This window comes from Electrona antarctica (assembly GCF_951216825.1).
Source record: "Electrona antarctica genome assembly, chromosome: 19".
Taxonomy (NCBI): Eukaryota; Metazoa; Chordata; class Actinopteri; order Myctophiformes; family Myctophidae; genus Electrona; species Electrona antarctica.
The window spans coordinates 5,067,865-5,137,801 of record NC_136800.1 but is presented as its reverse complement, the minus strand read 5'-3'; the positions used below and the strand labels follow the sequence as shown (position 1 = coordinate 5,137,801).

General features: G+C 41.6%; 6 protein-coding genes across 11 annotated transcripts in view; 3 read left to right on the top strand and 3 right to left on the bottom strand.

Annotated features, from left to right (window-relative positions):
* The window catches only part of glmna (glomulin, FKBP associated protein a), a 10,581-nt gene extending 8,158 nt beyond the window's left edge, over positions 1-2,423 (bottom strand). The window contains exons 1-5 of the mRNA XM_079488873.1: positions 2,293-2,423; positions 1,718-1,822; positions 1,443-1,568; positions 654-767; positions 284-392 (exon numbers count right to left, since the gene is read on the bottom strand). Coding sequence (XP_079344999.1) covers positions 284-392; positions 654-767; positions 1,443-1,568; positions 1,718-1,756 — 388 coding nt within the window. The 5' untranslated portion in view covers positions 1,757-1,822; positions 2,293-2,423. The remainder of the gene's footprint in view (positions 1-283; positions 393-653; positions 768-1,442; positions 1,569-1,717; positions 1,823-2,292) is intronic.
* Positions 2,360-18,331, top strand: rpap2 (RNA polymerase II associated protein 2). 2 transcript variants are annotated; one of them, XM_079488872.1, is made up of 12 exons: positions 2,360-2,502; positions 5,662-5,710; positions 6,786-6,903; positions 7,511-7,609; positions 7,700-7,765; positions 7,900-7,988; positions 8,342-8,377; positions 8,940-10,080; positions 10,736-10,824; positions 11,782-11,862; positions 13,766-13,834; positions 17,452-18,331. In XM_079488872.1, the coding sequence occupies exons 1-12, from the start codon at positions 2,445-2,447 to the stop codon at positions 17,594-17,596; spliced, it is 2,040 nt and encodes a 679-aa protein (XP_079344998.1). In that variant the 5' UTR covers positions 2,360-2,444; the 3' UTR covers positions 17,597-18,331. The 2 variants fall into 2 exon arrangements, with proteins under 2 accessions (XP_079344998.1, XP_079344997.1); XM_079488871.1 differs by having other exon boundaries at positions 10,733-10,824.
* A 1,034-nt stretch (positions 18,332-19,365) lies between these two features.
* On the bottom strand, positions 19,366-22,490 carry gfi1aa (growth factor independent 1A transcription repressor a). The gene is made up of 6 exons (XM_079530034.1): positions 22,143-22,490; positions 21,667-21,810; positions 20,881-21,317; positions 20,577-20,714; positions 20,220-20,385; positions 19,366-19,956 (listed from the first exon to the last, which is right to left on the bottom strand). Exons 1-6 carry the CDS (start codon positions 22,252-22,254, stop codon positions 19,769-19,771), a joined length of 1,185 nt encoding a protein of 394 aa, XP_079386160.1. The 5' UTR covers positions 22,255-22,490; the 3' UTR covers positions 19,366-19,768.
* An 11,784-nt stretch (positions 22,491-34,274) lies between these two features.
* Positions 34,275-38,545, top strand: rpl5a (ribosomal protein L5a). Of its 2 annotated transcripts, XM_079529854.1 has the most exons (8): positions 34,275-34,420; positions 35,205-35,274; positions 35,387-35,502; positions 35,767-35,901; positions 36,224-36,426; positions 37,137-37,314; positions 37,597-37,685; positions 38,388-38,545. In XM_079529854.1, exons 1-8 carry the CDS (start codon positions 34,418-34,420, stop codon positions 38,485-38,487), a joined length of 894 nt encoding a protein of 297 aa, XP_079385980.1. In that variant the 5' UTR covers positions 34,275-34,417; the 3' UTR covers positions 38,488-38,545. The 2 variants fall into 2 exon arrangements, with proteins under 2 accessions (XP_079385980.1, XP_079385979.1); XM_079529853.1 differs by lacking the exon at positions 34,275-34,420 and having other exon boundaries at positions 35,172-35,274.
* Positions 38,546-38,895: 350 nt separating this feature from the next.
* Positions 38,896-49,884, bottom strand: dipk1aa (divergent protein kinase domain 1Aa). Of its 3 annotated transcripts, none has more exons than XM_079530543.1 (7): positions 49,868-49,884; positions 49,269-49,429; positions 43,500-43,634; positions 42,858-42,965; positions 42,367-42,543; positions 41,597-41,728; positions 38,896-41,355 (listed from the first exon to the last, which is right to left on the bottom strand). In XM_079530543.1, the coding sequence occupies exons 2-7, from the start codon at positions 49,320-49,322 to the stop codon at positions 40,675-40,677; spliced, it is 1,287 nt and encodes a 428-aa protein (XP_079386669.1). In that variant the 5' UTR covers positions 49,323-49,429; positions 49,868-49,884; the 3' UTR covers positions 38,896-40,674. The 3 variants fall into 3 exon arrangements, with proteins under 3 accessions (XP_079386669.1, XP_079386667.1, XP_079386668.1); XM_079530541.1 differs by lacking the exon at positions 49,868-49,884 and adding an exon at positions 49,514-49,826 and having other exon boundaries at positions 49,269-49,424; XM_079530542.1 differs by lacking the exon at positions 49,868-49,884 and adding an exon at positions 49,514-49,532.
* Positions 49,885-50,203: 319 nt separating this feature from the next.
* mtf2 (metal response element binding transcription factor 2) lies at positions 50,204-63,606 on the top strand. 2 transcript variants are annotated; one of them, XM_079488894.1, is made up of 15 exons: positions 50,204-50,382; positions 51,380-51,578; positions 52,010-52,091; positions 54,005-54,115; positions 54,258-54,358; positions 55,686-55,831; positions 55,986-56,081; positions 56,316-56,384; positions 56,476-56,599; positions 56,828-56,895; positions 58,331-58,501; positions 59,516-59,627; positions 59,897-59,949; positions 60,107-60,211; positions 60,884-63,606. In XM_079488894.1, exons 1-15 carry the CDS (start codon positions 50,378-50,380, stop codon positions 61,278-61,280), a joined length of 1,839 nt encoding a protein of 612 aa, XP_079345020.1. In that variant the 5' UTR covers positions 50,204-50,377; the 3' UTR covers positions 61,281-63,606. The 2 variants fall into 2 exon arrangements, with proteins under 2 accessions (XP_079345020.1, XP_079345019.1); XM_079488893.1 differs by having other exon boundaries at positions 60,104-60,211.
* The last annotated feature ends 6,331 nt before the right edge of the window (positions 63,607-69,937 follow it).

Genomic DNA, 69,937 nt, shown 5'->3' with positions numbered 1-69,937 from the left:
CTCAGCATCAAGGGTTGGATTGGGGGTAAGTCCCTGCGACATACTAGCGTCATGTCCAGGGGGTGTACTTGTACATCAAGCTGCCTCACGCTACAGAAACAGGAGATAGGCTCCTGCCCTATGGGCCTCATGGCTCGGCAAGGCTACTTACTTATGTGTGTAAACGTAAGAGTAAGTAGCCTTGGGAACAAAAGGTTCCGAGAACTGTAGCCCATATAGTGATGTATGTGTGTGTGTAGAATAGTTGGGTATAAGTATGTGTAAAGTGAACTATCTTCCTTGCCGTCTTGTAGTGGTTTCCATAGGAGGACAATGGTGTCTGTTATGGTTTCCGGGTGGGCCTCATCCAGCTGCTCCAATAAGCCAACCAGCAGCTCCTTGGGAATACAGACCTGACCAAATACACAACAACTTTTTACTTCGGGACCATTTGCCACCATAAAACTATCTATACTGTAGGTTTCTTTGACTGGTGCCATTTTAAACACAAGAAATTGTATACGAGATGTGAAATAAGGGGAGAGAATTGGCAAGGTATAGCTGCCCTATGCAATATGCAAAAATAATAAAGCCTAATTTGTTCTATTTTCAAGTGGAAAAAATGCAAGATATGGCATCAATGTGTGGAATCAATGTGGGACTGAGAAGCAGACCTTGATCAAGTGTTTGAAAATGGCCAGGCACTGAGGAAGATTCTTGTCCTCCTTCTTTAGAAGAACTTGGATCAGAGGAGGCAGCAGGTTCCAACCCATACATCTCACTATGGCCTGAGAAGGATGAAGGGACTACATATTACACTGTTTCATGGGGTGAACAAAGATATATTGGAAAATAACACACAGAAAACCAACTAAATAAGCAGTCATAACAAATGTAGTACATTTCCATATACAGTACATGCCATGGCATGGAAACAAGAATTACATGTGGGTTTTTTCCACCAACAATTTGGATTCATATTATTGGGAACCCATTCACATAAAGAAAAATCACACCTGTGTGAACTGAGTGGTGCACTCTGACGTGATATCTGTGATGTCAGTGACGTCACATACTAACCATAGCAACCATGCTCGTTTTTTTGGTTGCTAACCATAGCAACCATGCTCGTTTTTTTGGTTGCTAACCATAGCAACCATGCTCGTGTTTTTGGTACGAACAAACCCGGGTACACGGGTACAAAGCCAGTTGTTGGAGTGGTTTGCACCACTCAAAAATCACACCCGTGTGAACTGAGTGGTGCAAGGTCTTATATAGCCTGATCAGCTGTGGTCTGACGTAATGTCAGTGACCATGGTAACCATGCTCACCTATGCACGGACACGTACAGGTACAGGTACACAAACATACAGACAAAGCTGGTTGTTGGAGTGGTTTGCACCACTCAAAAATGAAATATGTGTGTGCACATTCATGGAGTACACACAAACCCTCTTCCTTACCTGATTTTTGTCATCCACAACAATACTAAGGACTTGAGCACAGTCTCCCTCCTCTATGCAAGTCCGTCCGGCAATCATAAAGACATCATAATCCTCGGTGGTGTAGTCATCACTTTGGACTGTTTGCTGTATGAAAGAGAGGGCAAAAACTGGATGTTTGATTCTCTGTCTTAAAAACACTTGGCAGGACTATGTTTACGGTGATTTGGATGGATGGGTGATAATAGATGGCTGAATGGACAGACAGACAGAGTCTAGTTGCTATTGTGACTTACACATCTTTGGACGACATCACTGAGCTGCTCGAATGACATCACTGCTTTACAGAAATGGTCTTTACGGGATTGGTGGTCTCCTTTCAAACTGAAACCCTGAGGATTCTATGGAAGAAAATGTATTATTAATATAATAAGACAATACACAGACAGCCTATTGATGTTCACACTGTGTAAAATATTTCTTAACACAAAAGTGATGTTCTTTGTTGATTGATTGATCAGATTGTTGTTATTAAAATGATAACACAAACACTTGTTTCCATTGTGGTCCTGTACATGAAGCCAAAGCTTTGTGCTGTTTGTTGTGCTGGTGGAAATCCAGTTATAAGATCATTACTGGTTACGGTTCAAGTTAAACACTTTGTTAAAAATCATACTGATGACAACTGTCAAATGTAATGAGACTGGACTGATTTCAAGAGAATGGTGTATTACTATGTATTGATGTGTTAGCTTAGCAGCATACCCACCATACCACGATATTTATTTTATAGAAGTCCAACGCTAATAAATGTGTTAATGTATTGCTTGCTGAGGAAGAACGTTTTGAATAGATCATTATGTTTACTTACATGTCAGAGAGGCTGTGGCGTGAACATGCATGGCTGTGGTGTGAAGCGAGGAAGTGCTTTGCGTTTGACTGAACTAATCTGGTCCCAAAGACTTGCCGTAGACTCAAACGCGTCATAGTTCAGAGGTGAACTTGGCAAAACAGAGAAGCAACATGGAGGACAGTGAAGAGAGAAGACGGAGCAACCGCTCCTCAAAAACCTCTAAAAAAGGTCCGCTTTCATTTAAATTGGAAATATCTCGAAAAGTCAAACGAGTAATTATAGTTAATGCTCGTTCACTGTTCGTGTTGATAGAACACATGTTGTTGTAGGCCGGCGGACACGGTATCAGTCATTATGTATACTATTGTATAGTGTGTAGTGTACATGAGTGGTTCCCAACCTTTTTAATGTTTTTATACTGAAGACGAAGTACCACCTCGGAAAATATGTGTCTCTCCAATAAGTACCATCATAACTGATGTTAAAATACAGGAGCGTATACCTGCCCTTTTTGTTCCATTCCTAAGGCAACAATAATGCTGCTGCTCTGACAAAACTCTGTCTAATCACTAATCAGCACTAATGTTTGATTGATTGATTGAAGAATTTATTAACAGTTTGCAGAATTACAGTACATTTCAAGCACAAACTCAATACAAAGGCTGTTAACTGTGAGTGGACGACCCAATTAAGCATTACACTTGTTTCCAACAGGGTCCACCATGTTCAAATCATCAAAACATTTAGAGACGTACAAATAGACACTTCTATAGACAGAACAGGAATTCATCAAAAAAGAATTCATCAAAAGGGAGGTAAAAAGGGAAAAGAAATATATACAGTGAGGGGAAAAAAGGGGGGGGCGGGGGGGGGGATTCAGATTTTACGGGGGCCAGTTTCGAATTGCAGCCATCCGTAGGTGCCCTTTGAGAGCGGTTTTGAAGGAGTCAAGGGATTCGCATGTCTTAATGACAGTTGGTAGGGCGTTCCACATTTTGGTGGCATAGGAGCGAAAAGAATTTAGTCCCTTGTTTGTGCCGAATCTGGGTTGTACATGGTTCGTTGCACTCCCTCTGGTGTTGTGGGTGTGGACTTCGTTAACATTAAGGAAGTATCTAGACAGGTACATGGGTATCTTGGTGGTGTATCGAATCTTGTGGACCAGACCCATTGCAAGATGCTGTACTCTGTCGTCGACCCTAAGCCATTCCAGCCTGTCGAAGTGGGCAGGGGTGAGGTGGGTTCGGGGGGCTAGATCAAGTAGGAGCCTGACCAGTTTGTTTTGGGAAGTCTGGAGCCTGGTTTTAAGGGCCTTTGAGGTGCTGTGGTACCAGGAGGTGCATGCATAGTCAAAGAAACCCTGTACAAGGGCTCCTGTTAAGGTCTTCAAGGTGTTTTTGTTGACCAGTGAGGAGATCCTGTAGAGGAATCTTGTTCTATGGTTGACTTTTTTGATTACGTTGGTGGCCATTTTATCACCGGAAAGATTAGCCTCCAGGATGGAACCTAGGTAGGTAATTTCATCTTTACGTGTGATAACATTGTCACCCACTCTAACCAAGAAGCCATTTGCCTTGCTGAGGTTACTAATAGAGCCAAAGAGAATGGATTCAGTTTTTCCCAGGTGTAAAGATAGTTTGTTATCAGCGAGCCAGGTGCAGATTCTACCGAGTTCAGAGCTGAGGGCATTTTCAACCTGCAGTTTGTCCCTGTCCGAGACCAGCAGTGCTGAGTCATCTGCGAACAGGAACAAGTTGCAGTCACAGGCTGAAGTCATGTCGTTTACATATATTAGGAACAGTAGAGGCCCTAGTATGCTTCCTTGTGGAACGCCACAGCTCACTGGGAGGGGGGGGGACAGTGTTCCGTTCACTTCCACCATCTGCTCTCTCCCCTCCAGGTAGGATTGCATCCAGCTCACTGATGTGCTATCGAAACCAATTGCTTTTAGCTTGTTAACCAGTATGGAGTGGTTCACGGTGTCAAAAGCCTTTTGGAGGTCCAGCATGACCATGCCGCAGTATTTGCCAGCGTCCACCTCTTGTTTGATGTGGTCGCTCAAATAGAGGAGGCATGTGTCAGTGGAGTGGGATGTTCTGAAGCCAGATTGGAACTCGTACAATAATTTATTAGTGGCAAGATACTTTTCAACCTGTTCATAGACTATTTTTTCCATCACTTTCGAGATGGAACTAAGAATAGAAATAGGGCGGTAGTTGCCGGGGTCTAATTTACTCCCTTTCTTGTGCAAGGGGGTTACTTTGGCCAGTTTGAAATCTTGGGGGACCTGTCCCTGTTTGATGGAGAGGTTTACTATGTGGGTGATGATTGGAGCTATAGAGATGGCTGAGTCTCTGAGAAATTTGGAGGGAATGTTGTCATGGCCTGTGGCCTTGTGGGGTTGGAGGGCACTCAGTTTCTTAATTACCTCATCAGTTGTTACCATAACTAGTTTAAAATCGTCTTTACAAACACCTAGGTTTTTGTAGAAGGTTGTAATGTGCTCTACACCAAAGAGCCCAGAGTGGGAGGGCAGTTTGTTAACCAGAGTTGTTGATATGTTTGTAAAGAAGATATTCAAGTAGTTGGCCACATCAAGGTTGTCAGTGATGAGAGTGTTGTCAGATTTGATGTTTAAGTTCGAAAATCTGGTTTTTAGTTTCTGACCATAGCTTAGTTGATTGTTTAGTATCTTCCAGAGCTCATGAGGATTGTTTTTGTTTTCCTCAGCTTTATCATTAATGAAGTTACTTTTAGCTGATTTGGTCATGGCAGTTACACTGTTTCGTAGTTTGATTCGTTGTGTATTTAGGTTGTTCAAACGAGCTTGGCGAACACTGTCGAAGCGTGATTAATCCGTTCTCAAATCTTCTATTAACGGCTAGGTGTGCTGTGCTGTCATGCTCATTTCAGCACGGCGCTGGATAGCCTATTTCAACCAATTGCTTGGTCAGAAGAACTACCTGACCTGTAGTAATATAAATATTTCATTCCACTTTTGTCATTTTTCTCCTTTTTTGGGCGACTCCTCTGTGTACCACCAGAGGGGGGCTCAAGGACCACCAGTGGTTGCTGGTTGGGAACCTCTTGTGTACATAATATGTCCATATAGGCCATAGTGTTTTTTGGCTGGCCCTATATGCCCCAAGTTCCCCTAACCCTAGAATGGATGAATTGAATACATACATTATTACATGTATTCTATTCTTTAACCCAGCCATAGAACACTTATTTATTTTCTTTATTATTTGCTTGTAGTGCTCAGTGTGTAGTGTGTACTCTCTCACTCAACAATTAATTGCTGTGACTTGGGGTCTGTCAGCTCTTGTCGTCTGTAGTGATCAGTGTGTATTTAATCTATTCTATCTATTCCTATAATTTTGCCAGGTGACAAAGCAAAGAAACAAGCAATGAACGCTGAAGAAGAAGCAAGAAGGTTTGTGTGTGTGTGTGTGTGTGTGTGGGGGGGGGGGGGGGTAGTATATGTATATTATCAAAGATGGTCTATTTATGAAGATGGGCGAACTTCATTGGAGCCACGAAATGGTACACAAAGCCTACAAATGGTCTCCTAAATATAGTAGGCGTGGTTTGCTTCTCCCCGACCTCCCCACCCCCTCTCCCAGGCTGACAACACTGACGTCATGTGGAGCATTGAGAGCATTATATGGCAAATACCATTTCCTAAATCAGCCCCCATCAACCAAGAGTCTAAGACAGTTATGGAAAATTATATTATTAAGCATTGGAACACACATTTAATTTCACTTTTATTTGTCCATTGTTATAATATTCACATATTGTCATCTTAAATATGGGGTCAGAGCCCCCTATGTGTTGTCCGTCAAATTGCAGATGGGCAGAGAGAGGCTTCCGGACTCATCTCAAATCTCGCGAGAGTTTGTTGCTGGGATAAAGAAATGTCATTAACAAAGTAGATTTTCTCCTGATTTGTCTCGCTAAAAGAAGCCATTTTACTATGAATATTATTGTGTGCCTTGTGGTGATTGGGTCCAGTATTTAGTTCAGTGACCATGGAGTTAAGGAATGGTTCAGAAGCTGTGTTCACGTTCACTCTCCCATTGGAAATGAATAGACTCCAACATTCTTCCCGTCTCCTAATAATGTTACCGCCCACCTCACGCAGATACACTGTTTCCACACCTAAGCGCAAAACGGTCGACAGCCGCGCATGTCTTAAGCTGTGCGCAGCTTATTTTCCGAGTTTTTAGACAGCTGGTGGATGGAAAAGAAGCTCCACCTCCGCGGAATCTGGCCGTCGCGCAAGTCTTCCGCGGAGGTGGAGCTTAATTTCCATCCACCAGCTGTCTAAAAACTCGGAAAATAAGCTGCGCACAGTTTAAGACGTGCGCGGCTCTTTCGATAGTGTGGCAGCACCTATACGGAAAGTAAAGCAAAGTTGGCCTCTCTTGCTAATGTTCCTCTTGGATATTATTCTCCACCAATTGCCCCACCCCCTCATACGACTCCATTTGTTTGTCCAATGACAGAAGAGAGGCTGTAAAGGAAGCACTGATGGACAAGCTGGATTTGGAGAAGAGAGCTGTTCAGATTGTGGAACGTCTCCTAGACGAGGACAGAGTGACTGAAGACTTTCTTCTCGACTGTGTAAGTACTACAGTCAAATAGGACTGCAAATGTAGATTATTTTCTTAGTTATTAACGTACAGTCAAATAAGACTGCAAATATAGATTATTTTCTTAGTTATTATTCTATCCATTACTTTTTCGATTCATCAAATAATCAATATTAGGCCTGTCGTCAAAATAAAAAAAACGTTCGCTCTGAAAGAATATATATTCAAAGCTCGTAGTGCGCCACTCGGTGGCGTGCTATGAGCTTGTAGATCTGCTATTTTTCAATAGCTAAAGTATAACATAACACTTAGTTAAAACACCAAAAGGGGTTCCCGCCCAGAATGGGTTAAAATAAATATATTTTATTTGTTATGTATTTTGACAAATTGATTAACCACTTAAGCCCTTATACTGTACTTTGTACTGTACAAGTTAACAACACATCTCATCGCAGTACGTTGTGAGCATTTATATCGGCTATTTTTATTTTATCTACTTATTTACTCACATATAATATTTTAAAACATAGTAAGGGAGATGTGGTCACTCAAACCATTAGATCATCCACCCGTATTACCCAGTACAGTATAGTTTACTGTTGTGTTTTTCACCCATTTCCTTTCTCCTCCTTTTGTAGGCGAAGTTCATAACGGCAGACAATTACAAAGACGCCATAGAGGAGAGATCCATCGTTAAACTGTGTGGCTATCCTATATGTCAGAATAAACTAGAGAAGGTGAGAGCCCTACATCGTTCTCCATCATCACTACACTTTGTATTGGACAGTATGTTTTACCGTAATTCATTTCTGCTCTTTAATTCATAGATCCCTACTCAGCAGTTCAAAATTAGCACCAAGACCAATAAAGTATATGACATCAGTGAACGCAAGGTACGTTCTGTGTACACTGCAAAACCCTTGGTTCATTTATTTTAATTTTTGTATGTGTGGATCACAGATATTTAGCGTGTTTTTCTTTGTAGAAGCAATTCAAGTAATAGTTAATATTGCCTCCTGCTGTTCAGTCCTTCTGCAGTAACTTCTGCTACAAAGCGTCCAAAGCGTTTGAGCTGCAAATACCCAAGACACCCCTGTGGCTCAGGCAGCATGACGGGTAAACGTACACCATACAACATGAAACACTGATGTGACAGTAGAATACAATAGAATGTGCTACAATATAATAGAAATGTAAAAGTGCAACATGTAGATTGGCTTCATCATGTCATATAAGGACCAACAGACGAGATCAAAACATGGTAAGACACAAGGACGTGACATAATGCTTATATATAGTGTTTGAGTTTAATTTCAAGAATTATGACGACAAACCTCTGTGAATGTCTGCCAAAGGGCAGTTGATCAAATTAATTAAAAAGGGAATGTTGACCCTACTATTTTTATACCATCATCTTGTGTTGTAACTTGTAATCATCCTCTTGTCTTTATTTTAAATCCCACCAACAGCCCTCCTGAAATCACTTTGATGGAGAAAGGAGATTGGTATGTATTATTCTTTTATTTAATCCACGATTAGATTCAACCAAAGGATCAAATATAAAAGAGGCAGTGTGTGTCTTATAAAGGTGTCCCAAGTCCAACATTGAACATGATCCTGTATCTTGCTGTTTGATATAACATATGACTTACTGTAATCCTAATTTATACTTCTATAATACCGAATAGACTTCCAGTTGAGCTATGGAGTCGCTCTGAGAAGATAACTGATTTCAAATGAAATTTGTATTGTGACGACATGAAATATCTTAATTGAGTGATACTGTTGTGCGCAAAGTATAAGGGCCGATTCATACTCCTATTTTAGAGCCGAATAAAAGTCGGTTCGGCTCTGTAGAGCCTACAATGTCACGTCATTTGAGGTTCGGGGGGGGGGGGGGGGGGTACCGTCCTAAAGTCGGCTCTTCGGTGCTACTGAAAATTTCTGACGAGCCGGAATCATTTCGGCACTACAGCGCCGAAACAGCGGTAAAATAGGAGTATGAATCGGCCCTTAATAATAGGCACTAAAAACCAACCTTCTTTTTACCTTCTTTCCTGTGTTCAGTGGTAGCTCAGGTGAGGAGGTGAGGCTTTCAGCGATGTGCCTCCGCGAGGAGGACATCGAGACCCCTTCACCTCTAGAGCGTCAGGCCCCTGCAGCCGGCTCTGTCCACAGCGACAGCAGCGACGAAGAACAGGAACAGGACTTTGTCTCCAGCGTGGTGTCCCAGCGAAATGGACCCAGAGTGCACTGGGGCGAACTGCCCAAACGCACGGATGAGGGAGAGCAAAGAGAGCTTGGGAAACGGGCGAGGCAGGAGAATGTGGAGGGAGAGAAGGATAAAGAGGAGACCCCGCATCGAGGAAGAGAGACGCTAAATAGAAATGTAACTAAACAGAACAGTAAAGAGTGTATTGCCTCTAAAACAGAACCAGGCGCAGACATGGCAAGACACAAACAACTTAATACTATAGGGGTGCAGAAGCTGGTCTGCGAGGAGCGAGGTCCGCTTGTGGGGAATTCTGTCGAAGAGGGAGTAGCTAAGCTTAATTTATGCTCTGAAACAGAGGCAACCACCGACAGCGCGCCTCCAGACAGAGATCCAGCTCTGAAGCAGGGTAAACTGCAAGAAGAACACACGACTGCAGTTGTCCCGTCTGCGTTTACAGAAAACAGAATTCACATGGAATCCTCCGCTTCACCTCAACCACTCCCCGCTACTCAGGGCGACACCAGCGCAGCCCAACCAGGCCTCGACATCACCCAAGTGGGTATGAGCCAGAGAGGGGCCGCAGGGCTACGCGACCTCCTCAAACACCACTCAGCCCGGGCTGCTGGGCCCGACAACTTCCGGCAGAACCTACTAGAAGGCCTGAAAACAACTCTGCTGGAATGGAGGACCGCGGAGACACTGACATTCCTTTACGGTGCCGGCCCGGACCCGCCCCCCGTGGACAGCAGGGAAGGAAAGGAAGAGAAGAAGGAGGAGGAGGAGTTGGATGAAGATGACTTGGAGGCGGTGGTAGAGGGAGACGGAGGGGTCGAGGCCAGGCTTCCAGGGCAGCAGGAGAGGCCGTGGGCTCCAGTTCCAGACTATGACGGGCTGCGGAAGCAGACCCAGGAGATGCAGCTGAGGGTCACAGAGTTTTACCAGGGCACCTGGACGCAGCCTGAGGAGAACAAACAGCCTGCAGAAAACACTCAGGTGAGAGAGGTGCTGGAGAATTACCGAAAGCGTAAACATGCTTTATTGAAAATGGAAATGATTTCAACGTCAGTCCCAGTTATCACTTGGTAGAGCGTGCGGCCGACCCGGTTAGAGTCTGACCCGAGGCCCCGTGCTGCTTGTACTTCCTTACCCATCTATCCTGCTATTTCATCTGTCTCCACTATCACTATCCAATAAAGGCGTAGAAATGCCCCCATCTTTCTCATAGCATGGGGAGATTACGAGGAAGGAGGGTGGAGGATGTCAAAAGGCGAATGAAAGAGGGAGGGAAGATGTGAACATTGGTTTGTAGCATGTACCACTGGCCACTCGGGGGCGCTGCAAACAGCTTGTAGAGCAGGGGTGGGCAACTTTGACAATGGAGAGGGCCACAATATTTCCACACTCACTCCAGAGGGCCACATTGCATATCACTGTCAGGAAAAAATAGCCAATCTCAAAACGAGCTTGTAGATCAGCTATTTTGCTATATTTTATTTTGTATTGAAATCCTGAATAATGTTTTGCTATTTTTGAATTGGAATCCTGATGCATTTAGTTATACTATGAACTAGTTGCCCATGTATGTTGTAGAGTAGCCTTCATCTACCTAATGGCCTTTACTTTTTCTGTTTTGTCTTCTCTGCAGCAGAGCTGGAATGAAATATCTTTGCCTCTCATTGACTCCACTGCCCAGCACCATATTCAGAAACGCATCGCTATGGAGAAGCTCACCACAAGGTGTGTGTGTGTGCGCACATTCATGCATGTTCTTTTCTTCATGTGTCAGAAATGTTTACATGATTACAATAATGTACAAAAGCAGCTGATACTTCCATTCACCTGCACAGTTTCTTGATGTAACATTGACATTAATAAACCTGATAGCTATAGCAAATAGCTCTAAAACTGCTACAGTTTTATAGCACAACAGTTTAAGTCCAAATTTTATTCTGACCCCTCCAAGAAAAGGCCTAGTTGTCCTGACCCCGTATCCATCATTTATACATTATGGATAATTAGTGTGGACTTAGACTGTTATTCGTCTATAGTAGTTGAACCATTTATCACTCATCTGCTGTCCTTGTGGCTAAAGGTATCGTATGAATGGGATGGGTGGGACATCATTCATTTGGTTTCAATTTATCGATTCTAGTTGGACCTCTATTATTAACACAATCAGCCCCGGGATTCCTTCAAAATAGGAGCTCTGGGGTGCCGGGAAGACATTGCCGCTTTTACTCTGTAAAAAACGGAGATGTTTTTTTGCTTGCTTACCTTTCTCTCGTTTTAATATTATCGCTAAATAATCCATCACGTTCTTATTTTGAACGAGAGGCAGTTGAGAAGTCAGAAATGAAGAGCTTAGTATATCCATCAGATCAAAACCACGGAGAGCGCTCTAGTTTAGGAGAGACGAGGCATTCTTTCTGCCGCGGTACACTAGGAAGTAACCGTTGAACGAAGAGTGAAGCGTACGGTGCCCTTAGGGTCTAACTCCATCGCGTGATATCATTGAAGTTGAAGATGCGCTAGGACGTGTACACACATCCTTTGAATCCGTCGGTTGGATTCCCTAGGACGTGTGGACACGTCGGATGGACGGAACCTGTTGATGAAAACTAAATTGACTTTTCTTTTTTACTTGGACTGGATCTACTGTACGTATAACTGACCTTTCTGTCTGACACGTCTCAGTCTCATAAACGTCGTGGGCCCGATGCGTCTCACCATACATGACATCGGAAGGGATCTCAACCACCTGGTCAGGACCTTCAGGTGAGTACACCACACTTCAGACTTACTGTACCTGATTCCCACTAACAGACATTCCTTTAGTCCCTCTCAGGGTCTTTTCAACCGTAAAGGTTTTGTTTTGAGGCGACGTACACGGTAGCTAGTAGATAACTAGTACTTGGTCATGTGTATTTATTTGCCGACATAAAATGACACAAATCGAAAGCTTGTACCAAACTCGAACATACTTCCTGCCATAGTCATTTGCAGATTGTGATTGGCTGGCACAGTTGCCATCAGCAGGAAGTGGTAACTGGCAGAATGCAGTTGACTTCCCATGGCAGTGATTTAATACTAGCACAGTAACACGTCCAGTAAGAAGCCTACTTCCAGGAATTCTCTTTTCGCTGCTCGCTGGTCCCACTGCAATGGGCCCTAAGAGTTGTATAATGTACACAGTCCCGTTGGAGAGCCATTCATCACCACTCTATTGACAGAGAGCTTTCCGGCGGTTGGTAGGACCTCGTCAGATTTAATGATTGTTCTCTTTTCCTAGTTTATACACTGTCGGTGTCAAACGCTTGTGTGAATTTAGTGCTTACCAGATTCATATTGATATGCTGTAGTAGTAGCACAAACATGTAGTGCTTTGCCACTTTGTTTGTTGCACCCTTGTGCTAGGAAAATGAAATGAAGAAAGAATAATCATAATAAAAAAATCACACCCGTGTGAACTGAGTGGTGCAAATCCCCCCCCCCCCCACCCCCCCCCCCCCCTCTCTCTCTCCCTCTCTCTCTCTCATTAGCAGACAACAGTGCAATACTATCTCTCTGTCTCTGTTTCTGGCACAACAGCGCCCCTACTGGTACTCATGGCTTTACTCTTTTTGTAACAACAGTAACGCATGTATTTACAATTGTCTTTGATTGCCTGTTTTTCGCGAAGGGTGATAGAATCTCGCCACTAGAGACTAGACCACGTGACTGGACTAGTTTTTATCAGCTTTGCAAGCTGATAAAAGCATATCTCCATTGAAATATGGAGATACAAGGTTTCTGCCCGACATATATTTCATTGCCATAATCACTGGAGGAAGTGGGGAGAATAAGGTCTGTGTTAATCTCGTGGCAAAGTGGAGATATTTGACTAAATGTCCATTTTCTGCCACGGTTTTCGGACTCTCGAAGACTTCGTTCAGCCTTCTTTCCCCTTCCTCAGTTGTACAATGGCGTCTTGTAAACACCACTCCATGTAGGAACACCACACAACGGACTGTTGGACTTTTATTAATCATAATGCCTGTCACTTCTCGGCCAGGGCCAACATTCTTTAGACATATTTGTCAATGTATGTCAATTAGGGATGTCCCGATAGCCGATACACTTTTTGAGTGGTGTAAACCACTCCTACGACTGGCTTTGTTAGTTTACGTGTCTGTCTGTCTGTCTGTCTGTCTGTTTGTCTGTTCGTACCAAAAAATGAGCATGGTTGCTACGGTCACCCAGTTCACACGGGTGTGATTTCATTACGTCAGACATTACGTCAGACCACAGCTGATCAGGCTATATAAGACTTTTTAGTTTCCGATCAGATCCCGATACCACAATTTCTGTGTTAGCCGAATACCGATACCAGTGTTGTGAATAGCTATCTAGCTATATATCTCATGTTGTGCACGTGTTTATAGCAGACTCCTCACACAAATGTGGTTAGACTGGCATATTCACCGATATGACCCGATATGACAAATATGGACCAATCTCAATTATTTATGTTATATCTGTCTTTGCTCTTTATATAAGGTAAAAACAATAACAAATGTGTGCGTAAACTCAAACCTTCTGTCAACATTAATTCCTCTACATATGTGTTCACATACTGTATAGAAAAGGCAGAAAAGCCTGTGGCATAAGATTTACTCAAATCATTTCTTGTTTTCTGTAGGTTTACCAACACCAACATAATCCACCAAACCCCAGAATGGACACTGATAGCGCTGGTCCTTCTCCATTTGTAAGTGTTTTGTGTGTATTGTGCTGGTGCTTTTCCATTTTGTGTTTATTTATTTGTATTTTGCTAGTGCTGCACGATTCTTGCTTTTTGGTGTTAGCATTATGTTATGCTTTAGCTATTGAAAAATAGCAGATCTACAAGCTCATAGCGCGCCACCGAGTGGCGCGCTACGAGCGGCGCGCTACGAGCTTGTAGGTCTGCTATTTTTGAAAAATCGAAGAACCACTGACATAGAAACATAGCTTTTTCAGAAAACTGTCAGGATGTAGAAGACATTTATAGAATCTGATCTCAGAATGGGTTAAACATTTGCTCAAATCTCAATTTTCCTCCACGAGAAATGAGATCACAATTCTCACACGATTCTCATATTTTTTCCATGAAAATATTGCTGTTGCTGAACATTACTACATTCAAAATGTGGCAAACTACTGTGACTTTGAACATCAAAGTGATTGATTTAGACCTCTCTTAAAGTCTCTCTAGGAGCAAAAATATATGGGTAACTAAAATTAATTGGACCGCCGCCAACTAGTGCTGCACGATTCTTGCTCAAATTCAGGTGTCTGAATCTGGATCTCGACCTTTTTCCGATTTAATCGTGCAGCGCTAATTTGTGCTTGGACTGGAACAGCATGGAACTTTCTGTTAAATGTCTGCCACAGTAACACGCATACTAGAGAATGGAACATCTCACTAGCATGTGTGTTTTTTTTTTATTTTTTAGGCGTGTATGTGTGTGTTATGGTTCCATAAGATAACAGCTGCACAGCCTGTTCCCTAGCAAGGCAAGAGAACAGGAGGGAGGGAGGGGGGGGGCATGGAAGAACATCCAATCTTTAAACTTAACACCACAACTGGAGCAAAGTGATTTTCCTGAGTGGATCTTCACTTTGCAGTTGTACACATTGTTGGTCGATAAATGCAATCAGTAGAGTAGATCATGAATGGATGGTCCTGACATGTGTATCTCAATGCTCTGTTTTCGATCTTCTGTTGCAATATTTGGAAAAGCAATCATTTCCCGTGCCTTCATACAAGCGTGGTTAAGAAAACGCACAAATCAAAGCAACCACACACATTGTTCTCTCTGACCAATCAATGACTCGCATACGCATAGCCTAGACCTGTTCTATGTGGGCAACTTTGTATCTGTGTAATTTCGGATGCCGGGACGTTGTTTTCCTCTAACAAACCCTTTACTTCTAGTTTAGAGTTCTGTGCCAGGCAAAGCTTGTGTGTGTGTGTGTGTGTGTGTGTGTGTGTGTGTGTGTGTGTGTGTGTGTGTGTGTGTGTGTGTGTGTGTGTGTGTGTGTGTGTGTGTGTGTGTGTGTGTGTGTGTGTGTGTGTGTGTGTGTGTGTGTGTGTGTGTGTGTGTGTGTGTGTGTGTGTGTGTGTGTGTGTGTGTGTGTGTGTGTGTGTGTGTGTGTGTGTGCGCGCGCGTGCACAATTTACGGACAGTTCCGTGCTGCTCCTGTCTTGAGTACACACAGACAACTCCTGGCCTTATCTCCATCTGATTGCTCCCTCTATATCCGTGATGGAGTAGCACATACAGGCCCATGTCCTGTACACGTTCAAAGCTAAATACACACACAGAGACAATCTAAATACACAGACTATAAAATGTCCTGGGAAACATTCCACCTGATGCCTAAGTGAGATGATGACAACAACCATTTAAACTACAACTCTGATTTATAACAATCTGGAGTATTGTTGGACTACTACTACTTGTACTACTTCAAGGAGTGTTTGAACATGCTGCTTATTTCTGTTCTGACTTTATTTGCATTGTGGAATAAAAAAAGAGGTTAGTTTTTGTATAAAGCAAGGTTTTCCCAATTTTGTCCATAGCTGTTGTGGCCAGATTAACAAACTGGAAGAAGTTTGTATCGAGAAACTGACATCCAAAGTGTTTGTGCCACAACCGATCTCTGAACAGTAAGATAGGTCGAGTAGATTAATAACTTCAAATTGGATCTGTTTGTTTGTTTGTTTTTCGCTGTAATGTTTTTGGGTCAAGAAAAGTATATCAAACGTTTGGACAAGTATTTCCACCTGCTCATCCAGAACATTTTTGTTTCACATGAACATTAAAGGCACAGGAATACTGCATGTTATACCTCTATGCTGGGTTTGAATTATTGCACTGACAGGAACAGGGTATGTTCATAATGTATGTCTCTCCAAATTGTGTCCAAATATATTCCCGAATATGTCTGTCCGTGGCTAATCTTACAAACCACTACACTGATCAGCGTCAAACGTCTGTGACTTCTGCCAAGTAATCCCCTGATTATTTTCAAATCGACAACGACAACATTGTTGTTGTTTTTTATAATCCCAAATCCAACGTCCCTCCATGCTATGGCCAGTAGAGCTGTACTTGGAGGGTAGTATGTCCCCATCTCCATATTTGAGTTAGACTGACCTCATCAATATGATGCCAACCTCATCAATATGATGCCATTCGAATCTGCGGTGGCCGAACGGATTGCGGAGCGGTCTTGATACCAGGAGGTCGCCAGTTCGAATCAGCGGTCCGACACGTTAAAATTACCACCGCTGAAGTGCCCTTGAGCAAGGCATTGAACCACTACCATGAAATGTTCTATGAGCAGGGCCTGGCTGGAAACAAGTTCTTGAGCTTAGCCCAGATACCCTGGGTAAATATAGTAACTTTGCTTTGCTTTGCGTAACAAACAAAATGGTCTCATGAACATTTCACCTATTTCAACTGGCCTATTTCAACTGGCTTTTGCTCAGATTGCACCACCCCATCATCCTTTTTCCTCATCAAGTCGTATATGCCGCATGCCCCATTTATTTGTACTGTATGATTTAATTAGTCTCCCAAATCAACTTCCCTAACCTGTGCGTCCTTCATCCCTCTGTCATGAATAATTTGGCGTGCTGTCTTATCTATCTGCTGCCTGGCAGCTGTGAGTGTGGAGTTGGTCTGGCCTCTATTGTTGCGGCCAACTGAATAATGGATGCCCCCCCCCCCCCTCCACCCCTGCAACTCTAGACCCCGGGGTGAACCGGAGATTAGCCAACAGTACACCTATACAGGTAGACTGGAGAGGTAGAGCTGGGGGAGGGAGGAGGCAAGGTAACCAATAACCATGGTAGTCGAAGCGTGCAGTACTATGACCTGCAGGAATTCACAGCTCGAAATGGTCACTATACCCATAACTGAAAAATAATTGTAATTAATTGTATGCAAAAAAAAAAAGTGTAGTTGTGTGCTAGAAGCATACACACAAATACAAACTAGATAGAAACATGCAGCAATAAATGTTTTCTTGCTGCATGTTTTAAGAGCCATTTGGGCTCTTAATACTTAGGGCTCCATTTTTGTCACCGCTAAACCGCTTGTCCCTAAACGTCTTTGCCTTTTTTTTTACTATTTTGCAAAACATTTTTGAATGGCTAAAATGGCCAGTCTACAAGCTCACAACGTGTCAATGTAGATTGGCTAGTTGAACTATTCAAAAATGTTTTGCAAAATAGTAATAAAAAAAAAAAAAAAAAGGCAAAGAAGTTTAGGGATAAGGGGTTTAGCGTCTGTGGTGCGTACTCTACATTACAGTTGTGTCTGCCGTGTGTTTTAGGTTGTCTGAGGTGTCGCTGGTGGTTCGTGAGGCCCTGGAGAGGCCAGCATCAGCACAGTACCTCAACGCCCTTATGCTGGAGCTCAAACTGCAGCAGCAAGATCTACTGACCCTGGTCCAGCAGATCAAAACCTCAGCTCTCTGACAGATTCCAGATGCACACTCTCTTCTGATCTGCTGACTAGTTTAGAGCTGCAACTACTGTTATTTCTGTTTTTGTTTTTTTGACTAATCTAATCAAGTGTGTTCCTCTTTCTAATTTTTTTCTGTGTGAACAACTCGATTTAGCAATTTAGCGTTGTTTTACTACACATACTCAAATTAGCAGATCTACAAGCTCACAACGTGTTGCATTTCGAGATCGGCCATTTCCACAGTTTTTGAAGTTTAGTTTGATTAACAGTTGCTCCCCGACTATTGACCCTGGTCCAGCAGATCAAAACCCCATCAGCTCTCTCCAACACACTCTGTCTTGCTCAGTCATGCACATACTCAGGATGTACAGTATGTCTGAATAAAATATATGTAAATAAATGTCAACGGTTCTCATGTTTTGTTTGCATATTTTGCAAGGGACAATAACCATGAATCCATCACAATAAATGTAATCTGTCCACCTAGTCCACAGTCTCCACACCAATGATCCGTGATGCAACAAAACAGTTGTAATATGTTGCGGAGAGACATTGCAGCGTTCTGAATTGCCATGTTGCAGTTTGCAGCAGTTTTTGGGCTTCTGTTGCAAGTGCTTGCAAGTATAGTTGCGACTGTAAGTTGCAACTTGTTGCATTGCAAAACATTGGTGGACTGGGCTTTTGATGGCTGCTGTTGTCTGTGATTCTCATTCTGTTTCTGAATAAATGTTAGGTATTCTTGTGGATTGAAAGTGTCTTGGAATGCATTTGATCAACATTTTTTTTCTGTGTTTAGATAGCCTATACATAATCTAATTCCCATTTATCTCAATCAGGCATATATGTATTTGAAGAAGCTGTTTAAAATGACAGGTGGCGGTGCATATAGCAACCTGATGAAGCCTGTGCTCAAGTAATGGTGTTATCTATTGTAAAACAAACATAGGCCTACACAATACAATGTAGATGGATGGGTCTAAATCAGATCCTAGATGGTTTAAAGCTCAACCAAATAAATCACACCCACTGGGGCAACGTCATGTGGCCACGAGGATGAATGCTATAAAAGAACTGGTGGAGTAATAAAAGTGACGCTATTTTCTCTGGACTTCCTTCACTCGAAGGTTTATGGTATCATAACTTAATTTGTTGGCGGGTGAAAATATTTGGTTTTGACCAGGTGGCTCTCGCTAGGAGAATTCCGGATTTTTTTTTTATGTATTTATTTTTTAAATCCGGGAGATTTTATTTCGACCAGGCTGTCATGTAGCCTTGAAACGTGATTGATTGCTTATGCTTCTAATTTTTACAATGCACACATATTGATGTTTAACTGGAGTGAGTGTCGCAATGTTTGTATAGCTAGACCTATTCAGAAGAAAGGTGTTATGTTTAAATGCAATACTATTCACTATTCAGCATGTTGCTGTATGGTAGGCCTAACATAACGTTCTGAGCATTTCACGAGAGAAGTTGCCTATAGTTCTTAATTTAAAGCTTGAGCCTCCAATGCACTACAAGATTTTACAAGATTTTGGAAAGATTTTTAAACTACTATATATTCTATCTAATAGTCTTTTAAAAATCTATCCAAAATCTTAATTAACGCACGTTTACATCTTATCAAGTTATAGGCAATTTCTCGTATAGCCTATATCAATTATTTTAACCTATAGAAAGAATGAGCCATGACATGTTGCAAGCAGCATTTGTTGACAAAAAATTGGTTCGGGGTGTTCGCCCTTTCCCGTTTTTCATTTTTTAATGTGTATTTTAAAATTTCGATATAAAGGGTCATAATCTCATAAAATGCATGAGTGATTCTTTTAAAAACGTATGGACATTCAGTCATATGCCGCTATTTTTTAAATCACTGCTTTGCTTAGGCCACTCATTTTGAAAATGGCATCAATATACATACCCACTTGAATTATAAATAACATTTAATAATAACATTTTTAGAATACTTTCAATAGACTAGCCTAAATAAATTCGTAGGCCTATCTCCATTAAATCAACCAAATATAGCCTATATATAGTGTATACCTCAGCCAAAAGTATAGGCCTACATCTGACAGCAGTAGAAAACGGAGTATAGGCCAACAAACAAAAAATTAAATAATACAATTTCTGCATTCAGTGCATCCAAAAGAAAGTGCGTCTCGAGTACAAACGAGCGTCATTCAACACTGCACTTTGAGTCCATGTTGCGTCTCCTTGTGTCTCCTCAGGTCAACTTTGCGCTGGAAGCCCTTGCCACAGAGGTCGCAGCCGAACGGCTTGAAGCCGGTGTGTTTGCGGCTGTGTGTGATCAGGTTGGAGCTCTGGCTGAAGGCCTTCCCGCAAACCTGGCATTTGTGTGGCTTCTCACCTGTATGTGCAAAATAATCACATGGATACTAACGGTTAATAAAATGTCAAAATAATTAACAATTAGTCGTCGGTGATAATTAATTTAACTCGCAGGGTATACAGAACCATGAAATATACCCTTATATGGGCCGAGTATGGGTCTAGTTATAGGCCTATATATAAAGCATGGGTTACACGCTGCTGGGAGTTAAATTACAGGATTGTTTTTGTATATGTTTTGGAAATGTCATGTGGGCCTATAGCCAGCCTTATCTCTCTCACCTGTGTGAATGAATGTGTGTTTCTTCATGTCTGACTTCTGGTGGAACCTTTTGCCGCAGTACTGACAGGGATACGGCCGCGTGTCCGAGTGGATGAGCAGGTGTGTAGACAGCGTGGAGGAGCGCTTGAAGCTTTTGCCGCAGATTTTGCAGTTGAAGCTTCTCTCCTGCGTAACAGAAAACAGATTATTATTTTAAATATGTCTGCATATAGGCCTAATTGTCTAAATGAGTTATGGCTAACGTCCGTTAGGCAGGCTACTGGCTATAGTATCACTGTATCATCGTTAATAATTAATCATAGGCCTATTTATTATAATGATATTTGTGCGCGGAGGGAGGCCTCTGTAGTCTATACCTGAGAATGAACGGCCTTGTGCTGCTCCAGGCTCACTGCGTGTCCAAAGGTTTTGCCACAGATGTCGCATTCGAAGGGCCGCGTCCCGCTGTGCGAGCGTCTCACGTGAACCTCCAATCCGTGTGGCGTTGAGAACACCTTTTGAGAAAACGTGTTGGAATGTCAAGTCATGCAATGCAACTCAAGTGTCACCACCATGCCATTCATTAACCACCGTGCAGCATTTATTTGTTTTTTGTCAATATAAAATTCCATAAAGATATATGGCTTTGATGTATCTGGAAATCACTTCAGCTTATAATACCTTGCAACATTTGATACACTTGTAGGATCCATTTGGCGGAACTTTAGAACAGCTGGTCTGGTGTTTCCCCTCCGACTTGACTTCAGAGCTGCTGCTGGGCTTGTGTTTGCGATCCAAATACTCGTCGTCGTCCCTCGTACCCGTGCTGTACATTTCGTACACGGCCGCTGCGGAATAGTCCTGGTAGAATCTGCCACCGAGACCCCGCTGCGCGTAAAGGTGGGAGTCGGAGCCGCTTTCCTCTTTATAGCCGCTCAGTGGTGCTGGTGATCCGGGATCCACGGGGGCCGCGGTGTGGCGGTGCTGATATGATGATGATCGCTGAACCAGGTGCCTGAGCTCAGAGCCCGGGTATGTCCATGCGTACGGCCGGAATGGAACGGTGCGGTGGTGACCGGTGTCGTCTGTTGATGCCGGAGTGAAACATTTCTCTGAATCTGAAGAGGGAAGAAATAAGAAAGAAAAATCTGATTTAATGTTATAGGCCACTGGTTCCTAATGTGGGGGTTCTAGAGCGAAAATTCCGTGAAATGTGAAAATTCTATTCCAGCGAAATTATAGTTTATTAATTATAGTCGATCCTATTCCATGCCTATGAAAATAGCCGATCGAAAATTTGTAAGTCCCGCACAGGCACAAAAAGCTTTTCAGTCAGATGGAGGTAATTTGGGTAAACTTCACATGAAAATGTGAGAACACTGCCTGTATATGGTTCCTTAAGTCTTGACCATAGGCATGTACGAAATTACAGCAAAACAATATACAAAATGTGGAATAATAGCCTACCTGGCGACGAGGAGGGAGACGGAGGACGCCAGAAGTCATAGTCCACGGAGCGGTCACACACGCTGCCCTCCAGGCTGAGAGGAGAGCTGGAGGACAGCTCAGCTCTCCGCGGAGACGAGTCCACATCCTCCTGGTCACCGCTCTCTGCTTATAGAAAGCACAGGATATATGTGCATATAATTCCACCACTTTACAATGTGATATATAGACATAGGCCTATATATACCGTAGTTACAGTAGAATAACACGTTTATTTTCGGAGGTTCCATTTAACATGTAAGAGTCCAATTAACACTGATGAGTTTGTGCGAAACAGATTTAGAGTGGTATAGAATAACAACAAGAATCATATACTGCTAAGGCATTTACGCACCATGTTAAATCTCAGACTTTGGACATTATTGTTTTTACCAATTACGCACGGCATGTATTGACACTATAAAGTTATCAGAATGCCACTGAGCTGAACACCTTACCTGCGCATACATGAGCCAGAAGTGCGTCCAGTCTGATGTGCTCGTCATCCAGGTACCGTGGCTGGTGGTAGCTGTGGGCCCGTTTACTCTTCACCAGAAAAGACCTCGGCATAGTTTATTCCTTTCGTGGGGTCGCGCGACGTCTCGTGTCAGAGTCAGTCAAGTCACTGTCTGTTTGTTATGAAATCCTCTCGCTCCACACACTGGCCTGCAAGACTATGACTTTATCTCTGGTCAGATTTGAACACCATTGGTTGACAGACGATCCCAGCTTTAGGGATTTCTGGCAGACGATTACGCATGCGCAACACAACTGTATCGTTTGACAGGTGTCGTCGGGCAGGTGTCCAAAAAGAGAGCCCTGTCCCCAAAGGTCTCCGACCTGGGGTTATAAGGCCCCTATATATCCTGCAAAGAGTGGAAACAGATAGATAGGATTTCAAAAACGACATTCTGGAAGTGATAGGCAACTCGTCAAAGGAAGTCTACTGTTAAGGTCATTATTTAACCGAGATTGGATTTTGCGCATAGCAGCTGTTATACAATTATAGCCTGAGATTTCATTTATAACATGAACTGGGTAAATTAAATCAGACAATGACAGACATTGTTTGTTTTTTAACGCCAGTGATAAAAAAAAATGCTTCTATAAGGGAAGGGAAGACGTGCATCAAAATGATTTAAAGGGCTGGTTGTGTGTGTTTGTGGATTTGCCCAACGCAAGCTCTCCTGGATAATGACCTATTTGTTTCAGCAAGGTAAAGTGATCTCTGGTCTGGTGACAGTATCCAGTGAATGACACGCGAACGGCACGGTGAGCGGCCTGTCTGCACAACAGCCTGCTAATGGGGACCCGAGGTATCCCTTACAAGAGTTATACAGCCTTGTCTTACCCCCCAATAACTTTAGCACTATTGTTTTACATATACTCAAAGCTCTATACCCTCCAGCATGCCGAGAGCGTTCGATGGGGGTTTAAATAAAACCTGAAAAAAAGAGAAAAAAAAACTGCCCCTCCGAAATCAGAAAAAAGCCTCAAATCTTTGCGGCTATTTGAATGTTCAAGGTTGGGTGAAAGCAAAGCGTTATCGATTTCTACTATAGCCCATGAGAAAAAGGTTTGTTTGATGCACCTGCATGTAAACCCGTAAGTTGAGATAATAACCAAGGCAAAATGAAACACGATACTCACAGCAGTCAGTCACTTTTTCAGTAGGCCTATATAGAAGCCGTCACAAATTCACAATCTACAGCTGCTGAACTTTTAATCTGCTGCTGTCCTGTCTGTCATTCAGTATATAGATGCCTATTAGAGAGAGAAGCAGGCAAGCAGTCACTCCCTGCAAGAAGATATAGATGTTGACACCCCTCCCTTTCCTTTCTGCCCCCCCCATACACACACACGCGCGCGCGCGCACACACACGCACGCACGTGCACAAAATATGACTTCCAGGAAATTAGTTTGAAGAACCAAAGAAAATATCATATCGACTGCATTGCGCGCTATACCAGACAGTGATTGGTTGGGGTCTCATATAGGCCTATATTTGTCAAAATGTCTTACCAATAGGCTACTCTAAATACATTTTAAAACGTGTTTATTTTTTATAACTCAACGAAAACATTATACTAATACTATAGCCAGGAGAGGCCTTAGACTCTAAGGCTTAGAGGGTATGCGCATGCTTAAAGTGAATGGCACATCGAGTGGCAAAGCAACATGCAAAGTATGTTTAACATTGTTTAATGTGGTTTAATGCAATCAGATAGGACTTTTCTGTTTGGATGCATGGGCTGTCAAGGCCAGAAAGTAGTTTTTGCCACTCAGTAGGCATTCCTGCATAACTTCCGGGTTTGATGATGATGTCACACGCATACTCTCTAAAGGCTTAGGCTACAGTAAATAGCCTATACTTTCTCCATTGCGTATATTTTATTTTATATTTTGGGCTTTTGCCTTTATTGATGGAGTATAGGATGAATTCCTGTTCTGTCCTTTGTCTATATAGAAGTGTCTATTTGTACGTCTCTAAATGTTTTTGATGATTTGAACATGGTGGACCCTATTGGAAACAAGTGTAATGCTTAATTGGGTCGTCCACTCACAGTTAACAGCCTTTGTATTGAGTTTGTGCTTGAAATGTACTGTAATTCTGCAAACTGTTAATACATTTTTCAATCAATCAATCAATCAATCAATCAATCAATCAATCAATCAATCAATCAAGTGGACTGACAGACATAGGAACCGAACGCGCGATGCGCGGTCAGGCTTCATTGGGCCAGGGGTTATTTGGCAAAGTTCTGAAACGTCTGTTCTGACTGATATCGTGATATGTCTCTTTTTAGGCCATGGTGTAATCGCAGACTTTGGCGACTGATGCATCCATGCGTGATTTCTAAAATGTTCCTGTCCTGACAATACATTTTAACTTTTAGCCAACACTAATAAATCATGTTTTTCTATCCTGCCCCCTGCCCCATGTGGGAGTGTTGGGGGATCTCACAATGAAGCTCAGGGATTGGTGAGGGCTTTTGTGCGTGTATTTTCATGCTCCAGGTAGTTTGTGTGTCGTGCCCGGCAGAGAAAGAGCATGTTGCTATCACTGAAATCCATGGTTGTAAAATTCGCTGTAATAATAAAGGAAGCTTCAAACTGTGAATTTACACCTCTGCCTCCATTCATGGGGATTGTTACATGTAAAACAAGATGTTATCACAGATGGGAGATGCATTTTCCAATGGGGCAGCAATGGTTGCCTCACAAGAATTGTAGGGATGCTATTGCACGATTTATTATTATCCTCTCTAAAATATAAATGAACCTATGTCGCTGAAACCTGGATGTATTTTGTATAGCCTAAGGCCTATACTGTGTGTAAATGTTTCGATATTGAGTATGAAGGAGTCGGACCTCAATGGAAACAAGCCATAGGCTTTCTTGACTTTACATCCTCAGACCTTGTATTGAACTGTATTGAACTGTGCTTTTTTTCTGCAAACTAAAGTAGGCCTATTCAATCAATCAAACAATCAATCAAACGCTCTCTGTTCTAACTTCTGCCCGGTTCTCAGCGCTGCATGGAGCACTTGAGCTGCAGAATGCGCGTGTGCGTGTGTGCGTGCGTGTGTGTGTGCGCGCGCGCGAGCGCGTGCGTGTGCATGGGTTGAAAAAAGAATCTTCCCAAACACACCTTTACAACAAAACAAGGCTACTTGCTGCATCACATTTTGATGTTATATTGTTTTTATTCAAAACATTAATCACAGAGTGGTGCTCCTTTATACATTTTGGTGGGTTTCCTCTGCAGTTACTTTCCATCCCTGCTGATACCAGAGCTACTGATATACTATACTTAAATTGTACAGTGCATAACCCAAACTCTGCACATATATACTTTGACTGCGTGCTCATATATATCGTATATAGTCTAGTTTATTATTATTATTAGTAGTATAGTATATAGGCCTGGTAGCAGTATAGTTCATTATATTAAAATGAATAGGCCAATAGTGCAGCCTGTCACAGCAGCTGAAGGCCATGGCTGCCATGACCATGAAGGCTCATTCTGTATTCTGTATTCTTCTCTATAGTCGGCCATCTCTGCCCTTCTGAATGCAGTCCATCAGTTTGTTGCATCTCCTGGAGCTTTAATATGGTATTGCCTCAGGTGACAACAATATTCCTATATAGGCCTATATCTATATTTGTCACTCTATATTTGTCACATGATTCCATTGCCTATATGTGATCATCAAATTACAACACAAAGCCATGCAATTTCATATAGAGCTCTACAGTGTACAATATCTATATTTTTTAAATTTGGTGATTCAATGGTTGAGGTCAAGAAGGTCAATATTGATACATAACTTCTGAACATTCATCTAAGGATGACTGGTTGCATTACATGAGTTTCACTTCCCTTCATCAATGACTATTCATATCAATCCATTCAAGGACATTAAGAAACTGAGTAACAGCTATTCTGAACCAATCCACCCATTCCAAAATCTCCCTCCAGATTGACTTTGTTGAATTTAAAATTCTTACAATTCGTACGGCCAGTCTATGTAACTCCTTGCAACTGCCATTTGACTGGCCTTTAGATTCCTATACGTATCTGCAGAAAACTGGTTGGTTTCGGCAACACAATGCTACCAAAGGGTCGATAAAGAAAAAATATATACCTCTATCAATCTCATTTATTCAGCTAAACAGTCTTCACAAGAACAGAAGAACAAAACAAGCAAAACACAGACACTCATGCAAGAGTGTTGACACTCCCTCCCCTTCCTCATGCCCTCCCAACATGCACGAACGAACGCACGCACGCACCCACGCACGCACCCACGCACTCACGCACGCACGCACGCACGGACGCACGCACGCACGCACTCTCTGTCTCTCTTCCACTCTTTCAATCTCTCGTTCTCTCTCTATCTATCCATCTCTCACTCTCTTTCTCTCTTGCTCTCCATACCTCCATGTGTCCATGACTATTCAGATGAACCAACAGTGTTGCCAGCTCTCATGAGAGGAATAAGCCAACCCACCTCAGAAAACAAGCCCAAAACTAGCCAAATATCACCTCGAAAAACAAGACAATATATTCCCAATAAATAAATATAGATGCATATTAGTCTCTACTTATTAAGCCCTGTCTAAAGTATGTGTAATGTTATAATAAATAACCAAGCCCCAAAAACACAACTCAGAATTGTTTCCCACAACTCTGGACCAAAACAAGCCAAGGGAAATAAGCCAACATGGCAACATTGGGGACCAACTGCAGCCACCAGATAGGAACCAAAGTGTGAACACAATGCATGATTTACTGGACAGCCCCCACCCCCAACTGACCACAAGACAGTTTGTCATGCAGGGGGTTCATAACATCTTGTCCCCACCAACCTTGTTGTCATCTGAAAACATGCCATCTCTAATCAGAGTTTATGGCAAAAAAAATCTGTCTGCCTGCCTGCCTGCCTGCCTGCCTGCCTACCTACCTACCTACCTAACTATAATGATTTCCTATTTGGTTGAGGGATTTTGGTTTTCTGTGAAATGTAAAGGATTACGTGTACTGACCATACCTCTTACATCAGTCAGTTCTGCTATTTTGAGAATAGCCAAAATGTCAGCTTTGTGTGATTTCTAAGAAACTACCTCACAAGTGAGGTAACCAAAATTACCATTAGTTACACACTCAACAGATCTCTGAGCATGTGCCATAAACAGTCCACAAATCATTCCGACAGAATCCAACATCCATCACTGTGATCAACAAGTGCCCTTGTTAGCCAACCGGCCCATTTCTGGTTGTAAATTCAACCCAAATACTAGGGACCCCATCGCAGGCAGTGGCCTGCGGACATACAGGGACCTACTCACCGCTTCCTGGTCATTGTGTCTTTTGGTATTTGTTGGGGGTCGCGTTGGTCATTTGAAAGGTTAGAGTTCAACAACTGTATTCAGGTCCTAAGTCTCCCTGTCATTGGTTGATATACTGTAGGCTAGATGTTGTGGTCAGTGCAGAGAGCATGCAGATGACAAATGATCTACGCATAGGCGTACTAATTCAATAATTCCTGTTAAACTAATAAGAACTTTTAGTTTGGTGTCACTGTCATCTATAGCAACATGTTCACTTGTTCACTGAGAGCAAGCCAGTTCAATATATATTGTTGCTTTTATATGTTGTCAATGTGCTGTCGTTTTTCCATCTTAAAGTCACTGGGCCTTTCTACATACTGTACATCTCTAGTTTCCCTTTTCTGATGTGCTGAAATCTGTGGTCTGAATTCAGAGTAAATTCGTATTTACTCTGAAAACTTCCGTCTGCCTATGTGTTCATGGGGTGTATATGTCTTAACTGCACAGCTGGAGGAGTGAGATACACTCTTGGCTTTCACAAGGAAATTACGTGTAAGCAGCCAGAAGTCTGATGTATTTTTGTCTGGTGTCAAAGCCAGGCGCGCAACACATTTTGGTTTAAGTTAAAAACTGATTTGGTATTGCTGATGATCTCTATAGCAGCAGAGATCTTTAGTAATAAGTTGAAAACCCATCTCTTTAAAATGTACCTCTCACCCTGTCATCTTACTGACATGCACTTTCTCAAATCCTCAGTGTTCATTTATCCATTTGGAACTCTGTTAGCAGCACCAGGGCTCTGGCCTTGTTCTCTAAACTAAATTGAAGAGTAATTTACTGTATCATTTCAATACGCTGAATGTGTGATATGTACATTTGCTCTGTTTCTCCAATTTGGTTGTTGTCTTCTGACTAACATGTAACATACTGCAGTGGCAAATGTTAGGAAATATAGGGGACTGCCCATGAAGTCAGAAATCCCGTGGCTACGACATGCGTGGCCAGTTAAGACACATGTGTGGCCGGTTAAGACTCATGCATGGCCAGTTAAGACACATGTGTGGCCGGTTAAGACACATGCGTGGCCGGTTAAGACTCATGCATGGCCGGTGTGACCGGTTAAGACTCATGTGTGAGTGTGGCCGGTTAAGACTCATGCGTGGCCGGTTAAGACTCATGCGTGGCCAGTTAAGACTGAGGTTAGGGTTTGGGGTAATGGTCTGACTAGTGCAAATATCCTTGCAAACAAAATGCAACATATATTCAAAGTAGCACATGAGAAAAATACAAAAATAATAGAATAAGTGTGACCTGCAGACCACTACTGCACAGGGACAACTGGACGGTATCTTTACTTTATTGTGAAATCAGAAGCATAGCACCAAGTTCTACACTTGAGTGACTTTAACTTTCCTAAAAGCTTAGACCATTTGCAGATTCTGCAAATACAACTGTATTCAGGTCCTAAGTCTCCCTGTCATTGGTTGATATACTGTAGGCTAGATGTTGTGGTCAGTGCAGAGAGCATGCAGATGACAAATGATCTACGCATAGGCGTACTAATTCAATAATTCCTGTTAAACTAATAAGAACTTTTAGTTTGGTGTCACTGTCATCTATAGCAACATGTTCACTTGTTCACTGAGAGCAAGCCAGTTCAATATATATTGTTGCTTTTATATGTTGTCAATGTGCTGTCGTTTTTCCATCTTAAAGTCACTGGGCCTTTCTACATACTGTACATCTCTAGTTTCCCTTTTCTGATGTGCTGAAATCTGTGGTCTGAATCTCAATTTGTATTTACTCTGAAAACTTCCGTCTGCCTATGTGTTCATGGGGTGTATATGTCTTAACTGCACAGCTGGAGGAGTGAGATACACTCTTGGCTTTCACAAGGAAATTACGTGTAAGCAGCCAGAAGTCTGATGTATTTTTGTCTGGTGTCAAAGCCAGGCGCGCAACACATTTTGGTTTAAGTTAAAAACTGATTTGGTATTGCTGATGATCTCTATAGCAGCAGAGATCTTTAGTAATAAGTTGAAAACCCATCTCTTTAAAATGTACCTCTCACCCTGTCATCTTACTGACATGCACTTTCTCAAATCCTCAGTGTTCATTTATCCATTTGGAACTCTGTTAGCAGCACCAGGGCTCTGGCCTTGTTCTCTAAACTAAATTGAAGAGTAATTTACTGTATCATTTCAATACGCTGAATGTGTGATATGTACATTTGCTCTGTTTCTCCAATTCGGTTGTTGTCTTCTGACTAACATGTAACATACTGCAGTGGCAAATGTTAGGAAATATAGGGGACTGCCCATGAAGTCAGAAATCCCGTGGCTACGACATGCGTGGCCAGTTAAGACACATGTGTGGCCGGTTAAGACTCATGCATGGCCAGTTAAGACACATGTGTGGCCGGTTAAGACTCATGCATGGCCAGTTAAGACACATGTGTGGCCGGTTAAGACTCATGCATGGCCAGTTAAGACACATGTGTGGCCGGTTAAGACTCATGCATGGCCAGTTAAGACACATGCGTGGCCGGTTAAGACTCATGCATGGCCGGTGTGACCGGTTAAGACTCATGTGTGAGTGTGGCCGGTTAAGACTCATGCATGGCCGGTTAAGACTCATGCGTGGCCAGTTAAGACTGCAGGTTAGGGTTTGGGGTAATGGTCTGACTAGTGCAAATATCCATGCAAACAAAATGCAACATATATTCAAAGTAGCACATGAGAAAAATACAAAAATAATAGAATAAGTGTGACCTGCAGACCAGGGACAACTGGACGGTATCTTTACTTTATTGTGAAATCAGAAGCATAGCACCAAGTTCTACACTTGAGTGACTTTAACTTTCCTAAAAGCTTAGACCAAATTTTGCAGATTCTGCAATGAGAATGACAGAGGAGAATCTTATCTGTCTCACATGGCCAGAAAAGCAGAAGACTCTGGTTCCTTTTTATAGCATTTACTGATATAATCTGATCAACCTTCGTTTTGACAGTTAACTTTTTGTAAAGCAATCTTTCACCACATTTCTTTTCTTCCCCTGCAGGTGATTGTTTTGACTTTTTGTCTAAAAAATCTTCTGAACTTAAACTGAAGTATGCACATTTTATTATGTACAGTATGTTTACAAATATCAGCTTTATTTTCTGAGAGGACTGTGTAGGGAGAGAAAATGGATGGACAATGGATAGAGTCCTTAAATAGAGAATTAAAAAGAAAAGAAAATAGGACCAGTAACTGAGTAATGAGCATTGATTAGCTCACTTTTACCGGAAAAGATTCAAGTCATGAGAAGCACATAAAGGCCTTGTATGGATTTATTTTGTAGTTCTCTTTCTTTCTTCCATGGCTCCCTGTAACCATTACCAAAACCACTCACACTGGCAGAGATAGATTATAGATCAAATATTGGGAAAGCATGGGATTCTGTTCTACTGTGGCTAAATAAGACACCAAATGATTATGATTTTGTTGATATATTTCCCATTACCGGTATATGAACAGCAACACAACACTGTTGACTCTTCCATTGACTTAATATAAAACAAGACAAACATTATTAAGGGCTCTGGTGGTGATATCTCTACATTTCGGAATGCTTCATGTTAAGTTCTTACATGGTATACATGCTGCTATTGTAATGTGTTGGGCATGGAGTAGTCACTACTCCATCGGCTGGACCCACTACTCCAGTAGTGTATCGGCCAGGTATTTCAACCCTGTCCTGGCCTTCAGCCAAAATTAGTATAGCCTGGCTTGGCCAGACTAATATCACTGCGTGTCTGGAACTTCGGTGTGGAAGATTTATTCCCTATAGGTGGTGGTTACAAACAGATTCCAACATCACAGCAAAAAACGTCTCACTTTGAATAGTGGGCCCTGATTGGTCACCCACAACTCTGGGGTGAGCGAAATGTAATTCAAGTGCCAGACCAATCTTTTTTTCCTGTGGCAGTATGGTCTGGTTTCCAGGCCAAAATTAGTAATCAATGCATTCTGATACTCCTTTACATTCCAGTCCAGTCCTCCTTCATGCAGCCCTGCGGTCGCTGGTGAACTCTGTGAATGACCACATCTATTGTATTAATCACAGCAGAGGACGTGTCATACAGGGCGGCTTAGTGGCGGCTAGCCTAGACAGCATCTACCTATAGTTTGGGAAAAAGTGAATATGAGGCATTAAGGAGGCTTACTAATCATTGTCAAATGCCTTGCTGTGATAATAATAATGACCAATTTGCTGGTTATAGGTGTGGTCAAAAGATGGAATGACAACAGATTTTCTTTAGGTTCAAGAACAGTTCATGAGCTGAATCCCTCATTTAAGTTTCTCACGACTATACCATCCTGCCTATACCGCCCAAAACTATGATTAATAGTGAGAGGATTGCCCACCCACAATTATACTATACTGCTATCAATATTAATGAAAAGGAAGTTTATTGTCACAGAAAACTTTGGCAAGATTATTAAAGATTAAATCATCTTTCTTCACATTTCCTATAGGCTATCCATACTAAATAAAATAATTAGATACCACGTGTGTTTTAATTTGGCCCTTTTAAGATTGGACGTCACATTTTGAACATAACCAGTGGCCACCAACATGTCCGTACATGAGACTTGGATTTTGTTTTACACACCATTACAATGTTCTATTTTTGAGTGGTGTAAACCACTCCTACAACTGGCTTTTTTGTGCAGAAAAAATGAGCATGGTTGCTATGTTCACCCTGTTGTAATGACGTAATGAAATCACACCCGGGTGAACAGGGTGAACATAGCAACCATGCTCATTTTTTTTGCACAAACAAAGCCAGGTAATGAAATCACACACGGGTGTGATTTCATTACGTCAGACATGATTTCATTACGTCAGACAGACCTTACACCACTCAGTTCACACGGGTGTGATTTTTTATCATAAGACCCACTTTAATACTGAATGTTCTTCAGAATAGTATGACAATTATTTACTATGACTCTATGGCACATTAGGAGTCCACTAGTAGTCTAGTACTAGTTGGTTATCCAATGTTGTATTTGCAAAGACCCACTTCACTCTGAGAGTGTTCGAATGTTCATTCAGGGCAAAAATGGAATGGTGACAAAAATGTCCACCACAAGTCAACATGGTGATGACCCTTGAACATAACTCTTCAAATAACTTAAATTATTTATTTTTTAACTTTCAGGGTCTGACGTCTACTGAACAATAACCTTTTTAATTAGGCTGACTTATGCAAGTTAAGTTGCGCATGAAGTGAGATCCAAACCATATGCTTCTGGGGAAACATTCAATCTAACGTAATCATGACTAGCTCATATTCTGATGGTGTGCTAAAGAAATGATACAGTAGGCATTAACAAAAATCTGATTCATGCTCTGAAAAGATTCACCAAGTTACTGACTTCCCCACCCAATGTTAAGACATTTCTTCAGTAGCCCTGGCTGCCTATTTCACCCCAACTCAGCATTCTTTTGAATTGTGAAATTCCACAACCCAGATAATGAATGATAAGTATCCTGGCTGTTAGAGAGAGATTCATCTCTCAAGACAGATTTTCACTAAATGAAGGTTATGGGTTGACGACCCATAAGCGAATCTTGTACAGCAGATTCGCTACACCACCAAGATACCCATGTACCTGTCTAAATACTTCCTTAATGTCAACGAAATCCACACTCACAACACCAGAGGGAGTTCAACAAACCATGTGCAACCAAGATTCGGCTCAAACAAGGGATTTAATTCATTTTGCTATCGCTCCTATGCCACTAAAACGTGGAACCCCTTTTTCACCATAGCCTACTGTACTTTCCCCCCCCCCTTTTCCCTTTCTTTATATGATGATTTCCTGTTTTTCCTGAAGTGTGTATCTCTAAATGTTCTGATGAATTGAAAATGCTGGACCCTGTTGTAAACAAGTGTGAGTGCTTAATCATGGTGTGTCCACTGTCCAGAGTAACGGTATTTGTATTTGTATTGACCTGTGCTTTTGTTTGAAATATACCCATTCTACATACTGTGAAATAAAAATTTCAATCAATCAATCAATACCTCAGTCTCTTGTGCAAATAAAACACATCACACACGCACACGCACACACACACACACACACACACACACACACACACACACACACACACACACACACACACACACACACACACACACACACACACACACACACACACACAATACTTTCTTGTGTTTCTTGTTTACATTCTGTGTTCTCTTGCTTGTCTCTGTTTTGCCACTGATCTGTACAGCACTTTGGTCAACCTTGGTTGTTTGAAAACGTGCTTTATATAAGTAAAGTTTGATTTGATTTTGATTTGATTCATATTATCGGATCTGGGAGAGTTGTTCATTGGGCATATGGGTTCATATATATGACATATCCGACTAGCACGTTGGGTTATATGACATATGACATGTCTAGTATGACAATCACTATATTTGGTCCGGGTTGACCTAGTGCTGATCGATGTGGTAGAAGTTGGAACCCATATATGGATAGATCGTATTGGCTCAGTCATCGTGACAAAGCATAGTCGGATAATATATAATAGAGGTCTGCTCAAAGCATCTTGGTTTAAGTTCTAGTTGAACACCACTGCGGCGGGTTCTAACCTAAGTAATCACCAATACAGCCTTGAGCTATTTTACTAATACCTGCTTTCACTAATACACTGCTGCCCCCTATAGATTTTTGTAGCTCCAGTTCAGCCCGTGCAGTAGAGGGCGCTAAAGAGACCGGATATGGTCTTTAAACAGCTGACGCAATCGCTTAAAGATTCCTTGTCACGTCAGCGCCTTCCTTTTCCGCATCGAAATCGTGTCGGCCGGGCCCAGGAGGACCCGATAAACCTTTAAAATGGTAAGCAAATAAGATCAATATACTTTTAAAACAAGTCAACTGGGTGTGTAAACACGTACTTCAAATGCACATACATATTACTAGTGGTTTGGCGGCTAGATGGTGTCGGATCCTGGCTGCATTACGTTTCGCCGGTTCCGCGAAAACTTCCAGCGTGGCGCTAATGGCCGTGTCTGTCTGTGATATCAATTCTATGATCTTTTAATAAAAACAGACTGCTGGATGCTGACCACTATGTATGTAAAGTGTACATCGAGTAAGTGTCATTTAGTTTGGATCTCACTTAATTCTATTTTGGCCTGTTTTTGACCAGTTAATTCCTAGCTATTTTCAAATGCATAACGAAAATAGACAATCTACAAGCTCACAACGCGGGCTTGTGTTTTCGAAAGAAATGTATTTGTTTAGTACTGTGTCCAGCTTTTAAGAAAGCACCCGATGTAGTATGAATTTCACCCAAGTAAGAGCTGGAAAGTGGAAATACATTCTCATGTTGGTTGCCTGAAATTGGCGACCCACCTATTTTGCTTACTAAAGAGAGCTGGAGAGACTGACAGAGACCGCTGTTAAATGAAAAAACACTTGAGGACCCAAATATAACATGGCGCCACTTATCCATTGCACTCAATGGCCATGGTGTCAAGCTCGATAGCAAATGCAATGATTACTATCAGAGTATAGTCCTTTAACAAACATTGTAAAACATTTTGTTTTAACCTTAAAAATCTAACATGCCCTACTTTTAAAGACGGATATTTCTAATGTCATGCTTGTGTGTCTGCAGGGGTTTGTTAAAGTGGTGAAGAGCAAGCAATATTTCAAGAGGTACCAGGTGAAGTTCAGGAGGAGGCGAGGTAAATTGATTACTAAATGCATGTTCTAGAAACTGCCTACACTGTTACCATTTTTTTATCGATTTACCGGTATGTTAATTATTAAGACTGACTTAATGTTACCATTTTACAGAGGGAAAGACTGACTACTTTGCCCGGAAGCGCCTGGTCATTCAGGAGAAGAACAAGTACAACACACCCAAGTACCGCATCATAGTTAGGTTCTCCAACAGGGATATCTGCTGCCAAGTAAGTGACTGCTGTCGTCGAAACATCAAACCAGTGGCCTAAGTAATTCACGTCTTAGTATTGAACATTGAACGTCATTGTTTGCTCAGCTAATAGGCAGTTTTGCCTACAGTTGTGACTTCCTGGGAAAGTGACCTGTCCTTTCCTAGCTTGTGTAACGGGCCTAGCGACATGAGCTGATTTGTTTGCAAAGTAATGTGTTAAGTTTTGGTCTAAAGTATTCACCATACCATCGTACCCAACCCTTCTACCTGTGTATTTCAGATTGCCTATGCCAAGATTGAGGGAGACCACATAGTGGCTGCGGCGTACTCTCACGAACTGCCCAAATACGGGATTCCTGTAGGCCTAACAAACTATGCTGCAGCATACTGTACTGGCTTGCTGCTGGCTCGGAGGGTAAGCGATGACGCGCATTAGCCACACATGTGACATTCTCTTATGTCAGCAGTTTGGTGCCCTTTGATCAGCTGCCCCATGCCCCATATGCACAGCAGATGTTGCGCTTGTATAGTTGTTAATGTTGGTTAAATGTTCCGAATATTCAAACCAGTGATTTACCTGTGAGGTGTTCTGCCAATTATGTGATTGTAATACAATGGGTACACAACATGAACTCTTGTTTTTATTTTCCCTTCAGTAAGTAAAGTCACCCATGCTTCTGTAACCAGTTTCTTTTCCAGGGATCCTTACATTTTTGTTTTCTCCTCCCTTTTACCAGCTGCTGAATAAGTTTGGCCTAGATCAGGTGTACGAGGGCCAGGTGGAGGTGACGGGTGATGAATTCAATGTGGAGAGCATTGATGGACAGCCGGGTGCCTTTACCTGCTTCCTGGATGCAGGTCTAGCCAGAACCAGTACAGGCAACAAGGTGTTTGGAGCGCTGAAGGGAGCTGTTGATGGCGGGCTTGCTATCCCTCACAGGTCAGTGAAAAGAAATATTAAACACTTAAACGCCGTTTTTGGTGACGTGAAAACTGCTTCTTGTAGGCCTCCGACGTACCAGACTACCAATATGATACTTTAAAGTAAATATGATACTTTAAAGTATCATATTGGTGGTCTGATATGTTTAGGCCCTTGACTGTGACTGATGGATTACTAACCACCATTTCCCAGAAGCATACCTTCATTTCTTTGGTTTTCAAGTAAGCCACTGGTATGGTAACAGAATATACTATAATTACTTGCACTTAAAAATTCCCTGAGTTGGGTAATCCAAATCAGTCTTAAGTGTGTTTTGTGATGCATGTATTGATGCATGTGTGCAAGTATTCAGACGCACCCGAGTTCTCTAATTTTCGCACTTCTGAAACTGGTCTAATTGAATTCTAAAAAGACATACAATGGTGGAAAATGCCTTTGAACTGAACATGGTGAAACGCGCTAATCACCATGTTAATGAGTATGACAATACCCTGGTGCTGGTTCTCTGCTTCTTGATGATTATAACAAGCACACTGAGCAAAATGTAGTTGGTCCTTCATTTGCATTGGCTGATGTTTACCTGTGTTTTCAAGACGGGACTGAGAGAAGCTGCATGAACCAAAGCATGGCAGGAGAGTGGTTTCAGCTGAAAAAATAATTGAAACGTACGGTATAAACAAATATCGTCCCCTGTCTTTTATTTCCAGCCTCAAGCGTTTCCCTGGTTACGATGCAGAGAGCAAAGAATTTAATGCCGAGCTGCACCGCAAACACATCATGGGCATGAACATCTCGGACTACATGTCGTACCTGATGGAGGAGGACGAGGATGCCTACAAGAAGCAGTTTTCCCGTTTCATCAAAGCCGGCGTCACGCCAGACTCTGTAAGACATAAGACCCCTGTCATGGTTTTTCAAATGTCGCCCACATAACCCAGTGTTGTCAGTTTGTCACTCACAACAGTGCATGTGTTGTCGGTTTATCTGCTTCTTAATGATTATAACAAGCACACTGAGCAAAATGTAGTTGGTCCTTCATTTGCATTGGCTGATGTTATACTGTGTTTTCAAGACGGGACTGAGAGAAGCATGATCGTGTTGGGATCCAGCACGGCATGATATATTTGCACCGTATTTAATAACTGGTGTTCATTTGATCTTTTTCAGGTAGAAGAGATGTACAAAAAAGCCCATTCTCAAATCCGAGAGAATCCTGTGCATGAAAAGAAACCCCAAAAGGAAATCAAAAAGAAGAGGTGGGTTTCTGAACTCCACAGACTGTTAAACAAAATCCAAATGTCTTGGAAGGTGTTTGTACATAAGAGACAATTGCATGGTGTGATTTCTTTGGGAATATAGTTTTACATTCTTGGCTCTCCAGAACACCAGGCAACAGAATCAACATTAACCCATTCAGGCCTGACGTCGAAATTAAAAAAAAAAAAAGTTTTCTAAATCATGACAATTTTCGGAAAGATTTGAGGCACATTTTAACGATTTTTCAAAAATAGCAGACCTACAAGTTCATAGCGCGGTGGCACGCTATGAGCTTGTAGATCTGCTATTTTTCAATAGCTAAATTATAACAATGTTTAAAACACCAAAAGGGGTTCCCGCCCCCAAAATGGGTTAATGGTTAATGTGGTTAAACGCTAACGTGACATGGATGCGTTCCAGGTCTCAATGGATTAAAACCGGGAAAGTGTAATTATATATATATATATATATATATATATATATATATATATATATATATATATATATATATATGAGACGTGTTTTTTCACTGGACCAGATTCCTGAATTAAATCATTCAGAATTTGGTATAACATCGTTCCAAGTGAATGTTAAAAGTAGTGAATAATGGGGACTGGGAGGGCATCATAATGAATTGCCGTCTCCTTCCTCTGCTCTACTGAATGTTAATGGACTCATTGTTTTTCCTCTTCCCGTGGCAGGTGGAACCGTGCCAAGTTATCCTTGGCACAGAGGAAAGACCGCGTTGCCCAGAAAAAGGCCAGCTTCTTACGAGCACAGGAACGAGAGGAAGGGGACTGATTGTGATGCTGCTCCAAAACCACATGCACAGACAAATAAATTTATCTCAAAATGCAAATATTTTGTCTGCTCTTCTTAATTCATGATTTGAATGTTTGTCTGACTCATTTGGTATAATGTACTTTAGATTTTGATATTCAAGTGCAAATATATATATTTTTACTTTCAGACAGATGGGTCGGGAGTGTGAATACAAGTAGTCTAAAGAATAAAGACATTTAGGAATGTTATTTGGCAAATCTAAAATTGTAATGAATTTGAATATTTGTTTTTCATCGAACACAATATTGAAAAAGACGAATTTGAATGATGAATATCTGCTAACACACGCCCAAGACTTCCAACAATTCCACACATTCAGTACTACAGCCTGGTCATTTGCAAATATGAATCCATTGAAAAGACATTGAGTTTGATTTTATTGTGCAAAAATCATGCTGGTTTCAATTTCAAAGTAGTAAACACGTTCACAATATTGCAAACTTCAACAGCCACATTGGTCGACTCAGGACCATCTTCCGTGACATGCTTTATAGGTGAAATATATTTTCAAACATTCATCCCTTGTTAGTGACTACCAAGTAACATCTAGAGTGGTTACAGACATCAGTATGCATAAGTGTCTGGATTGATCAATTAAAAATCAGTTGTCCTCAAAGATTTCCTTTATGGACAAGCTTCCCTCATAAAAAAAAAAAATCTGTCCAATCTGCAGACTCAAATGTACCTTCATTGGTAAACATTCATCCAAGTTTTTTCAGCATGTTTTTTTTTCATGGCACCATAGATAAATTGGAAAAAGTAAATGAAATAATACAAATGTTAACCCCCCCCCCATTGTCATTCTTCAGCAACATTAAGAAATACCTTTACTGTCTTAATCGTTTCACTCTTGATGCAGCATTGTTGACGTCAAGTCGAGGTGAAATATCCAGCACAGTCAATTATACCGACTACAGATATGATCCCTATGAAATACAAAATCATTCACAATCATTGATTGTGAATGAAGCTTCAAACTGCTTAATTTTTACGATGTAATTAAAGTGGTCCAGTGCTGGGTGATATACCGGTACTGAGTTCTACACAATTTTGTTACAAATTCAATACAGAAATGCAATAGCCATTTCTGGTGTATTTTGCAATGAGGTGAAAGTGAATAATGTTCCCCAATCACTTCCCGCTACCTCCCCTTTGTTTTAGCCTCGAGTCTCCTTCCAATAATGGGAGTTTTGGCTTCTAATCTATTGTTGAGTCTATCAGTGACCATTTATATTAGAGATTTTAATCTAGATTTTGTTTATGTTGATTTCTGTTAATATATACACAAAATTGCACCATTTTAAATATAGAGGGTATGTGCTTGACATCATCAAACCAGGAAGTTATGCAGGAACGCCTACTGAGTGGCAAAAACGACTTTCTGGCCTTGACAGCCCATACATCCACACAGAAAAGTCATATCTGATTGCATTAAACAACATTAAACGATGTTAAACTCACTTTGCATGTTGCTTTGCCACTCGATTTGCCATTCACTTTAAACATGCGCATACTCTCTATTGATTGACCATTGGGCCACAAATCATGTCACATTACTTTTTCGTCTTATCACCCAGCACTAGTTCATACAGCAACAACCACTTTAAGTCTATCAACTTCCATGTTCCTTCATGGAATAAACTCTTGTGAGGGAATTAAAGCTCATATAATAACATCATGAATCTCAGACTTACTGCAACAGCATGACTAGGTCAGAACAGCAGTTTAGTTTAATCACTTTGTTCATCATATCGTTTCTCTGATCCAGTGTGGTAGAAAATGTGTTATGATATGGATCAATGGTGTGACTCCTATTATTACCTATTATTGTTATTCCTCTTCTACACCCCCCCTCCCCCCCAACATGCAATTTTCGAGTTCATCTTCGAGTGTGAATATCTCACTGCACAGTGCACACATGTACTAATCCCAAAGATTTGTGGGGTCGTGACCCAATTTCAGGCAGAAGAGGTATATGATCTGTCTGCCAGTCTGAAAACTTTCTGCTAAAACCAAATAATTGACAAATTGCTTTATCAAAGTGTTGGCTTGTATTTTTCAGCGGTACAACAGGATCTTCATAATTGAACACCTCTCGTAGATGACTAGCGAGCGTGAACATAAATCTTCGATCTCGCTTGCCTTTTATGAGTCCTTGGTGTGAGAGATCTGTTTCCACAGCAGAGCTTTGAGGTTGTTCAGGATGAGCGCATGTTCCATGTTCATCTGCCCGGCGTTGCCCTTCAGAGCCATGCAGGCATACAACTGCCTCTCTAGCTCCTCGCTCAGCCCTGACGGCACCCCTCGCAGGAGGTAGTCCTTCAGTGTACCGCACGCCTTGGCCAGGTTCGGCAGCGCCGGCTCCTCCCGGCATCGTTTCTCCGCCACGTCGCACGACGTCTGACAGTCGACCCCGTAGACGCAGTCCGCGTCCGTCTCGCACTTCAGTGCCCGCATCGCGCGGCGGAACTCGTCCTCTGCGATGACTACTCGCGTGTCTGTGAGCCGAAGCTCGTGGTGTTCGGTGTAGCCGAAGTGTGCGGCTGCGACGTCACATATGAGGAAGCTGCCGTAGGTGCCGTGGAAAATGTCCTCCACCAGTTCCAGCAAACCCATAGAGATCTTGGCTTTGCGGGGCCAGGAGGGGGTGAACCACTGGTCGATGCTGCGCTGCACTCCACTGGGGACCCAGGCCACCAGGGGCCAGGGCAAGGCCAGGCCATACAAGGGCCCATATGGAACACGTTCCGTCATGTATAAGTCCCCACAGTACCCTAGAAGTCGTGGAGCGTGTCCCCGGTCCTGGAGCAACAGGCCCAGTAACACCTCGAATAATGACAAAAGAAAAAAAAAAGGCATAAATCTGTGAGACCAAGGAGTCACAATGAATTCTGCATTACCAAATTTCCTTCTGGCACTCTACATTCAGTAACAAGTCTTGCGTAAGATCCTCTGTAAAATGCAAATACAGTTATTTGCATAACTGTGCAACATTTTTTTGCAAGTAGAAAGTTGTAGAGGTAATTATCTACGGTTGAATCATTGATTTCAATGCACTTTATTATACCTCATCCATCTGGAGGAGTGCCCAGGCAGAGCGGGCTTCTGGCAGGGACACCCGTCCATCCTTGTTACCGTCAGCCACATACAGGATCTGGCTGACTAGGCCGGCCAGGTTAGCCTGCTCTCCCAATTTGGACTGAGGATGGATTGATGCATGGATGGAGAAAGAGAAACAGGGGTGAGGGGAAAAACTCACTACCTTCCTTCAGTTTCATGCTACTTACTTTCCTAACAGATGAGGTTTCAAAACGCTAGCAGGAATTGTAACAGGTCAGCCACTCCTTTCACAGATAACACCCGTTAAGCGGATTGTATTACATTGTGTTGAGGCCTGATCCGTTATGGATTCATATTTCCACACACTGTGTGTTCAACTCAAATATCCACTGACTCAAATGCATTTCTATGAAACTGATCAGGTGTGCATAATGACTCTAGTATTGCTACTGTGTGTAAGTTCATTGCAACTTTGATTCGCTGATCAGATTTCAGAGAGAGAAAAAAAAAGACGTAACCAGCACTTATTTTAGCTCACACGTGCATCGTCATCACTTTGGTAGAATAGAAATACCAGGTATGTAGCCTCGGAAACCCAGACGTTTTGTATGTAACAATGGCAGAATACAATGCCTCTGCAATGCAGTGATTCCATTAGTGTACAGTACCGGTGATACTGCATGCTCTACACACATTCTCTCATAGGTGTCGCACAACATACATTGGGTTTATGTCTGAACATTTCTAAAAGGGGGCTCTTGAATCTCTATTCCAAACCTTGAGGTGATTGAAGACCATTTCACGGAACTTTTCCACAGATGTGCCTCTGGTGGGTTTATCAAAAATGGGCACTTCTCTCCGTGGCTCCAACTCTTCTCCCAGCTCATAGTGCAGAACCTCGCCGAGTTGACATCGGATGATACCGTCAGAGTCTCCCCAGCTTCCTGTGTACACCTGGGAAGTTAAAAGAACCTCAGCATAAGAATTTAACATTGTTATGAAGTAAAGGAAAGAGGCCTGAAAAACTGCCAGCAAAAATTCAAACAATAATCCAGGAAGCCTGATCGGCAAAAATCCAAGCACACTCCCCACGAGCAAGGACAACGCTTCAAAAGCCCTTTAATGTCTCAGGGCATATACATTACAAACATTTCGACCCTGTTGGATATTTGCTGTGTGAAAGCGCTTTTACATTTCAACCGGTTAACTCCATCAAATCAACTCATGAAAAGAATTACCGGTAAGCTAATTTCAAAGCATAGTCCCACCTGGTTGTTAGGCGAAGTGGAAAGGCACCGGCCCATGTACATAACCTCTTTATCACACAGGCTGCTACAGGCTGACCCATCGATGATTCCTCTTCTGTACTTGTCACACTTTAAGAGATACACAAGGAGGGGGGAAGGGGGTCTTGGTTAGTTTGTGGATTCTGTTATTTCATTCAATTAACGTTCTAATCACAGGGATTCTACAGGTTTTCAAAAGTCATGTTTTAGTAGGAATTTGGGGACAAATAATATTCTTTCAGCACCTTGCAAAAGCCTCATCTCTATGCAGTAAAGATTACTGTGCAATATGCCATGTTTTGTGAGACCGTGTATTGTGTTTAAGTATTAACTTAAATAAAGGCCAGTCCACAGCACACCAGTGCAACTCCTTGCAACTGCAACTCCTTGCAACCATTAGCCCCAAATGGCACCGGTCTGCAACTGGTCAGTCCAGACTCCAGACTGCCTGCAATCTCTTGCAACTGGTTTCAAGTTGCGACTAGTTGCATTGGTGTGTCAAAATGTGTAGACTGTCCTAATAGACATTAGTCACAGAGTAGTGATACTGTCCTAGTGTCGTATCACATTCATCCAGGCTCCATGAATCCTGAATAAAATTATGAATGATGAGCAATCACTCACTATGGTGTTCTTGCACTCATGTCCCCTGCAGAGTTCTGTGTAGCTTGAGTACTGGACATAGAGCACCCAGCTTCCAACTAAAACGGTCAGCCACGTCAAGAACAGGTACTTCACCCGTACAAAGGAGATACGAGCCTACAAAACAAAGCACAACACATATTTGTACATACATTACATATACACTGTATATCACATTCATTGTATTTGTTAATGGCATAAATGATTTAACTTCATCAACCCTGAGCACATGCAGTACAGCAGGATGGGAGTCCCATAACAATGTAGTGAGTGACTGAACAGCCACCAGTCAACAACAATGGCCCTTTTATTTAGGAGCGCTCCGTTTTGAGGTAAACCAAGGAAATTCTATTCAGTCTGACATGTCATGTGATTCAAGACCTAGGGGTTAGACCTGGTAAAAAATGAATTAAATTACAGTAATCTTTGTCACCGGATTCAAATGTCACGTGTATGTCTTAATGTGTAAGGTGACAATGACAAATCCCTCTACTTACACTACGCTACTCAACAACAACTTCTCTGCAGTACTTCGGCCCAACAGCTACTGTTGCTTGCTTGTTACTACTGTAAATCCCACTGGAATATGAAAGCGATGGGACAAAAATGCCTTTGACTTTGATGTGTTACACTGTGGCATTGTGCTCCGTAATCAGGTGCCTCCTGTTTTTTTTGGCTTAAAAGGGAACAACTCTGTGTGTGCGTGTGTGTGTGTGTGTGCATGGCATGCACACACACACACACACACACGTGTGCATGCATGTGTGTGTGAATAAAGAATATCAGAAGGATGGGATTTATCGATTCATTAATTAATTGATAACCTTATCGATCAATTAGTTAGTTGATAAGCAGCTTTTTTTCTTCTTCTGACAATCTTAATTTCCCTCAATGTCTAAAAAATACGCCATATTTTAAAGCTTCTAATCACCTAGTTACAGTGAGAGAGAAACAGGAAACAAGGAGAGAGAGAGATGGCATGGGGAAGGACATGCAGCAACGAGCCAGAGGTCGAATTCGAACCCAGGCCAGCTGCAAAAGGACTGAGCATACGAGGAGGAGCATGTGTTCCAGCTACGGGTATGCATTGTTAGCCTGAAGATCTGTTATTTTTGGCAAGCAACACAGAGAAGGGTTCCTTAACTTTGCAGCGTTTGACTCAAAATTTGGTGTCTTACAAAAACAAAAACAATTATGTATGAAAAATGTCGGCCTTTCTCGAATGTTTCCAGTCTTTTTTTTTTAAAATGTCTGAAAATCTTTTGAAATAATAATGATTTTTTTTTTTTGCAGGAAACTTCAAACAGGGGATACTCGCGACCCATAACCCCCACAACCCAGAAACGTGTCACGACCAAATAGTGTAATTAAGCTTAACCTTCCAGTGTTCTCTTCAGGATACCAGAGAGATGGACATGTAGATAAAGGCTCCACGCCTCACCTCCACCCCAGAAGGCCCAATAGCTATCGATATCAACACAAAGCTGTCATACACTGCCTTCAGATCTGACCCCTTTTAGTGTGTGTTTGTGGTTGGTCTGTGTGTGTGCGTTTGAGGAGGCTGTAAATAGGCTTACAGAGACCGCACAGCCAGTTAAAAGCCCAGCATACCGGTTATGTGAGTGACTCCGTCATGGTTTGTAACATTTATGTGCCGTTTTGTTTAACCACTTTAGTGGAGGGTGACAGATCCCAATGTTTACATATTTGGTATTTGGTTTACATAATACATAATGGACGGTATTTTATTTAAACCCTTAGGTCGTATTAAAACTTTGTCCAAAATAGTCCATTCTACAAGGCAAGCACACAACACAACACAACATATCACATCATGATGCGTTGTGAGGTTGTAGATCTGATATTTTTTTGAGGGACGCCACACGCCAGGTTGAAAGTGGTTAAAAATTGGTACACATCGGCTGCATAACTGCTGATACCAATGTCGTCAAAAAAGTAAAATAATGGCCGACTGAAGACCTATGCACTTTGTTTTAAAACATTTTGACTTTTTTGAGAATATAATGACGTGCCCAAAATAGGAACACCTCAGGCTGCCTAGAGCTTACCATTCAGGTAAAGCAGGTACAATGACCCTTCCCCCACGGCAGTGGCGTATGCAGGAATTACAAGGAAATACTAGGGTCCATTTGGTTTCATTTTACACTCTCAAAACATGTTTTTAGAAAGTTACGCTGCCGGGGTCCAGGCTTTGGCCTGAATGTCCGAGTCCCATTCATGACGACCTTTGCTGCATGTCTCTCCCCTTCTCTCTCTTCCTCTTTCCTGTCCTTCTTCACTTGATACTATCAATAAAAGGCATAAAAGCCAAAAACAAATCTTTAAAAAGAAAAGAAAGTTGACAACATTGAGCTCTGACCAATCAGAGGCAGCCCTTACCAAGGGCGGATCGTTGTCTAGAGACGGACGTAGAATTGAATCATGCCGCAACACATCAAAACTGAAAAAGTACAGGTGACCCCCACCCTGGCACCCCTTGAACACAAAGGCGTACATTTGCATTCCTATGGCGAGGGTCACGCCACGGAATGGACACGCCCCTGAATGGGCAAGGGGCCAATGGACGAGCAACATGCCCAGTGTGCCCACCATTGTTCTCAGTTTCTGTGATTTTCTCTCTCCTCGTTTTTACGACAACCTACCTCAAACCGCAAGCATAACCGCAAGCATGTTCGAGCGGTTCCCGCATATCTTGTCGGACTAATGCTCCGTCGGAATTACGCGCAGGTTTTTAACGAGAGGCGAGGTTGGGACTTGGGGAGGCAACTGCCTGCCTTGCCTTTACAGTAAATACGCCTCTGCCCCATGGCACTGTATTACTTTCATGCAGTGTCTGTTGCTGTGATAGTTTGTGGAGTGGACCTCAATTTAAATGGTTCAGTTCATTTATTTGTCAGATCAGTGCACTGTGCAGCCATTATAGGCTTTTTGATATAGGCTTAAAAGGTGGGGAGGGGTGGTGGTCGGTGGTTGCGAGGGAGTAGAGTGGTGGTGTGGAAAGGAGTTTTGTAAATGGGAGAAAATATGAAACCAAAGAGTTGATGTTTTTGTGATTTGAATATAATATGTATATGCTTCTGTAATCTTTGCTATACATAAAACAAAATGATATAGGCCTAAAGGCCAGGATGGTCGTAGCCATTCATTAGCCAGCCCGATAATCCATTTCAGTAGGCCTATGTTATGTTGTATCTAAATATATCGGTGGCAGGACACGGTGAGAAGGGAGAGCATTCCCTATTCCTAACACTAAACAGCCAACATGAGTATGCTATACGACGTGAAAGACACGTATAGACACGTAAAGACCCAGAGAGGCTTCTGGGTATACTACTCACTGAGCCATCCAGATGTGCTTTGGTTTGTGGTGATAAAAGGTCAATCTACTGACTATTCTAAATATAGCAACACGATAAACCACCTTGCCATGATTAAATAATATATCAAATATAAACAATTACTCAACACAAACAATACCAATGTGGACAACTTATGTGGAAAAACTTGGCTTATGATGATCGCCCACCTGGAGATAACCTCAGATAACCTAAGCAGGAGGAGACATGCCCTGGGTAACAGTTGTTAATATTTCATATTGTTGAGGAGGGTGTAACTAACTTGCTGGCTTGTCTTGCCAAGACAATCTATCTATCTATCTATCTATCTATCTATCTATATATATATATATATATATATATATATATATATATATATATATATATATATATATATATAAATAAATAAACAGTTATTCAATGTCTTACAGTCTTAGATATGGAGATAATTAGAATGCCTGTGCCCTGGCCAAAATGTATGTAAACCTTGCTCTGTGTTATCTTGTAGCACTACAATAAATAACATTTGAAAATAATCAATTTTGTTTCCTTGTTTTTCATATGGTTTTAAATTAGTAGGATTCTTAAATCTAGACTTTGACAACCAACCAACCAACCAAGCAACCAACCAACCACAAAGACAACCACTCTCCAACAGTTGTAGAAATGTGAATGTTTCCTGTTTGATACAGTATATTGTATCTTTATGTTTCATGAAGGATTGTTTCATGGTGGATTGTGCAGTCCGGGTAGGGAATGAGGCATTAACCCAGGTGCACTGTTGTGACGAAAAGAGAGTTGAGCCAGAAGGCAAAGCTCTCTGTCTACCGAGGAATCTTCATTCCTACTCTCACCTATGGTCATGAAGTGTGGGTCATGACCGAAAGAATAAGGTTGCGAATACAAGCGAAATGAGTTTTCTTCGACGGGTGGCTGGCATATCCCTTAGAGATAGGGTGAGAAGTTCAGTCACACGAGAGAGACTCGGAGTAAAGTCGCTGCTTCTTCGCCTGGAAAGGAGCCAGCTTAGGTGGTTCGGGCATCTGGTTAGCATGCCTCTCGGGCGTCGGGTACTCGAGACACGTCCCACTGGGAGGAGACCGGGGCAGACCAAGGCGCAGTTGGAGGAAACACATCGACTCACTGGCCTTGAAACGTCTCGGGATCCCCCAGGAGGAAGTCACTAATGGAGAGGGAAGTCTGGAACACTCTGGAGCTGTTGCCCCTGTGACCCAACTACGGATAAGTGGTTGAAGATGGATGGATGGATGGATGTTTCATGAGGATAATACAGTAGTTGGTTGTAGCATTTACTGAAAAAGTTGTGTGAAAGAGTTTGTGTGTGTGTGTGTGTGTGTGTGTGTGTGTGTGTGTGTGTGTGTGTGTGTGTGTGTGTGTGTAAAGCCAAATAGAATTCTCTCACTCTTTCTTTCAACAATTCCACATATTTTGATCAAGCAGAACATTTTGTCTTCGAATTTGGGATTTGTTTTTTGTATTGTATTTGGATCCACAGTCTACAGTAAATGCACTCCATGTTCCCTTCTTCTCACTACTAATTAACTTCAAGTTCCTAACTATTCACAGGGATCTCACTTCTAAGTAACTTCTACTGTATTTGGAGAATATCTGGCTGCATGCCACCTGTGCCAAAGAGTGACTTGAGCCCTTTTACCCAGCAATGTTGACAATAGCTGAAAATGATGGATCTGATGCCACTAAACATGGTCCATATGACCCAACTAATAAGGGAGCCAGCCACTACGTTCACGTGATGGATTTCTATGTCTACTTGAGTCTGTCAAAGTGTCTGCATGATTAATTACATGCCCTAATTTATTAATTTGCCATCTGTTTTTTTGTACCCTGGTAGCTGGTACACGTGAGAGCCACACACACACACACACACACACACACACACACACACACACACACACACACACACACACACACACACACACACACACACACACACACACACACACACACACACACACACACACACACACACACACACACACACACACACACACACACACACACACACACACACACACACACACACACACACACACACACACACACACACACACAGTTGTTTAACCTAGAGATTAGTAGAGGTTCAAACTATTTGGTGCCATTTCTGATCTGTGGTTTTCAAACCAATCTTGGATCCCTGAACAGTGAACACAGAATGCACAGACCACAAAAAATGGTCACGTTAGTAACGAACTGGATCTTGAGTGCCATAGGATCTTGACGCACTGTCAGCAGCTGTCAATCTGAAGACAAGAGGTCAGCAGTCAGCACCCTTTCAGAATCGCAGTGTGTGTTCTTCTTCTGTCCATTTAAAAATGGCACTAAATACATAAATAAATAAAAACTGCAACGTTACCTGGAAATAGAAGGACTTCTTCATCCAGGCCCGTGGAAGCAGACCCTTCGCCATCACAAAAATAGATCATCTCAGTATGTGTGGAGACTGTGGACCCCCTGGCTGTGAGATTTCATCCAAAAATACACGTCGATCGCGGTCGACGTGCAGGTCCTTCTACCCTTTGATTACAAAAACAAATGGTCGACAGAGCGTAATTGCAAGCCGAATGTTGTCCCCGCTCCCCAGGCGGGTTGTGTACTGACCCGCAGACAACGCTGGCATGTCACTTTCTCTCGTGTTGTTGCTGGTGACTTGTAGCGGTCTAGCGGAGGATCACAAGCAACACATACCTCACTGCTAAACACAGGCTCTAGGGCGCAGGCGCAATGTGTTCAGCTGACTACAATTATGGGAACATAAATAAATAATGGCTCGATCTGCTCTGCCTCAAAAACTCACTTGTCTTCATCGCAGCCGTTTTGACATAAGGGTTTGATTAAATTTGATGATTAGTTTAATCCTAAAACATAAAAATAAAACGTTATCCTACTATTGAGCTTTTAGTGATTATTATTACTTGGATATGGATGTGACTAGAATGAAGTTAAAAAGCATACCGTATATTAGCTCCTCTAGTCTGTCCTATAACCGTAGATGACATTCTAGCGCCGACAAGTGGCCGTAATTACATCAATCAAGTTGATACGTTTCAATCAAAATGTTTCGTAGGTTTGTTCCCGTAAAGTTGTTCCAGGTCCAGATAAGTTGGGCTGCGGTGACGCGAGCTGAAAATAGCCGATCCACAAGCTCACAACGCGTTGCAGACTTGCAGTGTGTGATTCTAAGTAAGCTTGTAGATCTGCTCGTCTAAGGTCTTGACTAGCGACAACGTCGTTGTACTACAATCCCCACAATGCACCTCTCGGATCATCAGCGGGAAACCAAAATGGCGAATACGCAAGGAGAAAATGATCCGTTTGTTATTTTTTGAAGCGCGCGTGAGGGTCGCATATTTTTGCATTGCACGTTCAAAGTGACTTTGGACGGTGCGGGGGAGACGTAGCGGTTCGAGGTTCTGTTCTGCTGTTTTATTGCACCAGTCGTTTTGTGGCAGCTGAAGTGGCCGAATGAGGTAACGTTATTGTTGTTGTCATCTCTCCATCACCATGTTTTTCTCTCCTTTTGGGAGGCGTGGGTTCGAGCCGAGGGTCTTTGGTCTAATCCTGTTTTGACAGTTGTACTTTGCATGCTAATAACCCACTCTAGCCTCAACACGTCGGGATTATTTCACACATTATATATACTATATTTTTCAGCCCATAACATTTCAGAGTTATATAGTCCATCATTACTTTTGTGTGTGTGTGCATGGCACTGTGGCCATAATCTTGACCATGTTCAACCAGAACAAAGGAAGCAGTAGCACTGTCTGTGACTGATGGAAAGTGCAGGAAAAGGAAATAATTTCCGTGATTTTGTCAAACAATAGCATCATGTAATGTTTGTATTTTGAAAGAGTGTTCTGTGCAATCTAAAGTGCAAAACACTTGCGACACTACTACGATAGACAGATGTCACTGGAGCTCCTGTTAGTACATTTCCCTGCACACTCTCCCCAAACAATGTTTCATTCTCTAAATGTGCATGTCAATGAGGGCTTTATTTATTGTGGTTTTAATTTTATTACAAAAGTGTCAGCTACATGATAAATCTGCTCAAAATGCTATGGGGGTGATGGTAAATTGGTGTAATCCTGAAGGATTACACTAGGATTAGGATTGCCTGGATGGGGTAAATTATATTTGGACGCCACCTTTTAATTCATCTGGATTTTCCACTGTAAGATATTATGAATGGCCTAATTGTATCCACATAATGATTCTGTAACATATATTTGGTCAATTATAATACAATTGCACAGGGAAATGTTGCACATTGATTTTTCAGTTATTCAATCAAAAGTACCAAATTAATCCTGATTCCTAGCATGAGCTGCAGATATTACTGTAAATACTTAATAAACAATAAACGTGATGGGAGAAAGAAGCATCAGTCATAGCCTCTCTGCATGTGGTTTAATTTGTTTTGAGTTAATTTGAAAATCTAACTTGATCATTTCCTACATCCAGAGAAACTGTGGACCCCTTATCTGTCCATCAAAGAGCCCACCCACAGCGGCAGCCGCACACGGCGCCCCTGTCCCCTACTAGCTTCTCTGCCAGGGAAGAGTATGGGGACGAGACCATGTTGTCTGACAGGTTCGAAGACGGACAAGATGTCTTGGCCCGGTGGTCGGATGGTCTGTTTTACCTGGGTACTATCACCAAGGTAGGTTTTGATTGATTGATGGAAAGAAATTATTTCACAGTATGTAGAATGGTACATTTCAAGCGAAAGCACAAGTCACTTTGAGGACGAGACCGAAAAGCACTAGACTTGTTTACATCAGGGTCTTCCATTTTCAATTCATCAGAGCATTTAAAGACGTACTGATATACACTTCTAAGAAAAACAGGAAATCATCATATAAAGAAAGGGAGAAAACATGTACAGTATGGGAACCTTCTGACTCTGAGGCTCCCATGGTTCACAGGCATGGAAGACTGGTAAACGTTATGATTTTTAACTGACTGAAGTGATTTTTTTTATCCAATCAAGTTATTTGAAAGGGCAAAGAAATTATGTTATTAGCCCACAATGTTTATCCAATAAAGATTTCTTAACTGTTCAATCTGCATTGTTTTTGTTCTCCTTTCCAGATTGATAGGGACAAACAGCGATGCTTTGTGGTTTTTGAAGACCAGTCTAAGTCATGGGTTCTCTGGAAGGATATCGAGACAGGCAAGTACCATCAACCTCCTCGTTGTCTTATCTATAAACTAGCAGAATCTCTGTGTGAACATAAATCGATTTGGCCATGTGTGTCGCTGATGACCCAGGGATATGTTGTGCAGAGTGGGAATTCGGTCAGTAGTTTTTAATGGCAACATGTGGTGATTTTATTGCCACGGTTCTCCCAAAAGGTCAAATTAATAAATAAGGGAAGGTACTAGCCACTTAATGCACTCAGTCTTTGCATTCTAACTTTATATAACTGCATTAATAACTTATGCATTATTTTTCTACATTAAATTGACTTCAAGTTTAATGTTGCTGATGGTGTAGAATCTACTTTTTCCAATTTTTTGAGTGGTGTAAACCACTCCTACAACTGGCTTTGTTAGTGCGCAAACAATGAGCATGGTTGCTAAGGTCACCCAGTTCACCCGGGTGTGATTTCATTACGTCAGAGCTGATTTCATTACGTCAGAGCTGATCAGGCTATATAATACCTTACACCACTCAGTTCACACAGGTGTGATTTTTTTATCTACACTGTAGATAAAAAAAAAAGTGGAAACCCTGTGCATAACTTTTTCTACATGAATTGGTCTTTTCGGTTTGCTTTATTTCGGGTTGTATTGAGTGGTTCTCTGCTGTCCACTATCTGCCTTTCTCAGCCCAGAGTTATCTCTCTTCCTTTGCCTTGACAGTTAACGGTCCACAGAATGGCTGGCTTTGGTACAGCACCAATTACATCATTGTGCATATCATCCATCCATGGTATTATTTCTGCAAATGGGCAGAGAGGGGTGCTGGTTTGTGTTTGTATGTGAGAGACCGAGCGAGAAAGGGACATAAGAACGTGCAGGTTTAATTGTGTGTGTGTGTCCACTGCCACCTTCTGGCATGGCGTTATTTCCTCTCAGGCAGGCTTATAACAGCACCATCAGCCGACTGTGTGTGGTGTCTACTCGGCGTGCACACATTTAGCTTTTTTATATATATATTTTTCTGCCCCTATTGATCTCCTGACTGACAGGCTCAAATGCAACAAAGGAAACGAATTACACCCTGTTTCCATATTACCTTCATTTGAGCAAAAGAAAACTCCCAAGAAAATACCCTTGGAGGGAAAAGAAAATAATACTTGGGAAGGACCACAAGGGGAACCCTTCCATCATCTATGATGGAAGGGTTCCGGTGGCTCAGGGGTGGAGTGGCTGGATGGTAACCGCAAGGTTGCCAGTTCGAACCCGGGCTCCCCCAGAGTTAGTGTCGAAGTGTCCTTGAGCAAGACACTGAACCCCAAATTGCTTGCATGGTTTCTGCCTTCCATCGGTGTATGAATGTGTGTGTGAATTGAATTGTTGCACAATCTATGTATCTTGGATAAAGGCGCTATATAAATTTACCATTTATCTATCAGTACAATTTAAGAATTGTAACATATCGTCACTGTCCGGCAGAAACTCAATTTTTCAGGTTTCCCCCCCCATAAATCAATGCTATTGAACACCCTTTACGTGTGTGTTCAAGTTTAATGTTGCTGATGGTGTAGAATGTAGATACAAAGTTTATTTTTCTTTTCCTGATCTTCTGATGTATTGTGATGTTTTTCTATATTACTCGACGACACTGAAAATGAGTTTAATTACTATTGAACCAATGAAAAGTATTAAAAAGCCCTTTTGACAAAACCAGCTAACTCCATTGGACCCTCAACCTGTCAGCTAAAGCAGCAAACTCCACCCCCTCAAGTATCTGACGATATATAAAATCACAATACCAACTTTGATGAGGCAGCATTGCTTTGTTTAAAAAAAGATAAGGCGTTCTTCATTTCCTGAAAAATGTCAATTTTGGAGTTGTCTGGTTTCTGCCCGACAGCAGAGATAATGTATTATAGTTAAAATCCTTCACGTTTGTTTCAGGTGATGAGGATGATGATGAGGAAGAAGACGATGACATAGTCTGCTCCATATGCCAGGATGAGACTTCAGAGGAACCCAATGAGATTGTCATTTGTGATAAGTGTGGCCAAGGTAATAATTATTATAGCCCATCACTGAGGATTATTATATTATATTTTTTTGCAACCTAGTCTGTCAGAACATTTTGCGACCACATTCTGGGTCCTGACTCCAGTGCACAGTTTCAGTGGTAAACGGTACTTGTTTTCTTTAGGCTATCATCAGCTGTGCCACTCCCCCGTCATTGATGCCACCGTCATTCACTCGGATGACAAGTGGCTCTGCAGGAAGTGTGAGCTTGCTTCTGTGCCTAAGGTATGGATAAACTACCAACCTGAAAATGTATTGTTTTATTTATCCATCCATTCCAGTAATAAGAATACTCTTAATAGAACAACATTGGCAGTACAGAATAATCCTTCATAACGATCAGTTTGGCTGGCAATAAACCCAAATATACTCACAAATCATAGACCATGGTGACATAAATAAGTGTTTAGAGCGTTCTGCCAGTTGATTAAGCTTGTATTGCCTTCTCGAGTTTTTCAATTTCAGTGATAACGTTTTATGGGACCAGACAATGTATTCCATCATGTACAAATGTTTGTGATTAGCAGTAGCACGGTGGTTTCACATGCACGCTGGTCAACACTATGATGTGGCCCAACTGTGATGTTTCTCATAGCAGAGCTACAACAACATTTGACCGTGGTATTGTTTCATAATGCTATCACTGTGTAGTCTATTGCTCTCATGTGAAAGTGTGTCTGTGACACATTGCAGTGCTTTCTGTGTGATCTTGCTCTAATCCTCAGAAATAATTTGGGCCTCTCCTACACTTAAATTTAAAGGAGAACTCCATGCTAGAAGGCTTTCTTACCTATTTGTAGTCGTTACGTCCTCACCAAAGAGGTCCAGGTGTTATTTTGTGCAAAAGCTCCTTATTGGCTATTTCCCCTACCATAAGCCCTAAATGAATTGCATTGAATTAAATGGGAATTGAATGGGGCTATGGGGTGTTGTGCCAATTCGCTTATTTCCATCGCTCAACATAATAATTTTTTTGTATATATATTCTCTCTTCATAATGTAAATAATATCCCAAGCGGCACACTTTACTACTTATTTCGATGGAAATAAGCAAATTAGCACAACACCCCACAGCACGCCCCATTCAATTCCCATTCAATGCAATTCATTGAGGGCTTATGGTAGGGGAAATAGCCAATAAGGAGTTTTTGCACAAAAAAACACCTGGACCTCTTTGGTGGGGACGTAACAACTACAAATAAAGGGAAGAAAACCTTCTAGCATGGAATTCTCCTTTAATATCAAATGGCAAGGAAAATATGAAAATCAAATTTGGAGACTGCCACGGATATTTGATTTTTAAAATATTCGTGTGCATCCCTAACAGATTGCTCTTCATAATGTAATCTGCGGAGGGATGATTCCATCTTAATCAAACTCAAAGAAAGCTTTGGTTGTCGGCACTATATGCTGCAAATATGTTTGAGTTTGGTGGCAATCTCACTAATTTTATTCATCAGTGGAATCTCGAACTGAGTGCCTCTGGCTAAACCGATTAATGGGGTTACCTTACCTCTAGTTAAAATACAGTTTGTGTGTGTGTGGTTTCTAGAGGGGCCGTACACGGAGATCTGAAGCCCGTCCGCAGCAGCAGGAGTGGCAGTTGACTCTGCCGTACTCCCTGGAGGAGCTGGTCTGGGATCAGGGTCACAAGACTAATTTGCAGGAGTGCTACTGCTATTGCGGGATGGTAGGAGAGTGAGTACATATACCTGTCCTCCTGTACACGCTCGATAACGCCATCACATCTTTGCATGAAGACATTTATGTATATGCATGTAGACACCAATCACGTGTGGAAACATTCGAGTTTCCAGGCACCAAATCCCCTAAGCTTGCCGTCTTCATGTAGGTGGTTTCAGAAGATGCTGCAGTGCTGCAGGTGTCAGCAGTGGTTTCATGAGGAATGTCTCCAGTGCCAACAAATGCCCTTGTTATATGGAGACAGGTACAGATGCCATGCCTTCATTTTTTACATATAGAGGATACACCAGGGGCACAACCCCTCCCAAAAATAGAATAAATACCCTTAACCATTTTAACATTTTCATACCCAAAATCGGGACACCATGGTTAAAGTTGTTAATATACATGAAATATGTCTTGCCTTTAGAACTTGTGCTAGATTAACTATGAAAGAAACATTGTGAAGAGTTAACATATTTTATACTTATGTCCTCAGGTTCTATCTGTTTATTTGTTCAGTTTGCAAATGTGGACCAGAGTACCTCAGCCGATTGCCTCTTAGTTGGTGAGTGCTGTGTGGTTATTAAATATAAACACTTCAAGTTTATGACACTTTGTTTGCTTACAAGACTTGGCACTAATTGAATCTTGTACAGGGAGGATGTGGTCCACCTGAGTTTGTACAACCTGAGTGTCATCCACAAGAAGAAGTACTTTGACTCTGAGACAGAACTCATGAACTACATCAATGATAACTGGGACCTGCTGCAGCTGGGAGAGGTCAGGCTACTAGTAACTAGGTTTCTCGCTTTTCCTGTAGCACACACGCACACACGCACGCACACGCACACGTACACGTACACATATACACACACACGCACACACATTTGTTTCCCCCCCAGTATTTACAGTGTGATGTTTCAGCTTGCCTTCGAAGCAATACAGTTAAACTTCTCAAATATTTGTCATATTTAGCCATCTCTTCTGTATGCTGTCTCCTCTCTACAGCTTGCTGACACTCCAATGCCAGTGCGATATGACCATGTTCTTAAAGCGCTAACCCACAATAGCAACTTGTGAGTTGTTTTATTTTATTTCTAAACATTGGTATTATGTTGACAATGACTTTAATGTACATATACCCCCCCCCCCCCCCCCTTGTGCTATTTTATATCTCCACAACTCAACTTGCTGATTTAATTTTTCTCTCTTCCTGCTCTCTTCTGGCCGTCATTTCCCGTCTCCTCTTTCTTCACCTTCCTCTCCCCAACCTGTCCTGATGTATGAACAGTTTTCACCTAGCAACCATCAGACTGCCGGACAAGGGCTGAGCCCTGCCCATGTTGTATTGGACAAGGGCTGAGCCCTGCCCATGTTGTATTGGACAAGGGCTGAGCCCTGCCCATGTTGTATTGGACAAGGGCTGAGCCCTGCCCATGTTGTATTGGACAAGGGCTGAGCCCTGCCCATGTTGTATTGCAGACACAGGCCCCCTTTTCACGAGAACGATGTCCATAGAAAACGTAAAAAAATAAATTATCGTTTCCGGGGGTCCCTTTAGACGAGAACGGCGTCTTCGGGGCTTGAAAACGCATCAAAGTGAAAACACCTTCCAGAATGGAAATCTTTGACAACGGCGTTTCCTCTCGTCTCAATACAAACTGGCAAAAAACAGTGAATCTGACTTGAGACATCATGGCTCACGTGGGCTCACAACGCTTATGTTTATTACATTAGTATAGGCGATATTTTGAGTTCCTAGAATGAGCAAGTGCTCCCTTGCCCTGCTCATCCTATGAACACATTACAAATGCATCGACTTGCGAGCCTCTGCATTGGTGAATGTAAACCATGCTCCATGATGTAAACAAAAGCCTTGTGATAGGAAGTAGAACAGAAGTAGTTCTAGTACATGCGTGCCTGGTCTATCTGGTGGCAGTGCGTCACCGCCACCTAGCGACCTGGCATGCACACTACAGCATATTCAATAAGTGTGTAATAAAAAATGAGAACGCAACGGGACTTTGCCGTTTTTTCTGGAGACCGTCACCGTCTAAGAGTGGCCACATTCTGCCAATCAGGCATATGACTTGGTACACGTCTATTTCTGCATTACCGGTAACACCATCAGTTATATTCGTACTTACCAACCTTTTCCTTTGCTCTCTTTTTCATTTATTTATCCATGTCCCTATTGCTTTTTGTAAGTTCTGGATACGTTTTCCACTTGCTCAAAAAAGCTTTTCTGCCTTCCGTTAGTTCCATAGTGCCACCTACTAAATGACTAATTATTGGCAAATTTCTTAATCATGCACCTTGTGTTTATTGATGGTACATTTGATGTGACTATGCCTTCCTGTTCCTTGACCTGTTGTGTTCCCTTCCTCTCTGTTCTCTCTTCCCTATTTTAACTCTTCCTGTAACTGCAATGTGCAAAGCTGGCACGATTTCGCCCGCTGTTTTACCCCTGTAATCGTGTGATGTGACGACATTTATTCTTCTCCGATTCAGGTTCATGTCGGGGAAGGAGGTGAAGAAGAAGAAGCATCTGTTTGGCCTGAGGGTCCGATACCCCCCTGCTCCGCCGCGTTCTGAGGAGCACACCGGCCGAGAGCCAGGGAGGGGCTCGCACAAGATCACCCTGAGGGGACACACGTCCTCCAAACCCCTGCCTAACACCAGGTAGGACAGGTCTCAGGAGCTTTCCATATCCAATTGTACATGGATGTAGCTCGCACTACCTAGGACGTGAGTCTTTTGCACCAGCATTGAAATCTCGCACGCTACATCCCCATTGTTTTAACCCCTTTTTGACCTGAGGCTGATTCTAACAATGCCTTCTAAATGTGTAATCTACACACACTGTGTGTGCGTGTGCGCGCGCATGTGTGTGAGCGCAGTGTGTACACGGTGGCGCTAATATCAGAGGAGGATGATACGTGCACTTCCCTTTTTCTTCTTAATGGTTAGAGTGTCCGCTCTGAGACTGAGGGGTTGGGGTTACATCCCTGGCCGGGTCATACCAAAGACTCTGGAAAAATGAGACCAAGTGCCTCCCTGCTTGGCAGTTGGCACATAGCATTAAGGGTTAGACTAGGGTAAGTCCCTGTGAGAGACTAGTGTCATGTCCAGGTACATCAAGCTGCCTCACAGCACGCTACAGAAACAGGAGATAGGCTCCTGCCCTATAGGCCTCATGGCTCAGCAAGGCTTACTCTCCTACCTAGCAGGTGCTGATGTTCTGAGTTGAGTCTCTCAACCTTGACCTCTGATCACCAAATTCCTCCATATAGAGTTTGAGATCTAATCATATCATATGACGGTTCATGGCCTTGTTTATTATTTCTTTAGAGGGGCACTGCACATTTATCATAAATATAAATATGCCAGTGTTCGCTATGTGGCTCCCTTTCAACTATAAGCATTTTTTCTGTTTTTTGTGATTTGATGATAATGCAGTGTCATTGCAGACACAGTTCACAGAGTTCACACACACAGCCCTGCCTCGCAACATTAGTTTCGCAATCGATTTGCGATGTTTTGATACTGCGCTTTAGTCTTTTGGACCGACATGCACTTAGTTGAACCTGTGGCTCTTCAGGTAGAAATGTCAGTGATCCATTTGAATGCACTACACACTGTACAGTATAGTTCACTGAAAGGAAGGTCACTGCTTGTTTGGTGTTTTCCTTTCAGAACTTCCAGCCTGTTGACCAACGGCACAGAAAAGAAAAGAAAGAGAAAGCAAGGAACACATTCTCTGGAGACTTTGGCTAAACTACGACGTTCCAGTGAACTCCTCTCCCAGGTGTGTGTGTGTGTGTGTGTGTGTGTGTGTGTGTGTGTGTGTGTGTGTGTGTGTGTGTGTGTGTGTGTGTGTGTGTGTGTGTGTGTGTGTGTGTGTGTGTGTGTGTGTGTGTGTGTGTGTGTGTGTGTGTGTGTGTGTGTGTGTGTGTGTGTGTGTGTGTACAACTCTTAAGTGGGTATACTGACTGTATTTACATTATAGTGTGACTGTATGGAGTGTGGGAGGGAAAGCAACTGGGTAATGTAGTTTCTTTCCATATTCTTCCACAGGAAGTAAGGCAGCCAGTAGAAACCCACGCTCTGGATCTCTCCACCTCTAGCAAGTGAGTCCGCAGTACATGGAGCATACAATTACATAACTCCTAAGTAATCATTCATAACCCCTTGTGACTTGTGGCCAGTAGTGAAACTATACAGTGCTTGTAACTTGGCTGGAGAGACTATACAAATTAATGTAATGTTCTTCCCACTCCCCAGCAGCAGGAGTGACCGGTCTGGACTGTCGTCTTGCACCTCGGATGCAGAGTCAGTAGGAGCCCTGAGCACCACAGAAACTACCTCAACAAGCATTTCAATACAGTCCAGGTAAAGTATACTTATTTAGCCCAAGACCTGAGACCAGATTCTACACGTGTCTTCTAAATCACGACAGTTTTCTGAAAAACCTGTGTTTCTATGCCAGTGGTTCTCAAACCTTTTCATGTCAAGAACCCCCAAAATGATATGTATTCGGCCGCCGACACCTAACTGCTTCTGGGGGTCCCTGGTACAAAACATTTTCAAACGTACGAGTTAAAAACGCTCGCTGTGAAATTATGCTTATTCAAAGATTTGCACACATTTTCACAATTTTTCAAAAATGGCAGATCTACAAGCTTCATAGACCTCAGGTCTAATGGGTTAGCACAGACTTGTTTGCTAACATTTAGGCCTTTTTTATGCTTTAACCGATTCTGGGCGGGAACCCCTTTTGGTGTTTTAACTAAGCATTATGTTATACTTTAGCTATTGAAAAATAGCAGATCTAAAAGGTCTGCTATTTTTGAAAAATCGTAAAAATGCGTCCCAAATCTTTGTGTGTGTATATATATTCTTTCAGAGCAAACGTTTTTTTCATTTTGACGTCAGGCCTAAATGGGTCATGTCATTTTCCAGAAATAATTTAGTGTATGTAAATTTGAACCTTTGTTTCAACAACATGTATTTTGTGTTTTGCTGACGTACATTTAACCCACTCCTTGCTACCCTTTTCCACAGCCCCTGTGGCTTCAGTAGGAGACGTGCCACCGCTCGCATGATGCCCATCTCGGCGCCCCCCATAAAGAAAAAACGTGGACGGCCTCGGCGGGCCTTGCAGCGCTCCTCCAACCCTGAGACCCCACCTCCTCCTCCCGGCCACACTGATCCCAACAACCATCACCTCTCGGCCCCGGACACCCCGGGCCGCCCCCTCACTGGGCTCCACTCCACAGACTTGGTGCATGCCCTTAACCCCGACATGCAGCTCTCCCACCTCAAGACCTCCATCAGCAGCTATTTCGGGGCAGCGGGCCGCCTGGCCTGTGGCGAAAAGTACCGGGTCCTGGCCCGCAGGGTCACCCTGGATGGAAAGGTCCAGTACCTGGTGGAATGGGAAGGAGTCACTGCCTCCTAGCTTTCTTTATCGTCGTCACTTGTAACCAGCTCTTCTATAACAGGTGTAGGACTAAGTTGGGGACCTTTTTCTTCTACCCCTTATTGAAAGCCGCCAGTGATGGTTATTGCAAAGCCTCCTGGGTTAGAGCAGTTCAATGTTATTACAGTGCATTAGAGGCTAAGGTAAAGAGTATCTTTTGAATGTTTTCTTTGTTTTGACTTTGACTGATTTTCTTTTTTCTTTTTTACCTGTGGGCTTTTAGTGAACCCCTTACCAGTGCATATTCTGCATAACATTTCATGCCCTGCTCAACTTTAATTTCGATGACTGACCAGTATGGAGTGGTTCACGGTGTCAAAAGCCTTTTGGAGGTCCAGCATGACTGATTCTTCTTACACGTTCCCAAGCAGTTGAATATAAAACAAAATGACAGACATTCGTTTTTTTGGCAGAATGTAAAAACAGGTCTTGTAGTCTGATCTGAATGGTGTTTTGAATCTAGAGACAGAGGGGACATTCTTTATCAAGGAGGCTCACTATATATACACACGTACGTTGTGCACTGTGAATCTTGGCCAAACGTGCGGAGATATCTGATCAACAACTTTGTTACCATGATAGCAAATGGGTTGGAAATGTTCTCACATCCGTGTAGCCCGTCTTCTCTAGTCCTTGGCTGTGAATGCCTCTTGTTGCCTTGAGCGGACCTGGCCTTTCAATGATCGTGTGCTTTTTTTGCAAGTAGAATGCAAAACGAGAGATAATGTTGTGCTGCTGCAGACCTGTTTATTTTATATATATATATACATTTACTATGTCTATTATTAACATTTGTGTTTTCTGATATGCCTCTCTAGTCCAGAAATGCATATTTCATTTTTTTTTTACTAGATTGCACATAAGTTGTCATCCGTTGGCGCTTAGTCTGAGTTCATTGGTTCACTCAAAGCAGCAGCCATAGTTTTTATTTATCTTTAGCAAATTACATTTCCTGATGTTGGTCTCCCACAACCAAGCAAAAATCGGTGTCTCTAATGAACAGTGTTACTTCTGCATGTAACACCTAATTTATACTTTGTTGCGTGTCGGTGTTTTATTTTATTCCGCGCATTGAAAATGGCACACACGTTTGTAGATGAGCTATTTTCAGTGCGAGAAGCGACGCACAACCAAGTATAAACTGGGCTTAAGTGTCCAAAGTCAGAGGGATTTAGTTCTGTCTTCGTAGGCATGTGCTTCCGAGTAAAAACCTTTACTTAACAAAACGTGTGCTTAATTTGAAATGGTAAAAAATATATAAACGTTGTCTAAAGTATTTTCTTGTATTTTTTTCTCATGTTTTGTTTTACAAGTAACTTTTTGTTTTGAACAAATATATATCTCATTTAAAGTGTTTTGATTGGATATTGTTAAGAAAGCGACTGTTAATATGTTTTTTTATTTTATTTACTCCAATAAGTGAAGTGCAGCTTAATCAGAAAATGTAGTCATCATGGACCTGTACTGTTCTTTTTCTTTTGAGCTGCCTATGCAAATCAGCCCTTACAAATACTTTATACGTACATATGTTTCTGTCATTATTGCTCTGTTTAGCTTGAAAAAGAGCAGCAACATTGACTGTATTAATACTTTACATGGATATCTGACTCAGGCTTTCCGTTTTCTGTATTAGAGGTGCTATTTATTATTTTTCATCCTAAAAGTGTGCACTTAGATTTAAAGTTTGCTTTTACTGCCAAGCTCACCTTGAACAGACTCAGGATAATTACTCGGAAACGTCACTGTATAATTTCCAACGCCAACATGTGTAATGATGATAATTGATTGAAATTATTTTTCAACGATTGTGTCAGAATACTGTAGCATTTATTTTAGACCATGATTTCTCTGCAAACTAGCTGCTTTTATTAGAGAAAGTCAGTCTTGGTCCATTATTATGTTGAGTCAGTAAACAATCAAAATCACTGGATCCCCATGTTGTGCTGTACTTCAATGCAAAACCTAATAATTCAATCACTATCTCTTTTTGGAGATGTTTCTTTGTTTGATTGCTGAGAAGAAAATGTCATGGAGTAGAAGGATATGGGCCTTTTCGACACGGATACCTCTTTATTTTAAAGTTGTCATACAGTACATTGAAGCTTCTCTCCTTTATATCTTGCCAGTGTTAGAAACTAGATCTTGTTTGTTACTGGCTTTGAGCAGGCTTCTATGGCCAAAGAATAAACATGTAAAGTCTACAATGTTTCCTAGAGTTGTTACATTTTTGTATATTTACCATATAGGTGGACATGTTGCTTCCTAAACCATTTTGTTAAATGATGAATAAAAAACATATTTTGAAGGTTTTGTCCTGAAGTTGTTGACAAGGTATTTCGTTTTTATTCACAAAACGTATTATTTAAGTTTGTGCTATTGCCATTGAGAATGCATTGGGCGTTTAAGTTAAATAACTCCATAACTACAAAACATTTTCAAAGTAAAAGGTTCCAGCATGTGTGCCCACAGTAAGCTGAATTATAAAAAGTGTGAATGGAGAGCTGCCATTAAGCCCCATTATAAAATTCTCAAATTTGAAAGCACTATATTTCTAAAACTATGAAACATTTCAAAGATGCCTTTTCAGGCAAACATATCCATCGTAAGATGAACCTAAATAGGTTTGAATGGGGTTTCTATTGGCAGATCTAGGCACCTAGAAACCCCATTCAAACCTATTTAGGTAAATCTTACGCCGGGGACATGTTTGCCTGAAAAGGAATCTTTGAAATGTTTCATAGTTTTAGAAATATAGTGCTTTCAAATTTGAGACATTTACAATGGGGCTCAATGGCAGATATAGGCACGTCAAAAAGTCACTTTCACCTAGAAACTCCATTCACACTTTTTATAATTCAGACCTTTCTCTGCTTCTGACCTCCCCATCCTAGGAAAAAAAAACTCGCCTCCTGCTCAGCTCAAGCAGCAGGACCACACACGAGCGCCCCCTTGTGACTGTAATAATGTCTATGATCATGACACGTTGGATTTAATCGCAGGGATCAAATGAATTAATGCAATTCTTATGTACAGCTCACTCGCTGTGTAAAGTGGCTAGTGTTCAGAGGGCAGCTAGATGTTTCTGTCGTTGGTGTTGTTAGGCATTTTAGATAACATTTAACTTTAAACCAGCTTGAACTCGCAAATCATTAAAAGTTCTAATTGAGTTCATTAACAGTGCTCTAGTCTACCGTCTCTTCTCAAGTCTTTATTAAGTGTAAGAGATCCTCCTTGGTTTGATTCCACTCAGTGATGGAAAAACCAATGTAGCTACGGTATAAATTAACACTGTGGTTCAAAGTGTAACCTCGGCTGGGAGGCGAACACCGGACCTCGTATCAACAAGGCGCATACCTTACCAGTAGACTAGTAAAGAGCCAGACCTGGTGAACAACCAACCCCTAATTGACCAAGGACAGACAGAGTAACTTTTCCAGATTTACAAATAAGTTATTTATATAAATGTTTATTTACATTTGACTTCTTTACTAAAGACATTTAGTTGTAATTATTCATTCCATCGCTTAATTGTATCAAATAAATCCACTAAAGACTAGGCCTAGTTGTAATAATTCATATAATCTGTTAAATCCATTAAAGATATAGCTGTAACTTATTCATTCTATCACCGAGGAAATCTCTTACATTTCCACAAAAGCACGGGCGGCGTGCGGACGTCCATACGCCGTTACTACGCTGTCCAAGAGAGAGACGGCGTATCAACGTCGTGTGCACGGCGTGTCGGCGTAGTTCATTTTCAGTTCACTTTCAACGGTCTGAAAACACAAAAATAGTCCAAAAAAGTCCGACGGCGTGAGCGGACGTTGATACGCCGTTGATACGCCGTCCAGAGAGCGACGGCGTATCAACGTCGTATGGGTGGCGTGTCGGCGTAGTTCATTTTCAACTGGACAACGTTGTCGGCGCTGTTCACTTTCAACTCTTTTTGCTATTGATTGATTTTTGATTGATTCTTTTATTTTCGTGTCCTGCACACAAAGTGCCCAACCCCCATATGGTTTATAAGACACATTTCATTATATTCATAATAGGCCTACATTTAATTTGAGTGGAGCTGACTGCTGACGTTGTGTGGCTATAATTATGCAGAGAGAAAATACATCATATTAACTTCTGTGTGCAATGTTGAATTGCTGTGCTCATGCACTTTACTAGAAATATATAGCCTAGCCTATGTTTCAAAGTTCTCCAGAATTGAACTAGAAGACAAGGGAATCTGGGACTTGAACATGAAACCTCTGTGTTGAGAGTCTGATCATCAGACCAGTAGGCCTACACCATCTCTCAGAGTTGTTGAAGTGTTCTTTTGTATTTGAGCCTTCAGTTAGGTAGGCTAAAGTTACTTGAAAAGCATAAGTGTATGAGAGGACTGGGATTTGAACATGAAATATCTGTGATGAGAGTCCGATCATTAGACGACTACACCATATCATTCATTCAGTACTGTTGAAGTCTTTTGTATTAGCCTTCAGTGAGTAAAGGGAATTTGAAATACTCCAGCATTGAACTATAGGAGGACTGGGATTTGAACAGGGAATATCTGTGCTGAGAGTCTGACCATTAGACCACTACCATCCCCCAGCAGATGTTATTTAGTAGTCTGACTCTAGCCTACTCTAAAAGTGTAGTCTACAGTTGAAATACTCTAGCATTTAATTAAAGCTCGTTATTATGTAACTTTACTGTTCTCATATTTGTCTAGTGCTTTTGTCTTCTAGTGCTTCACACAAAATGTGTGTGAAGCACTATATTTCTAAAACTATGAAACATTTCAAAGATTCCTTTTCAGGCAAACATGTCCACCGTAGGATGAACCTAAATAGGTTTGAATGGGGTTTCTAGGTGTAAGTATGTAGGACTAGGAGCATGCCAAAGTTTGTGCTATTGCCATTGAGAATGCATTGGGCATTTAAGTTAAATAACTCAGAAACTACAAAAGATTTCAAAGTAAAAAGTTCCAGCATGTGTCTCCACAGTAAGCTGAATTATAAAAAGTGTGAATGGAGTTTCTAGGTGAAAGTGCTTTTTTGACGTGCCAATATCTGCCATTGAGCCCCATTATAAAATTCTCAAATTTGAAAGCACTATATTTCTAAAACTATGAAACATTTCAAAGATTCCTTTTCAGGCAAACATGTCCACTGTAAGATGAACCTAAGTAGGCTTGAATGGGGTTTCTAGGTGTAAGTATGTAGGACTAGTGGCATGCCAAAGTTTGTGCTATTGCCATTGAGAATACATTGGGCGTTAAAGTTAAATAACTCAGAAACTACAAAACATTTCAAAGTAAAATGTTCCAGCATGTGTCTCCACAGTAAGCTGAATTATAAAAAGTGTGAATGGAGTTTCTAGGTGAAAGTGCTTTTTTGACGTGCCAATATCTGCCATTGAGCCCCATTGTGAAATTCTCAAATTTGAAAGCACTATATTTCTAAAACTATGAAACATTTCAAAGATTCCTTTTCAGGCAAACATGTCCACCGTAAGATGAACCTAAGTAGGCTTGAATGGGGTTTCTAGGTGTAAGTATGTAGGACTAGTAGCATGCCAAAGTTTGTGCTATTGCCATTGAGAATGCATTGGGCGTTAAAGTTAAATAACTCAGAAACTACAAAACATTTCAAAGTAAAAAGTTCCAGCATGTGTCTCCACAGTAAGCTGAATTATAAAAAGTGTGAATGGAGTTTCTAGGTGAAAGTGCTTTTTTGACGTGCCAATATCTGCCATTGAGCCCCATTGTGAAATTCTCAAATTTGAAAGCACTATATTTCTAAAACTATGAAACATTTCAAAGATTCCTTTTCAGGCAAACATGTCCACCGTAAGATGAACCTAAGTAGGCTTGAATGGGGTTTCTAGGTGTAAGTATGTAGGACTAGTAGCATGCCAAAGTTTGTGCTATTGCCATTGAGAATGCATTGGGCGTTAAAGTTAAATAACTCAGAAACTACAAAACATTTCAAAGTAAAAAGTTCCAGCATGTGTCTCCACAGTAAGCTGAATTATAAAAAGTGTGAATGGAGTTTCTAGGTGAAAGTGCTTTTTTGACGTGCCAATATCTGCCATTGAGCCCCATTGTAAAATTCTCAAATTTGAAAGCACTATATTTCTAAAACTATGAAACATTTCAAAGATTCCTTTTCAGGCAAACATGTCCACCGTAAGATGAACCTAAGTAGGCTTGAATGGGGTTTCTAGGTGTAAGTATGTAGGACTAGTAGCATGCCAAAGTTTGTGCTATTGCCATTGAGAATGCATTGGGCGTTAAAGTTAAATAACTCAGAAACTACAAAACATTTCAAAGTAAAAAGTTCCAGCATGTGTCTCCACAGTAAGCTGAATTATAAAAAGCGTGAATGGAGTTTCTAGGTGAAAGTGCTTTTTTGACGTGCCAATATCTGCCATTGAGCCCCATTGTGAAATTCTCAAATTTGAAAGCACTATATTTCTAAAACTATGAAACATTTCAAAGATTCCTTTTCAGGCAAACATGTCCACCGTAAGATGAACCTAAGTAGGCTTGAATGGGGTTTCTAGGTGTAAGTATGTAGGACTAGTAGCATGCCAAAGTTTGTGCTATTGCCATTGAGAATGCATTGGGCGTTAAAGTTAAATAACTCAGAAACTACAAAAGATTTCAAAGTAAAAAGTTCCAGCATGTGTCTCCACAGTAAGCTGAATTATAAAAAGTGTGAATGGAGTTTCTAGGTGAAAGTGCTTTTTTGACGTGCCAATATCTGCCATTGAGCCCCATTGTAAAATTCTCAAATTGGAAAGCACTATATTTCTAAAACTATGAAACATTTCAAAGATTCCTTTTCAGGCAAACATGTCCACCGTAAGATGAACCTAAGTAGGCTTGAATGGGGTTTCTAGGTGTAAGTATGTAGGACTAGTGGCATGCCAAAGTTTGTGCTATTGCCATTGAGAATACATTGGGCGTTAAAGTTAAATACCTCAGAAACTACAAAACATTTCAAAGTAAAATGTTCCAGCATGTGTCTCCACAGTAAGCTGAATTATAAAAAGTGTGAATGGAGTTTCTAGGTGAAAGTGCTTTTTTGATGTGCCAATATGTGCCATTGAGCCCCATTGTAAAATTCTCAAATTTGAAAGCACTATATTTCTAAAACTATGAAACATTTCAAAGATTCCTTTTCAGGCAAACATGTCCACCGTAAGATGAACCTAAGTAGGCTTGAATGGGGTTTCTAGGTGTAAGTATGTAGGACTAGTAGCATGCCAAAGTTTGTGCTATTGCCATTGAGAATGCATTGGGCGTTAAAGTTAAATAACTCAGAAACTACAAAACATTTCAAAGTAAAAAGTTCCAGCATGTGTCTCCACAGTAAGCTGAATTATAAAAAGTGTGAATGGAGTTTCTAGGTGAAAGTGCTTTTTTGACGTGCCAATATCTGCCATTGAGCCCCATTGTGAAATTCTCAAATTTGAAAGCACTATATTTCTAAAACTATGAAACATTTCAAAGATTCCTTTTCAGGCAAACATGTCCACCGTAAGATGAACCTAAGTAGGCTTGAATGGGGTTTCTAGGTGTAAGTATGTAGGACTAGTAGCATGCCAAAGTTTGTGCTATTGCCATTGAGAATGCATTGGGCGTTAAAGTTAAATAACTCAGAAACTACAAAACATTTCAAAGTAAAAAGTTCCAGCATGTGTCTCCACAGTAAGCTGAATTATAAAAAGTGTGAATGGAGTTTCTAGGTGAAAGTGCTTTTTTGACGTGCCAAAATCTGCCATTGAGCCCCATTGTAAAATTCTCAAATTTGAAAGCACTATATTTCTAAAACTATGAAACATTTCAAAGATTCCTTTTCAGGCAAACATGTCCACCGTAAGATGAACCTAAGTAGGCTTGAATGGGGTTTCTAGGTGTAAGTATGTAGGACTAGTAGCATGCCAAAGTTTGTGCTATTGCCATTGAGAATGCATTGGGCGTTAAAGTTAAATAACTCAGAAACTACAAAACATTTCAAAGTAAAAAGTTCCAGCATGTGTCTCCACAGTAAGCTGAATTATAAAAAGTGTGAATGGAGTTTCTAGGTGAAAGTGCTGTTTTGACGTGCCAATATCTGCCATTGAGCCCCATTGTGAAATTCTCAAATTTGAAAGCACTATATTTCTAAAACTATGAAACATTTCAAAGATTCCTTTTCAGGCAAACATGTCCACCGTAAGATGAACCTAAGTAGGCTTGAATGGGGTTTCTAGGTGTAAGTATGTAGGACTAGTGGCATGCCAAAGTTTGTGCTATTGCCATTGAGAATACATTGGGCGTTAAAGTTAAATACCTCAGAAACTACAAAACATTTCAAAGTAAAATGTTCCAGCATGTGTCTCCACAGTAAGCTGAATTATAAAAAGTGTGAATGGAGTTTCTAGGTGAAAGTGCTTTTTTGATGTGCCAATATGTGCCATTGAGCCCCATTGTAAAATTCTCAAATTTGAAAGCACTATATTTCTAAAACTATGAAACATTTCAAAGATTCCTTTTCAGGCAAACATGTCCACCGTAAGATGAACCTAAGTAGGCTTGAATGGGGTTTCTAGGTGTAAGTATGTAGGACTAGTAGCATGCCAAAGTTTGTGCTATT

What these genes read in the sequence shown, in the direction of transcription:
- rpap2 (XM_079488871.1), top strand. Translation starts at nt 2,445, where the DNA reads ATGGAGGACAGTGAAGAGAGAAGACGGAGCAACCGCTCCTCAAAAACC. An exon ending in TTGATGGAGAAAGGAGATTG is followed by an intron (nt 8,378 to 8,939) that starts GTATGTATTATT and finishes TCCTGTGTTCAG; the next exon opens with TGGTAGCTCAGGTGAGGAGG. An exon ending in ATGGAGAAGCTCACCACAAG is followed by an intron (nt 10,825 to 11,781) that starts GTGTGTGTGTGT and finishes GACACGTCTCAG; the next exon opens with TCTCATAAACGTCGTGGGCC.
- gfi1aa (XM_079530034.1), bottom strand. Translation starts at nt 22,254, where the DNA reads ATGCCGAGGTCTTTTCTGGTGAAGAGTAAACGGGCCCACAGCTACCAC. An exon ending in GTCTCCCTCCTCGTCGCCAG is followed by an intron (nt 21,318 to 21,666) that starts GTAGGCTATTAT and finishes TTCCCTCTTCAG; the next exon opens with ATTCAGAGAAATGTTTCACT. An exon ending in ACAAGGCCGTTCATTCTCAG is followed by an intron (nt 20,386 to 20,576) that starts GTATAGACTACA and finishes TCTGTTACGCAG; the next exon opens with GAGAGAAGCTTCAACTGCAA.
- rpl5a (XM_079529853.1), top strand. Translation starts at nt 35,187, where the DNA reads ATGCTTGTGTGTCTGCAGGGGTTTGTTAAAGTGGTGAAGAGCAAGCAA. An exon ending in GAAGTTCAGGAGGAGGCGAG is followed by an intron (nt 35,275 to 35,386) that starts GTAAATTGATTA and finishes ACCATTTTACAG; the next exon opens with AGGGAAAGACTGACTACTTT. An exon ending in CCGGCGTCACGCCAGACTCT is followed by an intron (nt 37,315 to 37,596) that starts GTAAGACATAAG and finishes GATCTTTTTCAG; the next exon opens with GTAGAAGAGATGTACAAAAA.
- dipk1aa (XM_079530543.1), bottom strand. Translation starts at nt 49,322, where the DNA reads ATGGCGAAGGGTCTGCTTCCACGGGCCTGGATGAAGAAGTCCTTCTAT. An exon ending in AGAAGTCCTTCTATTTCCAG is followed by an intron (nt 43,635 to 49,268) that starts GTAACGTTGCAG and finishes TTTGTTTTGTAG; the next exon opens with GCTCGTATCTCCTTTGTACG. An exon ending in CCACTTCGCCTAACAACCAG is followed by an intron (nt 42,544 to 42,857) that starts GTGGGACTATGC and finishes TTAACTTCCCAG; the next exon opens with GTGTACACAGGAAGCTGGGG.
- mtf2 (XM_079488893.1), top strand. An exon ending in TATTGCGGGATGGTAGGAGA is followed by an intron (nt 55,832 to 55,985) that starts GTGAGTACATAT and finishes GTCTTCATGTAG; the next exon opens with GTGGTTTCAGAAGATGCTGC. An exon ending in AAACCCCTGCCTAACACCAG is followed by an intron (nt 58,502 to 59,515) that starts GTAGGACAGGTC and finishes TTTTCCTTTCAG; the next exon opens with AACTTCCAGCCTGTTGACCA.